A 71,555-nucleotide genomic window follows, 5' to 3' on the forward strand; every position below is an offset into this window, starting at 1 on the left:
TAAGCTTTTGTTTGTTAGAACTCTTTGTAAGTTATAATTAGTTATATGTTTTTTTGATTGGATAAAAATGGTGTTCTCAAAATTTAGTTTGATCGAAACATTACCAATGATGTTGGAATGATAATTAGGAAAAAAATTCTTTATTTATTGTTTTATCTGAACATTCCCAATATATAGAAGATGGTTTTTAGGTGGTATCCATCCTAATGTCCTCTAAAAGGGATCTAAGCATAATTTCCTATAGCACACGTCGTCCACATGTAGAAAGTACATGTCAATATATGGAAGTTTGGTTGGGCAGACTTAGGCATGCACAAAAAAAACGGTTCGGGAACCGAACCGCCTCATAAACCGGTAAACCGGTTTGACGTGAACCGATTCAGGAAGAACCGATCCGGTTTGAAACCGAACCTCCGGTTTGGACATGTTCGAGATTATAGATGTTGGAACCGGTTTAGTAGGAACCGATTTAGAACCGGTTTAGTGGGAACCAGTTTAGAACCGTCATCATCACAGCTCCTTATCGCCATCGAACACCACCATCATCGCCTACCTTCACCATCTCCACTGGAATCAGCGCCATAAACCACCACTGCTATTGCAGCTTCTCCAATCCACCACTTGTCGTGTTTGCTTTCATCGGGCAAAGGAACTCCATATATATATATATTGCATGATGGACAAAGGCATGGCTACTAAAAAACAAAGGCATGATGGACACATGCGTGTACTTTTATGCATACAGACTTTTTTCTTTTTTTATCTTTTCTTACTGTCAAACTCTATTTTTTTTTGCAGGAAAGTAACAGTATAAAGCAATTCCTTTTTTACTGTCCATTTTAAATTAAATCACCAAAACAAAAAAAGTCCAATTAACCGGTTTTCGAGGAACCGAACCGGTCTATAAAATTCATATATTTTTATTGAAGAACCGGTTTAGCCTTGAACCGGTGTTGACCATGTTGACTTGAACCGAACTGGTTCTAAGAACCGGATCGGTTTGAAAAAAAAAATGGTTTGTGCACCACTAGGCAGACTCAATTGTTACATTTACCTCAGACCAAAAGGCGTTTTCGATATCTCTAGTCTTCATAAAAAATTGTTTGTTTTTTAAAGTTTTCATAAAAAAAGATGGGTGGTGTTGGTGATGGCGGCGATGGTGGTGCTGGTGTTGGTTGGCAGCGGTGGCGATGGAAAAAGAAATGTCACATTAGGGTTAGAATTTAGGAAACTTCTTCCAAAATCATAAGTTTTTGCGTCTTCTAGAAAAAAATAACAACTTTTTTTTTTTATGTTTTTTGTCTTTTGAAAAAGAAATAGTCTTTTCCGCAAATGTCCTTCCTCCCGCAAACATAAAAGGTTAAAACGACCTTTCGCCAAAAAATAAACACAACCTTATTCTAGATCATGATAATAATTTCATTTGTTTAGATTTGGGATTGCAACAGTGTACCGAAGGTAGGAAAAACGATGCACCTTTATTAGATATGGCTTCATGCTTCATTTGATACGAAATGGGAGACATTAGTTTATCTATAGCTTAAAACCATCATGCCTAAATTAAGTGGTTTCTTATAACCTACTAAACTTCTATGTCCACGTATACTTGGTAGGGGAAAAATCATAATGGAAGTCCGAGAGGAAGTAAGAACGATTGAAAATAAAATTCTAAGAACGCTTCTACAGTTTCATGATGATTTTGTTTGCTTGATTGCAAAATGGTAAAACGTTTCATGTATTTATAGGCCTAAATAGATTAACAATATTAACAAAAGCTAGGAATTGTACTAAGTTTGGAAATGTGGTCTTTCAACAGTTTTACCATGAATTTTCTCTTACACAAGATTCCAAGAAACTTTAAATCATTATACAATCTTCTTTAGTAATTTATCAAACAGTGTTCATTTGGGAAAGAAAAAAAAAAAAAAAAAAACACAATCATACAATTATAAGCTCTTCTAACAAAAATAATTTACACTCTGTGAATCCCCATCTACATATATAATAATAAGGGATTCTAAATTTACAACACATCAGAGCAACGAATACAGTGTTGATTGATAAGCCTAGCTACAAGGCTTTCAGGATCTGGAACTAAAGAATGTGTTAAACTGTTCCACAAATGAAATGCAAATGACTCATTAACAATCTTTTTATACAAAGCCTCTTCATCAAATCTTTCAACATCCGTTGTAGGTGCTCTGAAATATCTATTTCATAAACCAAAAAATAACAAGTATCAAACTGCATGTAAAATGAAGAAATATAATAAGTAAACACACACACACATACATACCTTGTAATATTGTTACGACTTATAGGGAAGAAAGCTGAATATGGTTGAAGATTCAGTTCCTTTTGATTCTTGACACGATTTTCTTCATGTAGAAACTTTGTTCTTACTCTGCTTAAAAGATCAGCTCCATTCCACCTTAAACTGGTTTCATCATAACTTGCATAGAGCTCCTTCAAACACTCCATTATAAACGGACTGTATACAATAATTTCCAAAACATTATCAAATATAAGAACTAAAATATTCAGTCAATTTTGACATTTTGTTAATTTGTTACCTGTGCTTTCTAAATGCCATAACTGCTCCATTTAAGGAACTTGCTGATGAATCATCTTCAAAGCCCAGTGTATTGGATAGAGAATGAAGTGGTTTAAGGACTTTAATGTCAGAATCAAGATAGATCCCTCCATATCTGATAAAGAAAAAAAAAAGGAAAACCCATTAATGGTAATGAAGAAGCACTAAAAAGAAACAATTGGAGACATGAAAGTTGCTTACTTGTAAAGGGCAGCAAGGCGGATGAGTTCACTGTAATGAGTAGGATAAAACTTTGTCTTTCTCCATTCAAACCAAACAGAGGCGAATTCGTGTGTTGGTGTATCTTTCAGCAACTCATCCAGATTTGGCATTGCAACAGCAACCTTGAAACTACAAAAGAATTGAGATGTATAAGTAGAAGAGAGATCAGAAAATGTTTTTTAAATGGATATTTGAACTGAGAAGTTACCCGTCTTTTACAAAGCTATCAAAGAAATTGAGCTCTAATGTTTCAGAAAAGAAGACAACACAAGCATCTTGATGGTGAAAGAGCAGGCTTTCGAGGCTTCTTTGGTGTCGAACACTGAACATCCATGGTGGAGAATTCCATACCATGAATACTCTCATTGAGCACTTTCCTTTTCTAAAGAATGCATCCATGAAGTTTGAGAAAGATAGACGAGGATTCAAACCTGGAAAGTAACCCCATCTCTTCCCATCTGCATAGATTTGACCAGAAAATTCAAATTGTGTTTTGCTATCGCCATTGTCATCCAATGTTCTCCTCTCTGCAATCTTCGTTTCAGCCTTGCTAGCTTCATGGACACTTTCAACCTTCGAATTCCCTCCTTTCCTTTCTTCTGATAGTCCGTTGGTTCCCTTGGATTTTGTATCTGGGTTGTCTGGGTTTTTACTGCTGAAAGGTACCTTCTTGAATTCATGAATGATGCGTTTTTGAATCAACTTATCACCTTTAGTGAGACCTGTAACTCCAGCCCCATCAGGATCTTGTAAAAATGGATTGTTTAAAGGATTCAACAACTCCAGATTTGATTTGAACATCCGATCTCGCCTTAAGAAATCGCTCTTCTTTTCAAACCAATCTCCCCAGCCTTCCCTTAATGGCGAAACCCTATGTCCCACTGTCAACAGAAGTGCATCCTCGATCCCCTTCACTTCCGCTACTTTTCTCCTCACATTATCATCCAAAGCAACATCGTCCGAACTAAATGCCAGATTAATGCTGGTTGTACTACTATCCCAATTCGAATCGAAACTAGCATAATCTTCCCACTGATCGATCGACCTCTTATCAAAAGAGCGTCGAATCACACCCTGAACGTGATCGAAGTAGTATTTTGAAACCCTAGACTGATCATTTTCATCTTCGTCAGCATCTAGATTTCTGAGAATGTCCTCCTCGTCCTGAACCCTAGAATCTGGATCTTCCTGTACGCCATCGTCTAGCTCGTCGATCCGGTCGTCGGAGGAGTTCCTATCATTAGGGTCGGCTTCTTCGAGGAGGGGATCGAAAGTTAGTTCGTTGGAGTTATGGTGTCGGGAATGATGGGAATGGCGATCGGTGCTGAGGCGATTGTAGAGAATAGAAACGGAGAGAAGTAGGAGGAAGGCTGCGATGAAGGCGCAGACATGGGTGCCGTAGCGGGGCCGCCGCCGTGATCGGAGTTTTCTCAACATTTTCTTAAGACGGCGGTGGACCGTGACATTTTCTGAATTTCCGTTAAAAGCTTCGTTTATCTCGTGTTTGATAATATGCCTTACAATTCTTTATCGTACTAAAATTGTTTATGCATGCCTTTTGAATATCTCATGACAATGAGTCAATAAATTTACAAAAGTATTTTGCATAAAACAAAGATAAACAAACAAATATATGTATATAGAAGCCATGGTTTAATTAAAAAAGTATATTGAAGCCATGGTTTAATTTTGTAATTGACAAGAATGAGGATGGGCATGGAGTAGTGTCGGCATAGCAATTATCTTATGTAAAATCGTTTGATAATCAAAAACCAAGTTACTCATGATGACAATTGAAATAGCTAACAAAGATAATAAAAAGAAGATTATACTAGGACTTTTGATAAGTAAGTTGATCATTTGCTGAGGTGCAAAAGAAAACTTTTTATCTGATTTTGGTTGGATCCGATTCGAAAACGGTTTAGCTCAAGAAAAGGTCATATAGAAACTAGGGAAAATGACTTAAAAACCCAACGAAGTTTCCAAACCGTTAAAGAAACCCCAATCATGTTTTGTCTGTTCAAAAAAACCCAACAAACTTAACATTTTATCTAAAAAACCCAACTAAGTTACAATTTCTTGAAAGTCAAATAAGAGAAACAGATGACGTGGCTTATTAACGTATCGGAAAAATAACTTGTTAGACCAACGAAGTTTCCAAAACGTTTAAAAAACTCCAATCATGTTTTGACTGTTCAAAAAAAAAACTAACGAACTTAAACAAAACAAAATTGGAATTTTCTGAACGGTTTGAAATTTTGTTGGACTTTTTAGACAAAATGTTAAGTTCGTTGGGTTTTTTTGAACAGACAAAATATGATTGGGGTTTTTTGAATGGTTTGGAAACTTCGTTGGGTTTTTAAGTCATTTTCCCTAGAAACTATTAGAATAAAATATCATTTCATTGTTAGCATCCGATCCGATTTTGGTTGTATTTATGGTCATTACCGTATCTACTCAACAATCTTCATTCTTATTTATAACTTCAAAGCTTAAATATATATTTTTTTCCTTTAGTTACTCTATATTGTTTTTTTTTTTTTTTTCCCTCAACTTGTGTGGTGACGTTTTTATATACATGATTTTCATGCGGTATGAGCCTTCTTATCACCTTCTCCCCTACATCATTCTCACGGCTTGAGCTAATGTTGATGTAATTTGTTGGCTGTATAGGAGACCATTCAAACGCATTATTATCTTTATTCTTTTTATTTATTTTCTTTATTTTTATTTTACGTTGAATGCCATCGATGGAAACATCCCCTCTTGGTAGAGTCTTGCATGAGTCCTAACCTTCCTCTTACCCTATTCATACGGTAATCGGGTTTTTTTTTTTAGTTTAGGGATTTAACATGATCATGTTCTAGATGTTCTAAAGTAAATTGGGAGTGTAAAGTTGACTGTATTAAAAAGTTTGTTGGTCAACTGTATTAAAAAAATTGTCCCCATGTAAACAAAACAAATAGATAATATTACCCTCCTAAGTCATTTAGCAAAAACAACTTGATGTTACACATGTTCAAAATGAGGAAACTTTAAACGATTAGCTACCATATAGCTAAAACAACTAAGACCTAAGTGGGTTACTTTACATTTCTGGTCAACACAATAAAGTATCAAAAACACATCAACCTTTTAAAGTTCCCTCCTGTCACAATGAAGGATCACTCATCGATCCAACCACACATCTTGTGCTCGTATTTAGACGAAACTACCCACGCCATGTCATCAAAGCCCCATATCTCTTCTTGTTTTTCCGAATCTATTGCATTTCCATTTTGTTCAACTTGCAAACAACTTTCAATATTATGTTTCTGACCTTCAATCTTTTTCACACTTTCGCATGCTTTTCTTAAAGAGGAATCATCTTTCAAAGGTACATTTTCATCATTAGAAACATTCAACTCTTTTTTAACAAAAACTGGTCTAACAAGTCTCCTACGCTTACAACACATCCCCACATCCGAATCTGTCCCTGATGTGTTATTTTCTTTAAATTCATCATCAAGATTCTTCTTGTTTGTTCTCTTGCGACGTTTAAAATCCACAACCCTTGTTTCCTCAACTATATCTATTCCTTCACACTCTACCTTCACATCGGATTCCTTCTTTAAAGCCTCATAATCTACATTCTTATCATCTTGTTCAAAAGTTGATTCTTTTTCTTCTCTTACAACTTTCTCCAACATTGTCGATGCATCTAGCTCACTTTTTTCATCACTTTCATGTTCTTGTTTATGGATTAGTGGTTTTGGAGCCGAATTTAAGTGATCAAAAACACTAGCTTTACGCACATATTTTTTGCTTCTAGGTTTTCTAAAATGTGGTGGAATTGTTTCACTTGGATAAATTGAAGGATCACAAGATGTTAAATTCAGAAACTTGCGTTCATATGAGTTTTCGATATTGTTAGCTTCAAAACGATTTTGAAAATGTTTGGATGCTTCTGAAACAGGGATAAAATCTGAAAGATTTTGGTTGGCATTTTTCAAGTCAAATTCTTCATCAGAACAAAGTTTTATCCCAAAATCTTCCTTTCTTGGTTCAAATGATGGTGTTCTTGGCTCATAATTAGGGTTTTGACAAACATCAGTAGTGAGAGTGACCCCTTTAGGGTGATTGGTCAACCTTCTTTGTTGACTTTCTACTGTTGGAAAAAACCATCCATCAACAATCTTTTGAGTTCCTTTGTTAGGGCTATTACCAAGGTTATCCAGTGCTGAATGATTTTCACTGAAATCATCAATAACATGGTATTCATCTTGTACTCTACTGTAATCCCTATATTTCTTTTTGTAGGCAATACAATCTACCAAAAAGTTTTTATTCCCATTATTTATATCACACTGAAAATGCAAACTTTCATCACTCACTCTTCTTAATCCCCTTAATGTATGATCAAGGCGTTTATCTAACTTCCTATAACCACAATCACCAAAATCATCGATTTCCTTCATACGATTTGTTAAGAGCACCTCTTTGTTATCTTTATGTGCTCTTTTCTTCATAAGAGTCTTATAGCCCTGATTATCTATTTCTTTAACTTCATCAATTTCAAAACCATGACCATTTTTTTCTTCTATAAATTTCATCCTCTCTCTAACCTTTTTCCTATTATCACCATATCTTGAGTCTCTCTTTCCTGAGTTATCATCATATCTCAAGCAAGTTCTGGGAGGGTTGTTTTTAGATATTCTTTTGGAATGGAATAATCTCAAAAGTTCATCTACCTGAAAAGTTTTATATTGAGGAAAATTAACGAGATATGATAACATTTCTAGAATATATACATGTGCAGAATAACATAAATATATGTTAAAGAGTATAGAGACATACCTGATGCTTAGACAAACCAAATTTGAACTTCTTCCATGAGAAGTAATTATCTCTAATAGCATCCTTGAATTCATGTTCATATAGTGGATAGCAATTCCATACAGAAGTAAAGGGCACCTGCATAATAAATGGCATCTACAAAATCAATGACTATATACTACTTTATTCACACACTTTACATTGTGATTTTCTAAAAGAAGCTATTTGCATGACTCAAACAAGTGAGTGAGTGAACCTTGTAGTCATGAAATAGTAACCTTATCCTTAACATAAAAGTCTTAGTTATATATAAAATATTGAACACATAAACCATGAAGAGCAGCATTGTTAGCAGTGTAGAAAGTAGAAACCAATACCTGAGCAGGAAAGGATTTTTGTGATGATCTAAATGCATGGGGTTCAATGTCGATTTCACCATTAGAGGTAGCACGAAATACACCATGTAGTTGCCTCTTTTCAAACTCAAAAAGGAATAGAAACATTCCTTTTTTCACATGCAACACAAAATCAGACTGAGCTAAAGGTAGCCCAAATAACTTACGTTGGAAACACTCTTTTTTTGTTCCTGAATTGGACATGAATATTGCACCATAGCCAGGAAGCTCTCCTGGAACAATGTTACTTCTATACCCCATATCCTCAGTGAACTTCCTAAACATACAAAAATAGAAACAAAAGGCATGTAAAGTTTGTAAAACAGTAGTGCCTAATCAGATGATACTTAGAGTAAAGAATCATAATCAGAGAATGAGTTGATTAAAGCAAGATTCAGAGAATTTTACATTAATCGTAATGATTTTATACATAAAGAATCGGTTAATCAGAATTGAAACGAAGTTCTATGAAACCCCAAAAACAGTTCAAGTCAGTGCGATAATCACCTTACATGAACGTCCAAACACCAGAAGGAGTAATAAGCAACTTCGAACTCAGTGGCTGAAGAAAAAAAGAATCTAAGTTCAGTGTCGTACATTAGAATCGGACTCACAGTAAGAATTTTAGTAATCATCAACTATGGTTAACCAGACTAAGACGTTATAATAATCAAACATGATAATCATGTCATAAGTTATGATAATTAAAAAATATATATAACAAAATATATAGCAAACGAAGACGGAAAATTTTTGAGAACAAATAAATCGAAAATCAAGCCATGTTCAGACTGAAACAGGAAAACAGTTATCTCGATCTTCAATCGGAGAAAGAATGCAATGTAAACAAGAAAACTGACGATTCGATCAATAAATGAAGAAGAATTAGGGTTTTGACCGATGAAAATACGAGACGCTGCCGCGATTTGGTGCTTGAGTTTACGAAGATTGTGGAAACAGTATCGTCGGCACCCTTTAATATACGTGGCGGGAGAGGAGATGACGCGATGGAATCGAATTTCAGTCAATTTAAGTATTAAAGGGAGACTGACCCACAACAAAAAGTTAAAAGGAAAAAAAAATGATATTTGTATTTTTGAGAAATGAATAAAAAACATTTCAAAGAATTTCATAAGACTAACCGGGAAAAAAAAAATGTCAAAAAAATCATTCTTAAGTAATTTGTGTTAAAAATATTTAAAAACCATTTTGATGGCAAAAGAAAAAAAAAACGATATTATAGTTTTAACCTAAAAAGGATTTTAAAAATATCATCTCAAAATAATTGAACACCATCTTAAAACTCTTTTTTATTTTCCTTCTTAGATAGACAGCCCATTTCGTAGCCAGTTAGGCTTTTTCACAATTTTTCATTATCTCATTTGATGATATCTCACGTGACATGTGTAAGATTAAGGGTAAACATTTGGATCTTTGGATCATATCGGACTATGAACCGGACCTAGACCGACCTCAACAACTCTAGTCCATGGTTCATCGATTTATGTAAAACTGGTCCAATCTAAAATACTCACCCCTATAATCATAATAGATAAACTAACTTTTGGTAGGTTTCGATGAGTTGTACCATATACACTCTGATCTGATAACGATACTAGTATACATTAGGTGTCTTCAAGGAATTTTATGCTCAAAAAGAAAATTGCTAAATATTGGACAATCAGGAAAACACCACAGCAAAATGGGGTCGCATAGAGGTTGAATCGCACACTGAGAGAGAGATCAATGTGTATGTGATCATATGTTGGTTTGGGCGGAGAATGGTAGGCAGAGTCGGTTGCTACAACTTACTACATTATCAATCGGTCTCCTCATGTGTCTCTAGATGGATATATACCTTATAAAGTATGGTCAGGGTAACATGCAGATTATAAGAAACTCATAATCTTCGGGTGCACAACCTATTACCATGTTAGTGAAGGAAAGCTTGAGGCAAGAGCTAATAAGGCAATTTTCTTTGGATATGCATTAAGTGTGAAAGGCTATCGTCTTTGGTGTTTGAGAGATTCCAAGTTTATAATCAGTAGAGATGTTACCTTTGATGAGAACTCAAATGTAGCTTCTTCGAAAGCTACGATGTCAAATGGTGATGACATTGAGACGGTTAAGCCTCAGGTAGTTGATATAGAACCTAAAGGATAACAAGGTTCTAGTCATGTTCACGAGGAAGATCATGGTGGTTTTCATGATGATATTGAACATGAGATGATTCAGCAATACATGTACACAAACCAGAAAAACAAGAGCTCGAGGACAATTCAGTCTCTACTAGGTCGAGGCGAGCATATAAGAAATTTCATAAGTTGTGGTCTGATCAACCCTTGAAGCATTACGGGCAACCAAGTTTGGTTGAGTATGCACTCTCGATGGAGGATGATGAGTCGATATCCTTCGAGGAAGCTATTCAAAATGGCAATAATAAGAGTTAGTTGGCTACAATGGAAGAAAGGATGGGGTCTCTTTGGAAGAACCAAACTTAGGAGGTGGTCTCATTGTACACGGGGAAGAAAGCTATTAGTTGTAAGTGGGTATACAAGAACAAATAGGATCCTTCCGAACTCGGTGATATAAGGTACGAGGCAAGACTGGTAGCAAAAGGGTATGCACAAAAGTAGTGAGTAGACTATAATGATATATATTTTATCCGGTAGTGAAACACACTTTCATCTGGGTGTTGTTGAGTATTGTTGCTCGGGTGATTTGGAGTTAGAACAACTCGATGTAAAAATTGTTTTCTTGCATGGAGAAATGGACGAGGAAATTTATATGCATCAACTTGAGGGATTCAAGGTTCTTGATAAGGAAAGTCAAGTATGTCGCTTAAGGAAATCACTATATGGATTGAAGCAATCTCCTCGACAGTGGAACAAGTGATTTGACTGTTTCATGTTGAAGCATGGGTTCTCCAGAAGTTTGTATGATTGTTGTGTTTACATGCGGAAGCTTCATGGAGGTGATTAATATTTATCTTCTTTTATATGTGGATGACATGCTTATTACTTCGAAGAGCAAGGTGGAGACAGATAGACTAAAATCTCAACATGGTAAAGCGTTTGAGATGAAGAACATGGGAATTGCCAAGAGAATATTGGGTATGGAGATTAAAAGAGAAAGGTCGAACCATTAATTGTTCTTGAGCCATAAAGGCCACATTGAGCAGGTTATTGCGAGGTTCGGGATGCAAGATGCCAAGTCAGTGTTGAATCCATTGGCACCGCATTTAAGCTCTCTAATAGACAATCTCCCACTACAACGAAAGATAATACATTCATGGAGTGTGTGCCTTATGCCAATGCAGTCGACAGTTTGATCTATGGCATGGTATGTACACATCCTGATATTTCTCAAGCGGTTAGTGTGGTGAGTAGGTTCATGGAGAACCCAGGGAAGGCACATTGGGAAGCTGTGAAATGGGTCTTGAGGTATTTGATAGGAACCACTGATATTGGTTTATGCTTTGGTGGAAATACATGTCGAATTATTGAATTTTTGGACTCATATCACGCTGGTGATCTGGATAGATGTCTATCTATAGTTGGTTATGTGTTCAATGGTTCTCCAGTTAGTTGGTGATCGATACGACCAGCAACATTGACACTTTCTACTGTAGATGATGAGTACATAACTATAACAGAGGGTGTAAAAGGAAGCACCGTGGTTGTTGGTTTTTTTTAATATGATTTAAGGTTTAAGCAAGATTGTGTAGACTTGTGGTGTGATAGTCAAAGTGCAATTCACTTAGCTAATAATCAAGTTTATCATGCACGTACCAAACATACAAATGTCATATATCATTTTGTGCGGGATGTCATATAGGATGGTGATATATCTTTTATGAAGGTGCATACAGAGGAGAGCCCGATAAACATGTTAACCAAGGTGGTATCATGTGGCAAGTTTAAGCATTGCTTGAAGTTGCTTAATATTTTATCAGTGTTGATTGCCCTTAAGGCCAATGACCTTATAGGGCAGTGTCAGGGTGAGGTGGAGTTATCACCTAGTCAAGTGAACTATGGTGGCTTGATCTCAAATGAGGGTACGTAGGACACCATGGTCAAATGGTGCATCCAGGTTGAGTTTTACATTTCAAGATTGTGCAATTTCTTCTTTGGTGTATCGTCCAAAACTTAAGGTCTATCAAATGTTGTTCAAGGTGGAGAATTTTTAATGGTCAACCTAAGTGGTCTATCTAGTAAGCTCGAGACAACTCTAGTGAGTTTGAGACGACTCTAGTAAGCTTGAAATTGCTTTAGTAACTTAAGTTTATGGACCAACTATTTTGGACCAAGTTAAATGGCCAATGTATCCTTGTTATGTGATATTTAGTGAAGAAATTTAGGGTTAGTGAGTTGGAAAATGTGACATCCTCATTTTCACGGTCAGAAAAGACCGATTTTGTTTATGCTTTATAAAAATTAGAGTTCTTCTTTTAATAAAAATGTTGCGAAATTCGTTCCCAGAAAAACACGATAAATACATTATTAAAACATTTTCAAAGAAACGTATTTTATTCATTTTAAAACGTTTGGGATGTCATCGTCAATACAGGAAAATAAGCATAAACAGAACTTACATTTATTTACACTAGTGATCTAAATCTCTTTAATCTCTCAGTGTAATGTGACTTCATATCAACACTTGTGATATAAATAAACTTAGTGAGTCAGGTTGGGAAACCTGGTGAGTACATAGGGTTTTCAACCCACAATAATATAATTATTATGTTTAAACAATCAAACAATCAACCCAATTACCCATCCCCATTATCTTCTTTACTCTTAAGGATCTATCTTAAGAGTCATCTATTATGCATTCGTTTATTCCGAAGTCCCTTACTTTCAGGGTTATAGGACTAGCACTAAATCCATAGCTGCCAATGTTCGTTCATAAAGCACTAATTCCATAGCTGCTATAGTCTATTCATCGGGTACTAAATCCATAGCTACCAGTGTTTATCGAATAGGTACTAAGTCCATAGCTACCAATTCCTTAACAGGTACTAAATCCATAACTACCGGTGTTTGTCCAATAGGCATTAAGTCCATAGTTGCCGATGTTTATTAGTTATGCACTAAGTCTATAGCTGTCAATGTTTACTCACATCATCTTTTATCTCTCATCATTCATCTACCCGTATCATACCCAACATATTCGTGTATATAAAATACGTATACAATTTAAATCATCTAAAACATGTATAAAAACGTTCATCCAACATAGACAACAAGTATACAGATAACATGCACACATAGCACGTAGTTTATATAAAATACTTCATATCTATGTGTAAGATGAAAGTAACTATGCACTCACTTGAAAAGATGGTGATTCCAAACTCAAACAACGCTTCACTTCTTGAAAAAAATAATTTCCTTCGACGAAACCTAGTATTATTACCACTAGAGTTTAGTCTATTATTCACCGAGACTAATTAATAGTACAACTATTATTACTATTATATAACCGTTAAATAATACTTATATAACCCATAATAATAGCTCAATTACTTATTATATGTTCTTAATAACGTTAATATAATTAAATAAAAACTATATTAAAAATAGCGTATGTGTAGCTCACTTACAGCAGGTTTTATAGAAAATCAGACTTTGCTTGGAGCAGCATTCCCGTGCGGAAAAGCTCTTCTTCTCGGAGCCGTCGAGCACTTACGGGCTTCCGCCTCGTGCTAGGGAGGTTCCCTAGGCTTTTCGGGGCTAAAGAGAGGTTATAGAGAGAGAGTAAAGAGAAGAAAGAATGAGAAAGGTGTGAAGAAAATGAGGGTGGGAGAGGTTCTATTTATAAGGTGAAAATGACTGAACTTGGTGCCACATGTCACCATCTAGTGGCAAGACTTGGGGAGAAAGCAATGGCCAAGATTGTGCTACATCACCCATTTTCGCACAACACACTTCCGACTTCTAAAATCCGTAACTTTCACATACGACCTCCGTTTTTGACGTTCTTTATATCCACGTGTAGGTAAAAATAATATCTACAACTTTCATTTTGACTCCGTTGGCTAATTCTTGACCGATCTTAAATTTAACAGTACAAGGAGATTATATTGTTAAACGTCTGCGTAAAATTCATAACTTCTACATACGGACTCTGTTTTTGTCTGTCTTTTTACCGTTGATTTCCTATTAATGAGATCTTCAACTCTCATTTAGGTTGCGTAAGCCAAAAACTGCTCGAACTAAAATTCGAGTTTCGGGCCGTGCACTGCTAAGTCGAATCTTAGAAAAATCATAACTTCCTCATACAAAGTCATATTTGGGCGTTTTTTTATGGATGTTATCGGTTTAACATATACTACAACTTTGGTTTAGATTACTAAGGCTAAAAAGTCCTCCATCGTAAAATCACTATTTACGCTTTCCGGTGCTGTGCCAGTTCCGTCGTGAAACTTCGACGGGTCGTAACTTCTTCGTTATAACTCCGGTTTCGACGCTCTTTATATGTACGGAAACCTTGTGACATATTCTACAACTTGTTTAAGATTATTTATTCTAAATAATCTTTTGTCGAAAAGTTATTTTCGACCCCTATTACCTCTAAATTGACTAGCCCGGATCTACGGGCGTTACAGAAAAACATTACGTATGTTGCAGAGGGAAAAGCGAGGTCAATCTCTTAACCTAATACAAAAAAGAGTATCTATTCTAGTGTGGATGTAAGCAATCTTGTCGAACCACGTAAATCTATTGTTTGTTTCCTATTTAATTTCATTGCTTGGTTGTTCTCATTGTTTGATTTTGGGTCCAAAAGGCAAGAACAGGAATCTCAAATATAGAAGGTTAGTTTCATATTTACTTTCATTGCTTGGTTGTTCTCATTGTTTGATTTTGGGTCCAAAGGGCAAGAACGAGAATCTCAAATATAGAAGGTTAGTTATTGTTTTTCTTTTGATTTATGCATTGTTTTTGTTGGAACAACACTTTCTACCGATATTCACCTAAATACCATATTATGTAATCAATATCATAATATAACAATATTTTCTCAAGAAATTATGAAGGGCCATCTTTTTTAAAAAAATATGAATTTTATGAAGATCACTAATAATTTCTCAAATAAAGTTGTTTAAAAAAAAAATCTTCTAATGCTTCTAAATTTTATGCTGATTTTTTTATATGGAGCATATTTGAAAATTGCTTATTTTGATGTTTTTTTATCTGGTACATTTTTGACCAACGTAGTTTAAAATTTCGAACATGACAAGAAAAAAGTGCGAATACTTATATATTTAATGGTGTTATTTTTGTGGTTTCATGTGTACATTCCAAATTCTAAATTTCTTAGATAGCTCTAGAAAAAATTCCATAAGTTATCTTTGTAGAAAATCATCAGTTAATTTATTTAGTCACGTGGGAGTTGCATGCTAAGGATGTGCAATACATGGTATGAAAGAATGATCTGTCGACTGTATCAATAACAAAGTTCATAGAAAAAAAGAGTCTTGTTGACAACTAAGTGATCATCAAATCAAGAAAATGAAATTCAAGCACAAAAGAAAAACCAAGAAGCAATTTTTAAGAACATAATCTTGAACTATATAGACTTGATCTTAAGGGGTTGAAGGTTATATTGAACTTGGAAATTGATTTCACAACTTAATTTCACTCAATCTTTGAATTTGGATTGAGTTCCAAACCCTAACTCGATCTAAGAGTATAGACGAAGTAGTTTTATATCTTGCAATGCTTCAATGGTGAAAACATATATTTAATTCATTAGATAACACTCTGAACATCAATCTCCTTAGATATGAAGAAATAACCATCCAGAGCTTCCTCTTTCCTTTTTTATCGTTAATCGGTTAACGAGGACAATGATAAGCTTATTCAACTAGTTTAAGAGTTTTGATAACTAAAATCCCATCCTAAGTTTATTCTTTCAACTAAGTTGCTAGTTGACCTATATACTTGGTTAACACTTCATATGTTATAAACTAACCCCGTATCCATATAATTCTTGTCATTTTAGTCCGTATATTAAGTTAATACTAATTAACATAGGGTTGGCTAATTGTTAGTAAAACAAAAACTGAGTGATGTAATTTGAATATGTTTATTGTATTCAAAACATTGTTTTCTTTCAGACATGTTTTTTTTTTTTTTTTTTTTTTTTTTTTTTTTTTTTTTTGGATTTCAGACTTTTGTAATCATTCCAGACATGTTCATTGAAGTATAACTACCGAGAAACAAATGCATATTATGTATTTGAAATGAAAACCATATCCGTTTAGGACAAGTTCTTTGGATTCCATACAAAGGCTCTCGTTTAATACTATTGTTTTTTCAAATTTAATCTTGTGATAGATGCAGCGAAGATGTGCAAGCTAGAAAAAACTAAATCCTACATAAGAATCTCTTATGCATCTAAATCATGTTGGTTGTTGTGGAGAGAAGCTAAAATGATATTCCCGAATGTAATGGGTACCACATTTCAGATTTCTTTTAAACAGAAGACCCTTTAACGGGTGAGTACAAATCAAATCGCGGATCTAAAATAACATATTTCTTATTCAATGGTTAATTTTTGTAAGATGCAAAAGATGGGTTATTTTGTGTAAAGTGATAAATTCTTGAATATCCTTGTTATATCCTAATTGATGGACGATTATGTCATTAACTTTTTGTTTGTTTTGTCTGTTTCCTCATTTCTACATCAAACGGATTCACTCATTTACATTCGATCCAATCGTTTCGCCCCTTCTTCCTTCACGTATTTAAGGGTGCAGACGATACGGTTTCCAGAATTTTCGTAAACTCAAGCACAAACTTCTGGCAGCGTCTTCGCCTTTTTTAATCGGTGAAAACCCTAATTCTCTTACTAATTTGTTGATCGAATCATCAGTGTCGTATTTACATTGTATTCCATTTCCGATTGAAGATCGAGATTAGAGTTTTTTAGGTTTAAATTTGCATGATGGCTTGATTTTCGACTTATCTTTTGCTATTTTTCCCCATTTCGTCATTTGCTACATGCTTAGTTAAATCCTAGCTGACGATTACTAGATTTCTGGCTGTGCGTCGGGTTCTAATAGGTTTTTATGATACTGAGCTTAATTTTCCCCGCTTCACCCGGTATTATCTCTTCTTTTTCTATCAATGGTTGCTCATTTGCCGTGGAAGTTGCTTATTACACTACCTCGGTTCGTAGATTGAGTTGTTATTTAAGAAGTACATTTTCTCTTCTTTTATTTGCGACATGAACTGTTTTTAGTGTTTTGATAGAAATATGTCCTAATTATGATTTTCTGATTCTTTGTATTCAAAATCATTGCGATTATTGTATAGTTATCTAACTCCTGCGTTTATCAACTCATTGTCTGAATTTGATCATTTATGTCGAAGTATTACACTGATAAGGCACATAGAATTAGAAACACCACTAAGATGTCTTGAAAACTTTACAAATAATGCAAAACTGTCGATCATTTCAAATTCTAAGAGGGTGTTTGAATGTGTATTTTCTGAGGATTGCCAATTGACATGAATAATCAGAATCACTAACCTGATTGATTGTAGTTAGGGTTTATTATATAGTTTAACACATATTTCAGTAAATAGTTTCAATCAACTATGTTACAGGGTATCTAATTATAGTTATCTCAACCTTAATGATCCAAAAAAATAAATCAATATATGTTTTTTCCAAACATTTCAACATGGTTGCTCTTACTTCTTATCACTACAGTCAATCTAGATGCACATCCATGAAAGAACAAAAAAGGAGTATTTTCTTGGACAATCAACATTCAATGTGTTGCATTTTTATGAGACAGAGGGAATATTTGTTTTGTACATAGTTATGTATACAAATTATGCATTACCATGGTACTTCTTAAGGTCCCTCTGATCAAATGCTTCACATATGTGCAAGACACAAAATCACAGTATGATTTGGTTGCCTATTGATGATCATTTAGATTGACTATGATTGAGGTTATTCCTCATTTTCTCTAGCTTTTGTATCACTTGCTTTCTTGATGGCATTCATACTTTTGTTACTCCTACATACAGAACCATAATTAACCACACACATGTCTATTTGACTATTTGTGTTTTCTAGATTCAAGAACTTGGTTTTTTGGAATCTTTTCCTAGTTTTCTACACTACTACTTGACATGCCATGGTGTTTCCATTATTGAATATCTTGGCAGTTTGCAGAGGATAAATGGGGTATAAAGGTAAAACTGATCCAGGAGATGTTCCAAGCTATGGTGCAATATTTATGTCAAATGCTGGAACAAAGAAAGAGTGTTTTCAACGTAAGTTGCTTGGGCTACCTTTAGCTCAGTCTAATTTTGTGTTGAATGTGAAAAAAGGAATGATTCTGTTTCTTTTTGAGTTTGAGAGGAGGCAACTTCATGGAGTGTTTCGTGCTACTTCTAATGGTGAAATCGACATTGAACCTAATGCATTCAAATCATCAGGAAAAAGCTTTCCTGCTCAGGTATGTGTTTCTATTTCATTATTTGTATGATATGATTGTATGATCTAAACAAGGCTCACAAAGTTTAAATCTTTTGTTATGTAAGCATTCAAGAATCACAAAGGCTCTAACAATTATGATTCTTTATCTCTTATTTTTACTTCCACTAGATTTTATTTATTATGCAGGTTCGTTTTGCCCCTGTGTGGAAATGCAATCCTCTTTCTGAACATGAGTTCAAAGTTGCTATTAAAGAAAATTACTTCTCATGGAAGAAGTTCAATTTTGGGTTATCAAAAGATCAGGTATCTTTTATGCTCACATATTAATGTATTCTAGAAATATCTTCATATGCTTAATTTTCAAAACTTTCAGGTATATAAACTTGTAACTCTATTCCACTCCAAAAGAATCCCTAAAAAGCCCTCAGAGGGAGATGCTAGAAGATTTGGTGATTATAGGAATACCATTAGAGATAGGGTTAGAGAAGGTGAAGTTAAAGAAATAGATGATCAGGGCTATAAGTATAATAGGATACAAGATGAATATAATGTTATAAGTAGTTTTGATCGAGGGTATTTTGGTCATAATGAAAGAGTGGAAAGAGAAGAAAGAACATTGACTGAACAACACCCACAGTATGAACCAAGAGGGACAGATTATGATGAAGATTTTGGTTTTGGGGATGTTAATGTTACTTCTTTATCTCACATTAACCAAAATAATTCCGATTTTATCCCTGTTCCTCAAGTATCATCAGAGCAATTTCAACACCCTTTTAACATTGGAAACACATATGAATCTTGTCTTCCTTATTTGACATCTGGTGATCCTTCAGTGATTACACTGCATACCCCTTACAATCCTGAAGTTCCTGATTTTTGTCACAGACCTTATTATGATCCTGAAGTCCCTGAATTTTGTCATAAACATTCCTATTTTACCCCTGGGAATCCTGTTGATATTGATAACCATCCTCCATTTTATCCAGATTTTAAAAGCGAAACAGCTTCATATCATTATCATGAGTCAGAAAAGAAAGGTTCAGATGTTGGATTTTTGAGAAGCCAAAAAAAGATGCGTAAAGTTAGTGTTTTTGATCGATTAACTAAAGCTCCAGAAGTAGTTTTTAATGAAGAAGAACATGAAAGAGATGAAAAAGATGATGAGCTGGATGCATCAGTTAACAAAGTGATGAAAATGTTGGAGAAGATTGTGAGTAGCCCAATAAAGAGAAGTGGAAAAAGACAATCGAGTTTCAAACATGATGATGATGATGATGATGATAATATAAGACCCAAAAAGATTGTAGATTATGATCTTCTTCCAAATACAAAAAAATCTATACAATTTGAAGAAGGTGATGATGAATCAGTTGTTGAAGAAACAAGAGTTGTGGATTTTAAACGTCGCAAGAAAATAAACAAAAATCTTGATGATGAATCCAAAAAATCTTGTAGCAAACGTAAGAAATTGGTTAGGCCAGTTTTTGTTGAAAAAGAGTTATCAAACACAAATACACCTTTGAAAAATGATTGCTGTTTAAGAAAAATAGTAGGTGAAAAAAGAAAAAAAACGGTTGAAAGCTCGGCGAAAGAAAATGGGAATGATGAAAAATGTGAAGTGTTGGAAGGGAAAGTTGGTGTTGATGACATGGCAGGAGGTGATTCGTTGAAAGATGAGAAGAAGTGTGGTTGGGTTGAGGGTTGATACGCATGTAAACATTTGTCATTTGAGCAGAAGAAAAAAAAAAGTTTAACACAATTTTTGGGTGTCTGATGCTGATTCCATTTTTGTATAGTTGTAAGTATTTGGTGATGATGTCTTGTTGTGGATGAGTTGGTGGTAGGTTGTGTTGTGTCTCATGTTTACATGATTATTGGTATTTGGTTTTAGTTGTGGATGAGTTAGAACTTGTTTTTAGGGACAAAGTAAAGTATGTTGAAATTTTGTTATTTTGGGTTTGGATTCACCTCAGGAAAATTCATGTTATATTTTTCTATATCATATTTTGCAAAGTGTGCTGAAAATAAAAATGCGTTTACCTCAACATAAAGTAGAAAGAATGCCGTGAAAGAAGCCTAATGTACAAGTATTGATGATAAACTAGACAAAGTATGTTTTACTTGTTTCGGGACATGAGTTTACCAAAAATGAAGTTTGTGGGGGATGCATTTATCGTCTACAACAAAATCTTGTAAATTGAGCATTGGTTTTGAGAAAACAGTAGTTCGTTAAGGACTGTCTTTACTATGCACATATCTTTGAAAATTAAAAGGACAGACCAAAGTTATTGTTAATGAAACGTTATAATCGAATTGTTAACTTCCAATTTTTTTTTTTTCATACATAGACAAAAATAAACATAAACACTATGGTTTGTTTAGTTTTATGGTTGAAATTTTTTTTTTATGAGAAATTAAATATTCCTTTACTTTTGTTCTTATATATCCTCTTATCTATGTGCAATAATGATAAATGTCTTTAAATGTTATTAATTAATAGGAATAAAAGATAAGATGAGACCATCCATTATACCCATCACTAACTAATGAAGTGGTGGGCATCGTGATGGGTGTTATATTATCACCACTATCATTAAACCTATGAGATACTCTCCACTAGCACTCTACTTCTCATCATTGTTTTTATTTTATTTTTTTAATTCAAAAATACAATAGAAATTGGGGTAAGTTTTGTTAACATGTGAAAATCTAAGGACCGAACCAGCAAATTTTGAAAATTTTGATTATCTTTTTCCTTCTAAAGCATGCACTATTACTCCTCTTTCCCTATTGGTCGTTGCCCTTCGTTGTGTGCACCACAATTGACCATGAACACGGAAAACCACAAAATGTCGGGTGGTGTGCACAAAGGTTTTCCGTGACTACCTAGACCACGATCAAGTTTGTGTCGGTATATCAGTTGACTTGATGTTTAAATCCTCTTTACGGTTTAATCATTCCTAATTTTTCCAATAAAACCATGCCATATATACTTTTTTTTTACAAATCAATATTTTAAAGTATATCACAAGTTCCATCAATACTTGAGGCTTGTGGTTTATTTTTTTTAATATATGGAATTCTTTTGATTCAGCTGGTGAAACCTTTGCGGTACAGATAAAGGGGAGGCTGACCAAGGCAACCCACATTGGTATTTTGATGGTGTTGTTGAGGAGCTTTAGCTATCGTGGAATAAGAGTCATCAAGAAACACCACCATCACCTATCCCTTTACCTTGTCACAACCATTACCAAGTGACACGTGCACTTGCATTAACAGTGGCACCAACACCGACACTAACATTGTTAGAGTTGTGGGTAGGATCAGTAGGGTTGGTCTGCAACTCGAGAACATAGCCTATTTACTAGAGATCATTGATGCCGATTCTAAGTTGCTCGACAAGCATCTTGTCATTTACATGATGAATGGCTTATCTTCTCGATTCTATTATGTTACTAACATCATACAACATCGATTCCCGCTCCCTTCTTTTCAAGAGACTTCGTCTATGCTCTTGTTGGAATAACCTCTCTCTCGTCGACTTAATCTCCATCTCAATTGACTTATGATGACAAAACCTGATGAAACCTCACACGACACAACAACCCGATATGAAATTAGTGGGTTTGGATAAGAGATTTTAACACGTTTAATTAAACGGGTTGATACGACGTGGCATTGAAATTAAATGCGTTGGGTTATGATCAAAACTTTTAACTCGAAGATGACTCAAATATGTCCTGTTTAATTATATATAACATTTTTATAATTTTTATATTTCTATAAATATATTATATATTATAGACTTGTACTCAAGAAATTAAATTAAAATGAAATTTGGAATGGGAGAAGGTAAATCCGATTAGGAGAAACGAAAAGTCTAAAAGTGCTTCAAACTTTCAAAGTGACTTATTTCACAACTCATTACCACCTATCATTTTTGCTTCCGAACTCTAACTCTTTACATTTTATATTCTAAACTTACAATGAATTTTGTCATTCCACCTCTCAACTTCAGCGTTTCACTTTTTTCTTTTCGCCTCCCCTTCTCCTACTTTCCAACTTTTTAAAAATGTTTCAAGTAGATATGACACAACATGTTTATAAGGTCTAAACCTTAATCTGAAAAAAGTAAACAGGTGACACGACATGACACACTAATTAAACGGGTTGAGTTAGGGTTAAGCCCTCTCAACTCATTTAATGTCTTTGATCCGACACGACACAACATGTTATTCAAAATATATTTTTCACAATGGCGAAACCAATAACTGTCTAATAGTAATGGTACAGAAAAATTCTGATATTTATCTATGTTGGACTTGGACCTAATAGTAGTTACGCAGTAATTTTCGTACAATACTAAAAAAACATATTTACTCTTTGTATACGAAATCAAATAGTGGCGTGGGATCCCTTGAGACACCTACTAGTTCCACCATGTTTTTTATAATTACTTTTAAAATCATCATCTTTTATTTAAAGGATAAAATCACCCTTTAATAATTGATTGCTTATTTTTGATAACCAGAAGAATCCAAATTCAATAGAGCCTTATGCTGATTTGATTTGATCTTCAAAAATATCCAAATTGCTTAGCGATTTAACTAACGTTCAAATCGTCCAAACCCCAAACAGATTCAGCCAATAAATAACAAATCATTTCGCCGCCATCAGATGAAAATTCAAATGGGTCAATCTCAATCCAACCCATTATCAGTGGGTTGAAAATCCGCTTCATGAAACGGATCAACTGAACCCGATTCAACAGAACAACTCCTTCCCCGCTCATTTCTCTGTTTATCACTTTATTCTCATTTAATTCGCCCATATTCCTTTTCTCCGGCGTACTTTCCGATTCTCCGGCAAAATCCTTCGCTTCATGGCACAGGGACGAAGCTAATTTCCGGCAGAGGTCCTCTATTAGGTTCATTCAAGGTAACTTTATTTTCAATCCGTAGAATTCCAGCGCCCAATTTCGTATGAAGCATTAATATGGTCATTTTGGTACGTTTATGCAATTGTTAGATCCTTAATTCATGTCTCCCCAATGATTAATATCTTCCTGTTTTTTTTCATGATACGAACACCAGGAATTGCTTCACAGGTTATAGCTGTTGTGTAATCTTTGTTATTCTGAGCATTTTGATCAAATGTTAGCTGATTTGCGCTTAAATTCTCTCATTCTTAATCAGTAAATAAGATATAACTCGCAAAATCATCATTGCACAAAAGAATGCTACACAAATTATTGCAAAAGAAGGAAAATTAGGTTAATGTCATAGAATTATATAATGCACTCCTCCTTGGTGCATCTCTTTTCGAAGTAACAATTTAAGCAAAATAATCAAATTCTGTAACGTCAAAATTAAAGCTTGGATGTTCTTCTTGTGATTTTGACACATGATGAACTCTTTAAGGAAAAAAAAGTGCCATTCATCCCCCCTTCATTTCTCTGTTTACCTCACTTTTTATTTTATTTTCCTATAATTTCATATGTAGTATGGTAATATTGTTATGTTCATCCATATCCTTCAACTAATTTCAGACAAATGACAAAAATACCCCCACGAATCGCCCAAATCCGTCTCGTGAGCTCACACCCGCAAGTCTACGCGCCATGCGATGACTCATACGCGTTGGTAGACGCGCTACTAGCCGACCGCAAAAAATTAATAAACCACCGCCCAACAATTTGCATGGAAATCGGTTGCGGTAGTGGCTACATCATCACAAGCCTTGCCCTTATCCTTAAATCCGAATCAAACTCCCACTCCCCTCATTTTTTCGCAACCGACGTCAACCCCCACGCCACAAACGTGACACGCGAAACCCTCGAAGCACACGGGGTCCACGCAGAGATCCTGACAACCAACATCACCTCCGGGCTCGAGAAACGCCTGGCGGGGATGGTGGATGTCATGGTGGTTAACCCGCCGTACGTGCCGACGCCCGAGGAGGAGGTGGGCGGCGGAGGGTTGTCGGCGGCGTGGGCAGGGGGTGAAAATGGAAGAAGTGTGATTGATAGGATTTTGCTGGTGGCGGATAATTTGTTGTCGGATAGAGGGTGGTTGTATATGTTGTTTCTTGCGGCGAATGATCCGTTGCAGATTTGTCTTGAAATGAGGGATAAAGGTTATGGTGCGAAGATTGTGGTTCAAAGGTCAACGGAGGAAGAGACTCTTCATGTGATTAAGTTTTGGCGAGAGTTTGATGGTCAGTTGGAGGGAAATGAAGCGGGGTCCACGCCGAAATCGGCTCCGCAAAGGGGGTGGGATTTTATATTTTCGCAGATTTCGCGATTTCGGGAGACAAAGTAGTGGAAAGTGATATAGTGAAATTTGTTTTCGGGAGACAAAGTAGTGGAAAGTGATATAGTGAAATTTGCTTGTTTCAATGGAACAATTTGATGTTTGAATTGAATAGTTGGATGAATTTTTTGATTAAATGAAGCATTTTTGAGTTGCTATCGAGTTATAAAAGACACTATATGCTTAATATTTGAAGAGTTTTTGTGTTTGCTTCTAGCATCTCAGTTTAATTATGGTTTGTTTGTTATTATATAATAAGATTGTAGTGTGTGGAGTAAATTAATAATAATCTTGTCATTCTTTATACGAAAAATAGAGTTCTTTTTGCTCTCGTGGTCCAATGGAGACAAGAAACATAATCGAATCGCATATCTAAAAAGAATGAATGTTATTATATGTTTGTAAACAAAACTTCAAAATTTGTCTTTGTGTTTGCTCTCGTTGAAGAGTTTTTGTGTTTGCTTCTAGCATTTCAGTTTAATTATGGTTTGTTTGTTATTATATAATAAGATTGTAGTGTGTGGAGTAAATTAATAATAATCTTGTCATTCTTTATACGAAAAATAGAGTTCTTTTTGCTCTTGTGGTCCAATGGAGACAAGAAACATAATCGAATCGCATATCTAAAAAGAATGAATGTTATTATATGTTTGTAAACAAAACTTCAAAATTTGTCTTTGTGTTTGCTCTCGTTGAAGAGTTTTTGTGTTTGCTTCTAGCATTTCAGTTTAATTATGGTTTGTTTGTTATTATATAATAACATTGTAGAGTGTGGAGTAAATTAATAATAATCTTGTCATTCTTTATACGAAAAATAGAGTTCTTTTTGCTCTGGTGGTCCAATGGAGACAAGAAACATAATCGAATCACATATCTAAAAAGAATGAATGTTATTATATGTTTGTAAACAAAACTTCAAAATTTGTCTTTGTGGTTTGCAAAGAGTTTTTAATAGCGATGGAAGATCTAAAATCAATAATTTTTGTTGGTTTTGGTCCTTGAAAATTTGAAAGGATTATTTTGCCCTTATTATTTATTTTTCACATTTTATTTATTTGTTTTAATTGTTTTATTATTAAAAAGAAAGCAAAAGAAAAGAAAAAAAGAAAGCAAGTCCACCCCACCCGATTTCTCTCTCTCTCTCTCTCTCTCTCTCATCAAGTCGTCTTCCTCAACCCTGATTCACTTCCTTCCAATTTGTCCGATCAATTTCATAGTCTCATTTTGAAGGTTAGTTTCATCTTTAACTCGAAACAAGAACTGAAATTCGCTACCATTATATCAAATATTTTCTTCTGAAGTTTCAAATTTCTTCATCTGGGTCAATTGAAAAGCAACTGCAACTCAAAAAAACAAAACCCACCCTCCCCTGTTTCAATCTTAAATTTACAATATCCATGGCAGTCAAGCCCAAACTATGTTGGAATTCTTCTTTGGATTCGACGTCTGCTGGATTCGACGAGATGTGGTGGTGGAGACGATATGATTGGGGGTGCGTGAACTGCCCGGGTCGATGGCGATAAGAACATGACTCTCTAAAAAAAACTTTACAATTTTACAGTTTTAACACTAACCTTCAATGAGAACCAGGACCCATCTTAGACGATCCCGATACCCTACGATCAGAAGCTGATTCGGACACCGATAACCATCTATTAACGACCGATTTCTTCTGTATTGACCCTATCAGACTTTGGCAAGGGCTAGGGTTACGACTTGGGCTCTAAATCAGAACTAGAATCACCAATTTGGTCTTAATCGATCTCAGAGAAGAAACTCAAGGGGAAGAAGCATAAGGTGAACAAATTGAAAATTCTTCACTGAGTGAAGTATTTGTGATGTTGTGTCTCTGATTTGTGGAAGATGCAGCAAGATGGGTTGAAGATGAAGGGTGGGGAAGACGATATGAATAGAAAAGGTCATGTGTGTATATATATATATATATATATATATATATATGTGTGTGTGTGTGTGTGTGAGAGAGAGAGATCAGGTGGGGTGGACCCGTCCTATTTTTCTTTTCTTTTGCTTTCTTTTTAATAATAAAACAATTAAAACAAATAAAGAAAATGTTAAAAATAAATAATAAGGGCAAAATAACCCTTTTAACTTTTCAAGGATTAAAATCAAAGAAATTTTTTGATTTTGGACCTTCAATGCAAGTTGAAAACTTTTTGGATCCCATTCAAAGTTTTTTGCAAACCACAAGGATCAATTTTACAGTTTTGTCTATGTTTGCACAATAACTTATTTGAGAAAAATGTATTTTTATTTGTTCTAATTCTAAATGACCTGTGCTTTTGGTTAAATTTAAATAATCAGGTCGATTTTATAAAAGAAAGTCTCTAGAATTTTCATGTTTTTTCGGTTTAAGCCTAAAAAAATATTTTCCCAGTTAAAAATACAATTTTTTTTCTCATTTGTTTTTTATATCATCCGATTTGCAGGTTAACTTATGATAAACAAGTAAAATAGAAAATTTGGGAAAGGTTGTATGTCTATTTGCAAAAAAAATTGGTTTAAACAAGAAAATCCTCAAATTTAACAGTCTTTTATATGTATCTACAATTTTCCCGCATGATCGATGTTCAAAAAAAAACTTGGCGTGGGCATCAAAAAATGATATATTTTTATTACTTATTTATTTGATTTTAGAAGTAAAAAAGAAATAATATGTTTTTTTTTCTCATGTCAATAAAAAAATACATAAATAATAGGTAATAGTAGAGGGGCACAATTTTGAAGTTTTTAACCATAATAGTGTCAATGGAAAAAAATATTTACCATATTAGTGTTGTTTCAAAAATATTTATCAAAATAGTATGATCTTAATTTTAATACTAATGTTATTGTTTTTTTTTTTTTTTAAAAAAAACACTTTTTTGTCCCTCGAACATTGGAACTCGATTACGGGAATGATCAGGAAAAAAAATCGTAAACCCAACTAGGGCTCCACCTTCAGTTCTGTCATAGCATCGTCCACCATCGCCGACCACCTGCACCTCCTCCATCGTCGCCGGCTGTCTGCGTCTCCTCCCTCTTCGCCGGCAACCTGCAAGGTATGCAAAATTATCGATTTTGTTTCTGATTCTTAAGTTTTCTATTTGTTTATGGATTCTAATTGTTAAGTTTATGATTGCTTTTTGCTTCTCTAATCTTATTTGTCTCGATTTTTCTTCTAGTTAGGATGAATTATTGCTTTGATCAATTTATGTTTTGATTATTTTGCTTTTTTGAATGGAATTGATTGTAATAATGTTATTTTGCTTTTGTGAATGGAATTGATTGTAATAATGTTACAACTTATTTTTCTGGAACCCTCCTCTATCGTCACAACTTGTTTTTTTTTCTTTGATGGAATTGATTGCAATAATGTTATTATATTTCTTTTTTCTTGTTATCACAAATTCATATGATCATTTTTTGATCAAATTTTACTTGTTTTTATTTGTTTGTAGATGAATTCTATTATAGACATGATTGACAGTGAGAATTTTTCTATAATTTCTCAAGCTGTTGTTGTGACTAATGTGATGAATATAGACAATATTGTTAAGTTAAATGAAATATTGGAAGATGGAATTGGAGATGAAGATGATGATGAAGCATCTTTTTACAATAATGTTGAATTACCTTCGGCTTTTACTAATATGGAAGGAACAAATTTGACTATTGATGAAAATTGGATTATGACACAATCAACGAGTAAGAATGATTTTACCCGAGAGTTGGGAAAAGATTCTTTCAAGGATAAAGAGGAACTTGTTATAGCAATCAAGATCCATAACATTAGGACACATAGACAATTTGAGGTCATTAAGTCACGCCCAACTATTTGGAGTCTAAGATGCAAGTTGTACTTAAAATCTGGTTGCAGATGGAAGCTTCATGCAAGTAAACGTAAACATATTGGTTATTTTGAAATCACAACGTATACCGGTCCGCACACTTGTTTACACTCTAAGCTTTCTCTAGACCATCCGAACCTAGATGCAAGCTTAATTGCTATGGAAACTAGACACCTTATAAAAGAGCAACCTTCTATTAGTATTTCGACTTTGATAGCTGAAATAGTTGAAAAGTTGGGCTATACTCCTTCATATAAGAAGGTTTGGGTTGGAAAGAAAAAAGCAATTGAACATGTGTTTGGAAACTGGGAAGAATCTTATGTTGCTTTACCAAAATATATAGGCGCACTCCAAAAGTTCAATCCAGAAACTATAGTTGAATGGTGTGTTTCAAGATCGAACGATATGGATGAAGTTGAATTTAGGCGTGTTTTTTGGGCCATTGCTCCCTCTATCAAAGGGTTTCACTATTGTCGACCAGTGATTAGCATTGATGGTACACACTTGTATGGTAAATACAAGGGTAATATGCTAATTGCAATGGGAGTTGATGGCAATAATCAAATTTTGCCACTTGCATTTGCTATTGTAGAAAATGAATCTTATGATACTTGGGATTGGTTCCTTTATCATGTCAAGAATCATGTGGTGAAAGACCGTGAAGGCATATGTCTAATATCTGATCGTCATGGTGGAATTATTAAGGCTGTCAATGAGCATGGATCTCCATGGTTAGAGTCACATGGTTTTCATAGGTATTGTTATATTTCTTTAACTATTCTTTTAGGACATTTCAATAACTTGCTTCATTAACTTACATTTTTTTTTAATTTCAAAGGTATTGTTTACGACATTTCATCAACAACTTTTATGACAAGTTTCGTAATTCATAATTGAAAGCTTTACCTTATCGTGCCGGGAGTCAGAATCAAATTCGAAAGTTCAACTCCATTATGGAAGGAATTGGGAAGTTTAATCCACGTGCTCAAGAAAGGTTGGAGAGTCATCCACTTAATAGATGGACACTTGCACATGATGGTAGAAGGAGATATGGGTTGCTCACAATAAATCCTCCCAAAGCAAGAAGGAGGTATTGTGATTGAGAACGTGAGCAAGGTGAGGCACGTTTAATGGAAGACTACTTTGTTGACAACCCAACATATGATCAAGCAACCTTTCGGCGTAGATTTCGTATGCAAAGACCACTATTTCTCAGTATAGTGATAGATGTTACAACCAATGACCTATATTTTCAACAAAGGCGTGATGCCACAGGTAGACAAGGTCTTTCACCATTGCAGAAATGTACGGAAACTATGCGGGTCTTGGCATATGGGACATCAGCAGATGCACAAGATAAATATATAAGAATGAGTGAAACTGTAACAAGGGATGCTGTAATAAAGTTCGTAGAAGGTGTCCTTGCATGTTTCGGTGAAAAGTATCTTAGAAGGCTAAATGAAGTTGATTTGGCAAGACTACTTCATGTGGGGGAGGAACGTGGGTTTCCATTGATTGTATGCATTGGACATGGAAAAATTGTTCCACTACTTGGGCTAGAAGCCGTTGCATCGTATGACTTATGGATATGGCATGCATTCTTTGGAACACCAGGTACGTGCAATGACATTAACGTCCTCCATCGGTCTCCTATTTTTAATGATGTCTTAGCAGGCCGGGCACCAAATGTGAGTTATGTCGTGAATGGTCGGGAAAATAATATGGCATATTATCTCACTGATGGAATATATCCCTCATGGGCTGCTTTTGTCAAGTCAATAACTTCGAAAACACAAGTTGTTTGCTGAACATCAAGAGGCTGCTAGAAAAGATGTTAAACGAGCATTTGGAGTTCTACAAGCTCGTTTTGCATTTCTTCGACACCTATGTCTTTTGTGGGACAAGGATATGATGGGAAAAATTATGATTGCATGTATTATCATTCATAATATGATTGTAGAGGATGAACGTTGCACATACCTTCACTATTATGATCCATCAGAATTTCTAAATGACAGGCCTACAAACCGGAAATGAAGAACCTATATTGAAGATGACGATCAAAATTTAGAATATTCCACTCAACGAATTGCAGACCTATCCAATTATATGACCAATAGGGCACAACTTCGCAATAGACAAATTCATAACATTCTGAAAAACAATTTGATTGAGCATATATGGCAAAAATTTGGAATTTATGGATAATTATGTAGTTTGCATCTTTTGTATCTGTAATATTGTATTTCATGTTTTGATTGTAACTTTGTTTATCAATTTTATTAAGTTTGTTTTATAAATATAAAATATATATTTTTTAGTTTTATATTTAAAATAAATAATCTATTAATAGAACTAAATTAAATATTTTTTTTTAATTTTTCTAATAAATATTAATAGAATAAAAAATAATGTTAAAATTTATTATTTATATAATAAAAAAGTTGTTTGAGTTGGTTTGCTAATGGGTCAAAGAAGTTGGATTTAGTTGGGTTGGGTATGTGGAAGAGAGAGAAACTATTTAAATAATGGATAGTTTGGTTGATTTTAGTTGTGAATGAGAGTAGTCTTACCTAGGGATAAACATCGGAACCGGGTACCCGCTTTTGAAACCGGAACCGCCTTTGAACTGCCGGTTTTGGAACTGGAACCACCTTAAGCGGTTCCGGTTCCGGTTCCTAAAGTTATGGAATCGCCTTAAGCGGTTCTGGTTCCGGTTCTCGTTTTTTCGGAACCGCTACCTGTTGGGTACCCGCCGGAACCGGTTATATATATATATATATATATATATATATATATATATATATATATATATATATATATATATATATATATATATATATATATATAATGTCATATAAACATGTGTGTTACTTAGACCTGTTTAGAATATATTGGTCCGAAGTTGTCCGCATTTGGTCCGAATTGACTTGATCTGGATCGAACTAAATTGCGGTTTTATCAACAAAAGTTAACAAAATTAATGTAACCGAGTTAACCGCTCCCGGAACCGGAACCGCCGGTTCCGGTTCTAAACATTTAAGAACTGCCTAAAGCGGTTCCGGTTTCGGTTCTAACTTCTTTGGAACCGCCGGTTCCGGTTCTCGCCAAATGAGGCGGGTACCCGCCTATGCTCATCGCTAGTCTTACCCTCCTAAATCATTTCCCCCCCCAAAAAAAGGATCCTTATTTTACCCACAAACGGTGTCGTTTTTCTAGGTTCTACACCCAAGTAGATACCTATTACCCTTATATTCCCTAAACCTATATATATATATATATATATATATATATATATATATATATAGGGTTAGGTTATTTTGTTTTTACTAACTATTGTATGCCAGAATGCACAGATCTGGACCATCGGATGGAATATAATCAAAGGTTATGATTTAAGGGTCTATGATAGTAGAATATGATAGCATGTACCATATAATCACATAAATTTCAGAATAAGGACATTTTAGTCAATTAACCTATATTAAAAAAGGAAAATTTTGGATTTTTAAGGATGATTAATTCCTTTATTTTTTAAAAATTTGAATATTTTAAATTAATTCAAATTTAAAAATCCGATTTTATTCTGTCAGAATGCTAGATAGCCAACTATAAACTAGTAAATATATTTTTCGATGTTATTCTGTCAGAATGATAGAATGTCAAACATAAACTAGTAAATACATTCTGAAAGAATACACAAATCAATTCTTAAACTAAATAATATAACAAATAATTACATTGTATGATTGTGATTCATTGAATAATAACAACATTCTGAAAAAAAAAAAAAAACATCAAAATCTAACAAAAACATTAATCTATTCTAAAAGAATATTGTTTTTAAGCAACACTTTATACATTGTAGCATAACACATTATGGTATAATACACTCTTATTCTATATGTTTTCTTCCTTCTCCACATCAATGTTAGCCTCTTTAAAACCGGAATCCACAAAGAAAAGATAATTAAGTTTCAAAAATTAAACAATTTAATGCATTCTAATAGAATCCAACAATAAAAATTCTTATAGAATAAACTATTCTTGCATAATGGTTTTGAATATTTTTTACCTTCTTCATTCTGAAAGAATAGTAGCCTATTGAAACTAAAACCCTCTTTATTCTAAAAGAATATTACTCTCATTCTGAAAGAATTAGTTTTAAATAACTCAATTCATACAGAAAATGTAACCATTAACAATATAAATTTGCAACAACAATTTCATTATGAAACCAAAAAAACCAAACATCATAATTTTAGAGGAACGTCATGTCAAGTAAACAATTTAACCAATTATAAGTATGAATTATTTTATTATTTAACAAATTTAATAATACACTTACAAGTAAGAAAATTGTTATAGTATAAATTGTATATATGACAATCAATTTTTTGTTATAGATTCCAGGAGCTTAGCAAACCACCATATAATACATAGCATATATTCTTTGATAAATAACCTTCAAAACTACAAAAGCAATCATAATTCATTAAAATATACTACCTTTTAATGGGTTAGAGCAAATCATTATATGCAATGAATCGACGATCGCAATATACACACTAACAAAAATTCAATCAGATGCCGATTAAATTCAATTACAAAGACCCGATTAAATTTTAAAATCAATTACAAAAAGCCATATACAAAAAGGAATTGATGATACCATGATATATAGGATTTCGGCCGACACAGCCTCCTAGTTTACAAGGCGACGTCTTCCATTGGATTTGCTGATTTCTAGCGTGTTGTTGATTGAGTCGCCGGTGGCCTAGGGTTTTAGATGGCATACATGATTCAATAAGGATATGGCGGAAGAAGCAGGCCACAGATGTTAGTCTCTTGATGATGGAGGTGTCTGTATCTTTGGAATGGTTAGGGTTAAACGAAGAAGTTAACATAAATATAGGTTCAATCTAGAAATTCGAATTAGAATTAGGCGATGAGGAAATAATAAGTCAGTGGCGGTGGCTATAAGGACGGAGGATGGTGTCGTCAGTGGCTACGTCTGATGGTATTGATGGAGACGAAATCACAGATTTGGTAGATGAGGGTGTACGTGCGTATGTGGAGAAAACGGTGGTTATGAGGACTTTCGTGATTTAGGGTTTGATTCTTGATTGATCGATTGTAGAAGAAGAAGCAAAATCGGTGGATTAGAAAGGATGGTGAGTTCTATTTAGGGCTAATGTTCTAAATTTATATTCGCAAGAATCAGGAATATTAATTATCTACCATAATTAATTATGAAAAGATTACAATAATACCCTTAAATGATTTATTTAATGATTTATTTTTTTTCTAAATTTCTATTGGTGCATTCATGCACACAATAGTTGCTAGAAACATTTGAACCTAGCTCTCTCTCTCTCTCTCTATATATATATATATATATATATATATACACACACACACACACACATACATACTAGCCGTTTGTCCGCGCAAAGTGGCAGCGGCGAATAGTTTATTTCAAGTAATTAGTTTCATTCGGAAACATGTTATATTTCTAAGAACACTTTCACTATTATCGATTAGTTTCACAAAAATAAAAGTGCAATGCAAAAACCAAAAAATATTGTGGTGGTGGATTCCACGGAGGAAAAGGAGATGGAAATTTGAATTAGTCTCCAGTCAACTATATTTTATGTAAAAAATTAGAGAACTCCAATTTGAATGAGCTTTTAAATTTCAAACGATTTGTCGAAAAGAAGTGTTTTAGATTTCGAATGCACCAGATACCAGAGAAAATATATTTTATGAGTACAAGTTGGGTCAAAATTGATGAAAAATACTAATTCAATCCCTAAAAATAAGAAAATACTAATTTAAATGTGTTTTTAATACTTGTATCCCTAACATTATCATTTGTAAGATATATCTTATAATATTATTATATTAATAGTTGGTTGTACTTTAAACTTAAAGACTTGAACGTCTTAAAAAACTATTATTATTATATTGATTCTATTTATAGAAATAGTAAGATTTCTTTTATAAGATAATATATATATATATATATATATATATATATATATATATATATATATATATATATATATATATATATATAGGGGAGGGTTCAATTGAGAAAAAAAAAGGTTGAGAATGCGGGAATCATTCTCAGCCAATCATTTATTTTTGCCGCAAAAACCTCCAACGTACTAGCGGAAATGGGAAAAGAATGCACATGTGTTTTCCAACAAAACATATTTTCTTAAACTATGCGAATCATTATCTTAATATATACAAAAACATAGTTTTTTTCATTTTTTTTATTTTTTAGAAGCTATTTTTATCAAAAAATGATTTTAAATATACCAAAATTCATGATTTTTTATTCTCTACAAATAGACATCCATATTGATATAATTTTAAGATAAAATAAAAAATTTATTTTTTTTATATTTTCAGCTATCGTTATTTATAAGTGAATAAAAATGCATCAGGTTTTATTACAGCACATTCGTTATTCACTTATGAATAAAAAGTATGATCTTTTTTTTATTTTTTTTTATTTTTATTTTTTTATTTTACAATTTAAGTATCATTCATATATGAATATAACGTATAATAAACATAGTATATTCAAATTTTAATATGGACGATGCATTCACTTGTGAATATTAACATAATATATTCACTTGTAAATATTAGATGATATATTCACTTTATGGGTATTAAGTGATATTTTTATATGTGAATATTATATAGTATTAAATGGTATATCACATGTGAATATTATATAGTATATTCACTTGTGAATATTAGATGATATATTCACTTATAAATATTATACAATATATTCATATATGAATATTACAAGGTATAATCACTTGTGAATATATTCACTTATAAATATTTGAAGGTATATTGACAAATATATATAATTTTTATATGTTATTCACATATGAATAACATACAGACTTGCATATTTGTTTTGTGTTTTTAATAATCATATACTGATTCAACATTCAAGTGACAAAACGTATTCATATGTGAATATAACGTGATAATTTAGTATACGCATTTCATCAAATAGTTGGAGTGCATAGAAGTTAACTATTTTAAAAATGTTAAAAACATCAAGTTATCAATTCCAAATCATCATATACTTCCGATTTCGACTTCAGATGCGACATCCTATGTATGATCGATTTCTCATTTTGATTTTGGTTTTCGAAAATCCGATTGGAAACCTGTGAGTGCCGATTCTGAGTCCTTCAATGTCGACTGTGACTGCGAGTCAAGAACTTCAATTCCAATTTCATGAACAACAAAAAAATTCTGGTTTAGTTGAAGAAATCTGGATGATTATTGAAAGTTGGAGGAAAATTTTTGATTATGAACGAACTGTTATCGAAATCTCTGTAGTTATGTATTTGAGATTGAAGGTTATTAACATATTTACAAGTTTGTCACCGTGTTTTTTTATGCTTATATTAAATGAGTGGCTGAGAATGATTCCCTATTCTCAACTTTTTTTATTTTCTCAATTGAACCTACCTCTCTCTCTCTCTCTCTATATATATATATATATATATATATATATATATATATATATATATATATATATATATATATATATATATATAAAATAGTTTTCAAGAATCAAAAGAAATATTACACCCCAACACCTATTTATAAAAATCAAAAACAATTTGGTATATTCCACCAACCCACCAACCCTCATTCGGTGATCCGGAAACAATAAAAAAACAAGACTAATGAGAGAAGTTGCACACCCACCCAAAACACTTTCTTTCTTTTGTGTTTTATATTGGCATTAGCAGAGAGGAGAGAAAAGGGGAATTGGTTGGTGAATCACTGAATCTGAATCATTCACGATTCAAAAACGGCGATGGCATCGAGATTATGGGCATCAAAAGCTGCTTCATACCTCAAGATCTCCACATTCAACAGAGGTTTCGCTTCTGGTAATCAATCACCCCACCTTCGTCACCTTTACCTTTTTATATTCCCCTGTTTCCAATTCCTTCGTTTGATCTGATGTTATATCGATTTCGATTCCTCTATTCGATTATCATTCTCTAGAAACGATGTTTAAATTGGATCATACAAGGTGATATAGATAATAGATTATAGATCCTCTCTAGCTATTCAATTTGTCGGTTTTACATTTGGGCATTTGAAAATCATAAATTAAATCCGGAAATTCGATGATGTTCATTTCGATTTTGAACTTTGTTTTCAGTTGTGAAGGATTTGAAGTACGCCGAGTCTCATGAATGGGTGAAGGTGGAGGGTAAATCTTGCACCATCGGTATCACGGACCATGCCCAGGATCACTTAGGAGACGTGGTGTATGTTGAGTTGCCGGAGGTTGGCGCCGCCGTGACTCAGGGCGGCAGTTTTGGTGCTGTTGAGAGTGTCAAAGCCACTAGTGATATCAACTCCCCTGTTTCCGGCAAGGTTGTTGAAGTAAATGAACAACTCACTGGTGAACCCGGTTTGGTAAGTCATCTAATGTTGCAACAATCAACTTAAGATCGAATGGGATTATGATAAAAGATTGTTTTCATTTTCAGGTGAATGGAAGTCCGTATGAGAATGGATGGATTATAAAAGTGGAGATAAGCGACACGAATGAAGTGAACTCTTTAATGGACTCTGAACAGTATTCAAAGTTCTGTGAAGAAGAAGATAAGCACTAAAGTTGTTTTACATCGACTTGTATTTGCATGTTTTTCGTGGTTTGCATTTGGGTTTTTTGGCAATTGTTTGAAATTTTTGAATTTTGAAAGGGGTTTTGCTTACAAGTATGTCAAATGCATCCATCAAACGTTTTTGAGATTCGACAATGTTATGAAATGATACATTTATTCTTGTAATGCAAAAAATGGCACAAATGTTGCTAAACTCTAAGTAATAATTCAATAGCATAGTTTAGTGTATGAACTATGAACTAAACCAACATTATTGGATATACAATTATTTAACACGTCATAGTTATCTTTGGATTAACTTTACTACATACTTGAAAAATGAAAAGACATCCATTTTTGCAAATAAATGTTAGACTAAATTTATCATGTGAATAAACTTTACCTCAATTTTGCAAATAATAGTTGCCCATGATTTATATACTTTATATACAGGTTTATCATTTTATTTTTTCAATAGAAACCATAAATGTATAATAATTATTCTAATTTTTTAACTAGACAGCAAACGTTTGTTTTTTCAAAATGTTTTGGTTTTTTATTTCCATTTTTTTTTAAAGTTTTCGTTATAATTTTTATTTTTTGCACATCCCTAAAAACCACTTACTTCGTATTTACTTCAATCACAAGAAATGATATGGTGATATGAAATACCTTTTGGATTTTTTTTTCAAAAAGGTTTTGATTTCAATTTATGAGGTATGTCAAATGCTTTGTGATTGAAGAAAATATGAAGATGATGGTTAACAAGGGTGTGCAAAAAAACCAAAACTATATCAAAAACCGAAAAAAAAAACAAAAAAAAACAATTTGTTTTGAAAATGAAACAGTTTGATTTTTGGTTTTAGAAAATTGATTTTTTGGTTCTGTTTGATTTTTTATATATAAAAACTAAAATAGTAAAATACCAAAAACTATGTCATTTTATGTATATCTTTGATGGATTAACTGTCTTAGAAGTTAAAAAAAATGATTATGAATTTACGATTTATTAAAGATCAAAATAATAAACATGTGTTAGTTACGCATTTTTATTATATCTAAGAAAATTAGGCGTTTTTGTTAACATTTAGCAACATTATTGAGGGATAAAGCAACTGAAATAGGAAAAACAAAACGAGAAACTAAAACCAAAAAAACTCATGGCTTGATATTTCCATGATGAAAAACCAAATATTTTTATTCGGTTTTGATTTTAGTAAAAAATAAAACCATTCTCGCTATAACTATTAACAAACTATGTAATATTTTTCAAAAATTACTTTGTATTCAGAAAAAAAAAATCTACACATAATATTAAAAAATAATAATAATATGAATGACTAAAATTTCCCTTTTAATAACTCTCTAAAATTAAGTTATTAACTTAAGTAGTCAATAGTCATCTTCCTATTTTCTTACTCTTCATGTGAAGACACAAGTTCTTTAAACCCTTGATAAACCTCACCAGGACCGAATTGCGACCCATTTTCTTTCAACACGGAAATTCGTTTGGTGATCAAATCCGAGCAAAGAATCGACGCATGTCTTCATCTCTCTTATCTCCTCCTTCGCTGTTCATCCATCCGGTATCTTGTTCGCTCCATGTATGTTATTTCTTCTTTCTGTCTTATTCTTACTGTACTCATACGTGCCCGCAGTTATAATCCACCTCCTGATGCAGCAATTTACTCAATAATATCGTTTAATTTTACATCAATTCGGATTCTTTTTCTGTAAATGGATTATCGCATTCTAATTGTGGAATCGGGATTTGGCGTATAATTTTAGGTTTCCTGAGGTTTTTGACTTGTGTTTTTATTTTTATTTTTTCAAATAAATATTGAAGCAAGGGTCTGGAAAACAAAGCTTTTGTGGAGTATTATGGAGAAGGAAGCAGGTTTTAACAAAGAGAATGGTAGTGGTTAAAGCAGGAGCAAAACGAGTTTCTTTCGATAAAAAATGCAGAGAAGGTTTAGTTGCTGGTATAGATAAACTCGCTGATGCTGTTTCTGTCACTTTAGGACCAAAAGGTATATCACACCTCCATCTTACATCAATAGTTATCATAAATCCATAATCTTACTTATGGTGATTGATCTATACAGGCCGAAATGTTGTTCTTTCTGAATCTGGAACACTCAAAGTTATCAACGATGGTGTCACCATTGCTAAAGCCATAGAGCTTCCTGATTCAATTGAAAACGCAGGAGCAGTGCTTATCCAAGAGGTATTTCTGCTAATCAGACATTAACTAGTAATTATTCAGTAATAATATTCAATTTTTTTTGGTAGGTTGCAACTAAAACAAATGATTTAGCTGGAGATGGAACCACCACTGCAATTGTTCTTGCAAGAGAAATGATCAAATCTGGATTATTGGCTGTAGCTTTTGGAGCAAATCCCATTTCTTTAAAGAAAGGAATGGAGAAGACTGTAAAAGAATTGATCAAAGTTTTGAAAAAGAAATCGATTCCAGTCAGCAAAAGAGATGATATCAAAGGTAAATTTCTTTTCTTTTTAGTGTTTTCTTCCATGAGATTCTCTAAACTCTAAAGATTCTTTTCTTCCTGTTCACAGCCATAGCTTCCATTTCTGCTGGAAATGATGAATTTATTGGAAACTTAATCGCTGAAGCCATTGATAAAATCGGTCATGATGGAATAATCTCCATTGAATCTTCTTCATCAAGTGAAACTTCAGTGATTGTTGAAGAAGGAATGAAGGTATCAAGTGAAACACATCTTGTGATAATTGATTCATACATTCTTTTTATCTTTTTCATTTTCATATTTTAATGTCTATTCAGGAATACTTTCCCTACAGATCGACAAAGGATACATGTCTCCTCATTTTGTCACAAATCAGAACAATTTATCTGTGGAATTTGAAAATGCTAAAGTCCTGATAACAGATCAAAAGATATCATCTGTGAAAGAAATTGTCCCATTGCTAGAAAAGTGTACACAATTAAGTGTCCCTTTGCTCATTTTTGCTGAAGATATCTCAATCTCAGTTCTTGAAACCCTAATTGTTAACAAAAATCAAGGTTTACTTAGGGTTGCTGTTGTTAAATGTCCTGGTGTTGGGGAAAGAAAGAAAGCTTTACTTCAAGATATTGCCCTCATGACAGGTAATTCTTTTAACAATTTAAATATTTCGTATATTACATTTTAAAGACTTGTTTTTATTATTTATATGCCACCTTTCTGCTGACATTTATCATGTTAAAATAGGAGCTGATTTTTTATCTGGAGATTTGGGTTTATCTCTAGAATATGCAACCTCTGATCAGCTTGGAATTGCACAAAAAGTAACTATAACAAGTAATTACACAACTATTGTAGCTGATTCATCCATGAAAGCTGAAATCAAAGCAAGAATTTCACAAATAAAGAAAGATCTTTCAGAAACAGATAGTTCTTATCTCTCTAAAAAGCTCAGTGAACGAATTGCAAAACTCTCTGGTGGTGTTGCCATTATCAAGGTCAGTTTATTTATTTATTACATTTGTGAGAAAGTGATTATATAATTAAATAATTTATATAGAATGAAGTGAAAGAATTTTGGTTATAGGTAGGGGCCCACACTGAGATGGAATTAGAAGATCGAAAGCTAAGAATTGAGGATGCAAAAAACGCCACGTATGCAGCCATGGATGAGGGTATTGTGCCTGGTGGTGGGGCCACTTATATTCATCTTCTTGAGGAAATTCCCTCCATTAAAAAGTTAATGGAAGATCTAGATGAAGAAAGTGGTGTCAACATCATAGCATCTGTATGTTTCTGTTTCCTGTGTTCTTTCTGCATTAAGTCAAATAGTCAAAAAGATAACCGATATAGCTTACTAGACTAAGTTACTTACTAATCATTTATTACAGGGACCAAAACTGTTAACTAATGCAAATTAATAAACTACAGGGACTGAAACTGTAGTTATTGAAATTAAATACTGCAGGGGCCAGAACTGAAATTAATACAAATTCAAATTTCAGGGACTAAAACTAAAACTATCTTAAATTAATAACTACAGGGTTCAAAACTGTAACTCATGCAAATTATAAAATACAGGGGCTGAAACTGTAGTTATTAAAATTAAATACTACAGGGGCCAAAACCGTAAGTAGTACAAATTCAAAACTACAGGGACTAAAACTATAACCATCTTAAATTAATAACTACAGGGATCAAAACTGTGAATTAATGCAAATTATACACTACAGGTACTGAAAGTGTAACTATTGATATTAAAAACTAAAGGGGCCAAAACTGTAATTAATACAAATTCAAAACTACAGGGACTAAAACTATAACTATCTTAAATTAATAAATACATGGATCAAAATTGTAAGTCTGTAACTATTGCAAATTATAAAGTTCAGGTACCGAAACTGTAATTATTGAAATTAAAAACTAGAGGGGGCAAATCTATAGTTATTGAAACTAAAAGCTACATGGAGTCAGAAACCAAAACTGTAATTAATACATGTTAAAAATTATATATAAAAACTACAGGGACTAAACATGTAATTATTCCATTAATCCAGGGGCTGTTTTTGTAAATTTCATTATTAGCATATATCCACACCGGCAATTGTATTGGTATATTAGTATAATATAGTAATAGTAATATATGAGGAAGGGTAAAATGGTGATTTACACATGCATGATGGATTTACAGGCGTTGCAAGCTCCTGCAAAACTGATAGCAGCAAATGCAGGGGTAGATGGTGATGTGGTGGTTGAGAAGATGAAGAGACTCGAATGGGAATTTGGGTATAATGCAATGACAGATACATATGAAGATCTTGTTGTAGCAGGAGTCATTGACCCTTGTAGAGTTTCAAGGTGTGCCCTTCAAAATGCAGTTTCAATTGCTGCTATCATTCTCACTACGCAAGCCGTTTTAGTCGAGAAAATAAAAGAGAAAAAACCACCCGTACCTCTTCTTCCTGGAATCCATCCTTGAATCATAAATATGAGAGGATTGAGTTTGTGGAACTCTGTTTGACTTTTTTGGTCAAAATCTTAAAAAGGTCAATGGTAGAGTTTCTTATATGTAGACCCGCCCGGAAGGTCAAAACCGGTTCGGGCAGGGGGTGTGTAAGTTGAGGGCAGGAGATGGAATGGGCATTGATGGCGATTTTGTTGGTTGAATTGGAGTTGTAATGATATTTAGAATACAAGGGAATTAGTGGAAAGAATCTTTTATTTTGTTTTTGTTAAACATGAATTAACTCATGGTGCTTGATTCAAAATAGATGAAAACACATCAATGTTTGTTTTAATATCACAATTAATTTTTAATTATTTATATACAAATTATTTGTTTGGTTATATGTAGTATTTAATAATATACATTTTAAAGTTATTGTAAGAATTCTTTTAGATAAATTTGTAAAAAGCTAGTAAATTGAAAGGGAATTTATGAAATTCTAAAAAGGTTTTTTAAAGAAAAGAACTAATAATATATAATATACATGAATTCCTTAGATAATATTGCAAATTGTAAAATGTCAACTAATAATATATAATTTGCTCTGTCATTTATATTTTAATTGTAGGCAAAATGACTTAAGAAACCATCGAAATTTCAAATTCGTTCGGAAAAAACCATTCAAGTATTACATGTTAAAAAAACACTATCAAATTAAGATATATGTTCAAAAAACACCAACGAAGTACATGTTCTATTAAAAAAAACACCAATCTTGAGTGGATTCGGACACAATTCAAAGTAGCAAAAGAATTATTTTAAACAAAATTCTAAAGTATTTTCTCAAAATCGACACAACTTTAGAAATGATCTATTATAAAGAATTATAAAAACAATTTCCATCTAATACAAAATTACAAAATGGTTTCGATTTTGAGAAAATACTTTAGAAATTGGTCCAAATAGCCTAAATGTCACATAAATTGACATAGAGATGCCATTTCTCATATTTTAAATTTTTACTATTCATTGACATGGTTTTATAAGTAGTAATCAAGTTGTAAAATGTTATACACAGAATGGTAATTGTAATTTATCAAATCATAGCAAATATGTGTAATAAAATTTATCTTAAATTAACATATACATACATATAGAAAGATAGAGATCTTTCAAAAAAAAAAAAAAAAAAAACTATTTCCCTATCCTTTGTGCCAAAAAATAGTCCAAAAACTCATTTTTCCAAAAATAACAAATGAGTCTTCATATAGGGTTATGAGAATCGTCCTTACTTCGTATGACTTCTGTGTATTCAACATTTTCAAAAATATATAAACTCTAAAAGTTTTACCATTTCCTCTTTATGAATATTTCAGAAACGCGCTCAGGAAATCTATAAAAATGGCTGATGATCAAAACTCGATTAAATAATTTTTATGTTTTATATGCTCGTATAATGGTTTTTTGTTAAACACCCATGAAGAATGAGTATGGCAAAAACTATGGTAGTGTTTTCTAAAGCCTCATTCCTTGAGTTTTACTCTTCATCAATAATCAAAGTAACTAATGATATCAGATTACCAAAGGGAAATTGTCATAAAAACCATTAACTTTTCCAAAAAGTGTCGGTTTACCATTGGATGAGTTTTGGTGGTAATAAAGTCGAATACTTTCACTAAATGTTTCAGATATCTCATTTAAGAGGTTGCACCCTTACTAGCTGGTTACCCATGTGCTGATTTAACACTTAATTGAGGAGTTGGCACGGACGTTACGTCCGTTTACTTGGATCAGTGTACCCATCATCTTACCTCACCCTTTTGCATGTAAACGTACACTTTCTCATAATCCTTTAGAAAATCGACATCATTCATCGCAAATTTAGGGCTTTTTGAAGAATATTAGGTTATTGGGAGAAGAAGATTAGGTTATTGGAGAGTCGATTTCACAGGGTATGCGTAATTTTTTTGAAGATTATGTTATTATAGTTGTTTGTTCTTCAGAGGTTAACGAATAACGATAATGTGTGTTTTTTTCAGGTTGTTTTGATGGATTGGGATTCAGAAGACGAAGGCAACATAGACCCATTTTTTGGTTAAAAACCGGTAAAATGATTATTTCTAAACGGTAATAACAACCATATTAGTCTAATACGCACAAAACAAATCTTAATGACCCAGTAAGGATAAACTGGAAACCTTATTAACCTCCTAACTCATTATCCCCAAAAAAAATCATGTGAGTGGTCAATGGGCCATGACTCCATGATTATTTTTGGAAAAAATGTTTGTGTTTAGTTTTACACAAAAATGAATTTTTTTGGCAAAATATGTATGGATATAGGTTTATCGTAAAAATAAAATTTGTTTGTTGACTTCCTCTGAAAGCAGTGGAGGGTGGTTATGGCACTCGGTTGGTCGGCGTCAGACAAACTGAAAATCCAAGTGAGTGCTGCGCACAGCGAAAATTCATCATACCATATCATTATCAACAACCTCAACTTCTCATTATTCTAAGCTCCATAAACCTCACTTCCAATCTTTCTCAAAAACCCAGATCTGAATTAGTGGATTCCACAAGTTTTGTCGATCCATTTCACTTTTCAACCTCCATTCTCGCTCTAAGCCTTAAGCTCCGGCTTTGTTCGTGAACATTTGTCGTCGTTCAAGGTACTATCTCTCTTTCTTCCTTATATAATCTCATTTCTCGATTATCACCATTGTAGTTGATGGATCTGCACAAAAACCTTAAGCCAGTTCCATGCCCCTGGAATTGGAGTTCCCTAACACACTCACAAATATTCGAACTTGGTTGTAACTCATGACAAACTGCAATAAAACTGGATTATGAACGCAATTGTGAGCATCCTAAGATCTAGGGCATCCTTCGTTGTGAACATATTGCTTAGCTAGTACCTAATTTGATGTCTGATAAACGTACATGGCATGGGTCTGAACCCTAATTTTGAAATTGCATACATGTTGACTTTCTGGAAGGGTTTCTGAAAACGAGTTATCAAATTTCAGATAGATTGGGATTGGATTATACAGGAACAATGCAAATGCCAAAATCCAGATTAAACTTATCAACACAAGAAGCATTGTCGACATCCCCAAGAGCAAGGGAGGTTGAAGGTCCTTCAAGATGGAGTGAATACTTGAATCAAGAAATGGGCACTCCAATGCCTTCTAGAACCTCCCGGAATAATGGATCAGAAGTATCATTCCAGCTTCCTGGAGTATCTCATAAGGGATTAAATGTTCAATGGGTATATCAACTTACCCAAGTTGCACAAGGATTAATGGCCAAAATCTATAGATTGAATCAAATCCTGGATTATCCAGATTCAGTAAATCATGTATTTTCTGAAGCATTTTGGAAAGCAGGTGTCTTCCCAAATTGCCCAAAGATTTGTATCCTCCTTTCAAAGAAGTTTCCAGAACATCATAGTAAATTGCAACTTGAACGTGTAAGTATTTCTGTATTTGATTATTTCTTGGGTTTCATTCTAATTCTTCCATTAATTTCTAAGAAACATAAACTCGATAATTAACTTTTTTAGGTTGATAAAGTTGCTTTGGATGCTTTAAATGATCAAGCTGAAGTTCACTTACAAAGCTTGGAGCCATGGATTCAGGTGTGGAGTTTACTCTTAATCTCTTATATCTCCATTGTTAATCACATTCAAGAAATGTGAAAAATGGTTTTATATTCTTTGATAAATGGATAAAATTTTGTAGCTACTACTTGATATTGTGGCATTCAGAGAACAGGCTTTGCGACTCATATTGGATCTTAGCAGCACTGTTATTACCCTGTTGGTGAGTGCTTCTATATATTTTATGCTTTTTATGCAAATTAACTTTTTATATTTCTAAATTCTAATTTTATTTTTTGCAGCCACATCAGAACTCTCTTATCTTACATGCATTTATGGACCTCTTTTGTTCATTTGTTCGTGTCAATCTCTTTGCTGAGAAGGCAAGTCTATAGGCCATGTATGATAATCTATGTTTTTTATTATTGTTTATAACTTTTTATATATTGTTTTTCCAATTCCATATCTTATAGGTATCAAAAATTACATGATGATGCATACTAATTTTCATTTTTCATTTACTATTTGATTACAGTTACCAAGGAAAATGATGATCCAGATGTACAACCTTTTCCATGCTATTTTGAGAAATGACAGAGACTGTGATTTTTATTATAGGTATTCATTATGTGTTTAAATTCATACACTTTAGGATATATATATAAATATTTATCCACCTATTATATCTTTTCATGGAATTACAGATTGGTTCAATTCATAGATGCATATGATCCACCATTAAAAGGGTTACATGAAGATCTGAATTTTGTTAGTCCTCGGATTGGAGAGGTCATTTTCGTTTCTTGATTATGAATATCTTCTAGAACTTTCTAGAAACTAAATTACAATTTGTCCACTAAACCCATTTTTTTTTCAGGTTCTAGAAGCTGTGGGTCCCATTATATTTTTGTCTACAGATACACGAAAGCTTAGAAACGAGGGTTTTCTTAGCCCCTTTCATCCCAGATATCCTGACATTCTCACAAACTCTGCACATCCAATGGTGCACAATATATATTTTTTTACTTTTACTTTAAAAAAAACTATATACTTCCTTTATAAAAATCATAATGATTTATTCTTTTTTCTTTGTTTACAGAGAGCTCAAGATTTGGCAAATGTAACTTCTTATAGAGAATGGGCACTGTTTGGCTATCTTGTTTGTCCTGATGAGCTTCTTAGAGTAACCAGCATTGATATTGCTATGGTAAAAAATATAAATACAATTCCTAAATTTTTATAAACTTAATAATTTTCTTGTTTACATTAATCATGTTTACAGGTTGTATTGAAGGAAAATCTAGTTCTTACTTTATATAGAGACGAGGTAATTAATCTCTAAATGATAGTTGATAATTTTTTGTTTGAGGAAATTAATATATATATTTTTTATATTCTTGAAATGTAGTATATATTGTTGCATGAGGATTATCAGTTATATGTAATGCCACGAATATTGGAATCAAAGAAAATGGCAAAATCAGGGCGTACAAAGCAAAAAGAAGCTGATTTGGAATATAGTGTTGCAAAGCAAGTTGAGAAAATGATAAGGTATTATTATTAACATGGGAATTATATTAATCAATCTGATCAATTTAATTAATAATTGTTGTTTGTATGTTTTATTTAGTGAAGTGCATGATCAAGCAATTTTATCATGTGATGCAATTCATCATGAGAGGAGAATATTATTAAAACAAGAGATTGGAAGAATGGTTTTGTTTTTCACTGATCAACCGAGTTTATTAGCTCCTAATATTCAGGTTTATTATAATTAAACACACACTACAATCTATATTTTTCAATGATATAATATAACTATTAACCTTTTTTTTTAATAAATATTTGTAATATAGATGGTATTTTCTGCATTGGCATTGGCTCAAAGTGAAGTGATATGGTATTTTCAACATGTTGGAATTAATTCATCAAAATCCAAAACCAATCGTATAGTTGCTGTAGACATAGTAAGTGATAAATTATTCTTTTTTCTACATATATATATTTTTATAATATTAATTAACAAGTTTGACTTGTCAACATGTGTAGAATGCAAATGATCCCACAATAGGATTCTTGTTGGATGGAATGGATCACCTTTGCTGTCTAGTACGCAAATACATTGCAGGTGAGGGTTTTTATAAAATGTTTAATTACCTTTTTACCCTTGAGGTGAAGGTTTAAATATTTACACAATATTTTTACAGCTGTGAGAGGGTATGGTTTATCCTACCTGTCATCTTCAGCGGGCCGCATCCGCTTCCTCCTGAATACACCTGGCATGGTGGCTCTTGACCTGGACACCACTCTTAAAGGACTTTTCCAAAAAATCGTTGACCATCTTGAAAATATTCCAAAACCACAGGGTGAAAATATCTCTGCAATTACATGTGATCTATCAGTAAGTAGTAGTAATCTTTAATTTTAATCCATTCAAGTTTTGTTATTATTTATTCATTTATAGTCATGTTTATGATGTATAAAAAAAAAATTGAATAAACAGGAATTACGTAAAGACTGGTTATCGATTTTAATGATTGTTACATCTGCACGATCTTCAATTAACATAAGACATTTGGAGAAAGCAACAGTGTCTACTGGAAAAGAAGGCTTGTTATCTGAAGGGAATGCTCTATACAATTGGTCAAGGTGCTCAAAGTTTATATTTAAATTTATTTATTTATTTTTTTTTTAACTCACTTGTATACATACCTAATATATAATTTTAATTCTTATATGAATGGCAGATGTGTTGATGAACTTGAATCTCAGCTTTCAAAACATGGGAGTTTGAAAAGGCTTTATTTCTACCATCAACATCTTACAACTGTATGTTTTAGGTTTTATTTTAGTTTATTTATGCTAGTTTTGAGAATTTGTAAATAAAAATATATTTTTGATAAATATGGAAAAACAGGTTTTCAGGAATACCATGTTTGGACCTGAAGGACGCCCCCAACATTGCTGTGCATGGCTTGGTGTTGCTAGCAGCTTTCCTGAATGTGCTTCTACAATTGTTCCAGAAGAGGTAATTCATAAATTTTAAATTAAATTACATTTTCGGTCCCCGGGTTTACCTGGTTTTGTCGATTTTGATCCCAAAATCTTTTCTCTTTCAGTTTTGGTCCCAAAAAAGTTTTCATTTGCGATTTTGGTCATTTTTTGAGGTTCTTGTAACGTTTTTTGTTCTTGTTCCAAGTAAAATGACAACTTTTGGTCCCAAAAGTATTTAACAGCGACCAAAAACCTCAAATAAGGACCAAAAGTGTAACTTACTCTAAATTTTATGCGTGCTTTTTAGTTTTTATCAATATCTTTTGAAGGGCAATTTACTGAATATTGATTGGTTGATACAGTTAACTAGAATTGGTCGAGATGCTGTTTTATATGTTGAGTCACTCATTGAGTCAATCATGGGAGGATTGGAAGGCCTAATCAACATTCTTGATTCTGAAGGAGGTTTTGGCTCTTTGGAGACACAGGTTCTTACTCTTTTTTCAATTTCCTTAAAAACTTAACAAATTCATGTATTAAATTTGATAAACCTAACTTATTATTTCTTTTTTTTAAAAAAATCTCAGCTTCTTCCAGAACAAGCAGCAATTCTAATGAACTTGACATCCAGACTTTCTATTCCTTCAGCAAAATCCCCAAGGGTATCTGGTATACATTTGCCAGGCTATGAAAGCTACCCTGAAAATAATAATTCCATTAAAATGTAACATTCCTGATCCCTCAACATTATAACTTGTTACATTTTGTTATCTCTTCCCCCAAAATTAAAATTCACACACAACATTATTTATGTGTTTATAGGTTAGAAGCTGCCATGCAGAGGTTAACAAATCTTTGCTCAGTTTTGAATGACATGGAGCCTATCTGTGTTCTAAATCATGTATTCGTCTTGAGAGAGGTAATGATAATCCAAATAAATGTATTTATTTTTAATGAGACATAAAACAAAACTAATATTTTACTATTTCATCTTATGACATTTTGAAACACAGTACATGAGAGAATGCATCCTAGGAAACTTCAGAAGGCGTCTACACACCGTATTAAAATCAGACACAGATCTTCAACGCCCCACAGTTCTCGAATCCCTAATCCGTAGACACGTCAGCATAGTCCTAATGGCGGAACAGCATATGAGCATGGACCTCACACAGGGGATTCGAGAAGTTTTGTTAACCGAATCCTTCACGGGTCCCGTTTCATCTCTCCACACATTCGATAAACCCAATAACGATCAACAAACGGGATCCGCAATCGAAGCTGTCTGCAATTGGTACATTGAAAACATAGTAAAAGATATCTCAGGAGCAGGAATCCTGTACGCGCCACTCCACAGATGCTTCAAAAGCGCACGCCCAGTTGGCGGGTATTTCGCGGAAGCTGTTACAGATCTCAAGGAATTACACGCGTTCGTTAGGATATTCGGTGGATACGGAGTCGACAGGCTGGACAGAATGCTAAAAGAACACACAGCCGCCCTTTTGAACTGTGTTGACTCGTCTCTTAGGGCAAATCGGGAATCTCTAGAAGCGGTTTCGGGCAGCATTCTCTCGGGTGACCGGATCGAGCGGGAAGCGAATGTGAGACAGATAATCGATGTGGAGACGGTGATTGGGTTCTGTATTCAGGCCGGGCAGGCGATTGCGTTTGACGCGTTGCTGGCGGAAGCTTCCGGGGCGGTGCTTCTAGAAGGTGCACCCTTGATTCATTCGTTGTTGGCGGGAGTTGCAGGGAATTTACCGGTGGAGGTGCCGGAGAAACGGGTGGTTAGGCGGATGAGGAGGGTGGCGAATGGTGTTGGGGTGGTGGTGGATCATGATTCCGAGTGGGTGAGGGAGATTTTGGAGGAGGTCGGTGGTGGGAGTGATGCTTCGTGGAGTTTGTTGGCTTATTTGTTTTCCACTTTTATGACTTCGAGTATTTGGAATACTACTGCTTTTAATGTTGAGACAGGTGGCTTCAATACAAATGTTCACTGTTTAGCAAGGTAATATTAAAATTTTAATATATTAACCTATTTGTTTATTATATACTATTATTTATAATGACACTTTGATTTACAGGTGTATTTCTGCTGTGATTGCGGGAAGTGAGCTAGTTAGGGTTCAAAGAGAACATCAACAGAGACAGTTATATTCAAATGGCCATGCTGGCGACACGGTGGAATCGGAAACGCCAGATCAGCAGTCTGTCGAATCAAACATAAAATCCACAATGCATCTCTTTGTCAAAATCTCTGCGGGAATTGCACTCGATTCCTGGAACGAAATCGACAGGTTATTAATACTAATAGTATGAACCATGACTTTTTTGGACTGAATGAAAGTAAATGACCATTTTACCCTTGTATCTACAGGTCTCATTTGGTAGCAAAGCTAATCTTCTTAGACCAATTATGTTCAATCTCTCCATACCTACCACGGACTTCACTCGAGCAACACGTCCCATACGCAATCCTTCGTTCCATTTACAGTCAATACTACGGAAACACTCATTCCAATCCGATGTCACTACTAAGCATGTCCCCACGGAGCTCCCCGGCTCTATCAATGGGACATTCCTCTCCGGCTGTCCGGAATCCGTATGGTGATTCCACCCCTCAATCGGGACAAGATTCTGGTTACTTCAATGATAATGACAAGGGGCATGGAAAAGGAAACGATCATAAACATCGGAATGGAAGACGTTCGGGTCCATTGGATTATAGTTCGAGTCAGAAACTGAAGAATGAAGGGTCGACATCGGGAAGCAGAGGCCCGAGTCCACTCCCGAGATTTGCGGTTTCGAGATCGGGTCCCATATCGTACAAATAGACGGGTTGGAGTGTATTGTAGTGGAAATTCATGAATGTGTTGTCTTGGTGTTGAGCTTTTACTATGAATTGACAATTGATGAGTTTGTTTTTATTGTTGATCAATGCTTTTTCCCTACTATTTGAAAGCCATCGTTATCTTTAGATTTGGGAGTAGATTGTATCGGCTTTGGAGAAGTGGTAGTAACTAGTAACTAGTAACCATATGATTGGGACAAGAGGAATGGTCATGTCCAAAGATTTTGCATTGATCACACCTCTTTGGATGACCACACGTATTTAGAGGTGATGCTGATGGCTTTGATTTTGATTTCTCCTTTTCCAAGCATCCTTAGCCAACAAATCATTAAGGATACGTGCATAAACCGTCATACCCACACCTCTTTCACAAATAGAAGTAGTGAAAGAATCAAAGTGAAGGGGGGTTATCGAGATTATTTGCTATAAGGCTTACATGTTCATTGTTGAACAATTGTAGTGGTGCACGATTGTTTCAAGCATCCTTGTCCGACGTTCCATAAAGTTGAAAGTAGAGGTGGACAAAGTGATTTTTTTTTCCTGATTCGTACCGATCGTTAGAATTTAAATGTTTAGAATAATAATAACTTGGATAATCTCTTCATATTTGGAAATCACTTTCCGAAATCTGTAATTCGACCATTATTCTTAGGGTTACATGAATGCAGATTCATGAGACAATCCAAGAGATCGAATCATATTACATGACTAATTTGATTTACAAATACAAAATACATTGATTGTGTTATGTGTTCTTCGCAACAATTTGCAAGCATAGAGAAGAATACGATTTTCGGTTGCTAAACTTGGTAAAACTTTGCATGCTTTAACCATCTTCCATTTTGTACATGGAAAATGACGGTTTAAAATGGTGGTTATAGGACAAAATAATGCTTAATAATAGTTATAAGCTATGCAGTCAATAGCGGCGTTATAGCAGCGGAGGTAAAGAAATGCTATTTTGAAATAGCGATTTAGGATAGCTGTGCTGCTGCGATTTACCTCTATTTACCGCGATTATGGTCATTTTTATAGCGGCGCTATAACCGCTATTTGAATAAATTCCATTTTTGGGCTATTTTACTTAAAAAAACATTCTTTGTGCCGTTCCATTCAATAAAATTGTTATTTCTTAGCCTAAACCAAAACTTTTGTGTTATTTCTTTGCCCAAAGCAAAACTTTTGTGTCATTCCATTGGATAAAATTGTAATTTTGTGATTGTCATAACTTCCAATGAAACCATGTATGTGTTGTCTTGTTAATTGTATTAAAAACTTAAAGTACTACATTATGATTATCTATCAAATTACTTAATCATTATATGCTAATTGTAATTGTGTTAAAATATAATAAAATTGTAAGTCTTGCATTTTCTTGTTGATTGTGTTAAAGTATAATTAACCATGACATTGGTAACCTGTAAAGTACGATTAAATAATTATGATATGTGAAGTATGATTAACTAAATATGATATGTGAATTATGATTTATTGATTAACTAACTAATTGGGTCGGGTTGAACTTTGACGTATGATTTACTGATTAATACTCTAATTTATATAAATTCTAAATAATATAAAAAACGCTATATCACCTCGAGAACCGCAATTTCAATTAGCATCCGGTGACCGCTATTATATTTTTGACCGCGAAGTTATAAGGGAATAACCACCACCACAACATTATGACATAACTATCGGGTTCTTAGAGGGAAAATATCTACCCGATTTATTTCTCAAATATAATTTCGTTTAGGTTTTGTGGCATTGCTCATGAACCAATAATTTATAAAATATGAACGATATATAAAATCTAGAATTTAGAATGAGGTGTGTAAAATCACAACCTTAGTTCATTTTATTTAATAAAAATATTATACATATATATATATATATATATATATATATATATATATATATATATATATATATATATATATATATATATATATATATATATATATATATATATATACTAGCCGTTGCCCACGCAAAGCGGCGGCGGCGAATAGTTTCTTTCAAGCAATTAGTTTTATTCGGAGACATGTTATATTTCTAAAAACACTTACACCATTATCGATCAGTTTCACAAAAATAAAAAGTGCAATACCAAAACCAAAAAATATTGTGGTGGTGGATTCAATGGAGGCAAAGGAGATGAAGATTTAAATTAGTCTCCAGTTAACTATATTTTATGCAAAAAATTAGGGAACTTCAATTTGAATGAGCTTTTTAATTTCAAACGATTTGTCGAAAAGAAGTGTTTTAGATTTCGAATACACCAGATACCAGAGAAGAGCTATTTTAGGAGTACAAGTTGAGTCAAAATTAATGAAAATACTAATTCAATCCCTAAAAATAAGGAATTTAAATGTGTTATTAATACTTGTATCCCTAGTATTATCATTTGTAAAATATATATTATAATATTATTATATTAATAGTTGGTTGTACTTTAAGCTTAAAAACTTGAACGTCTTAAAAAATATTATTATCATATTGATTCTATTTATAGAAATATTAAGATTTCTTTTATAAGATAGTATAGATATATACTTAAAAATTTTATGGGTGGGCTAAGACCCACCCTTGCTTCTATGTGGCTACGCCGCTGCATGGACCATCGTATTTCTAAGTTCATAGTTATCAATTCAAGTGTGCATCCTGCACATACAGTCTCGGAAAGTAAAATATACTCAACATGTCTCTATGTTGATACTAACTACACAAAAATATGTTGATAACATTAAAATCATCCAACACTAGTTTCAAATAAGATCAAACTTTAGTCAACAAAAGTCAAATCAGATCGGATTCAAACCTTTTTGAAAAAATCGCACATTTTAACACAAAATCGTTGAAATTAATTTTTTTTTTTTGATTTTTTTCAGCGAAATTTAAAAAAAAAGATGCGATTTTTTGATGTGTAAAGTCCAGAAAAAGTTTTGTGATGTCTAGGTTTTTTTTTATGTATTTTTAGGGTTTTTTTAGTTTTCCATATATATATATATATATATATATATATATATATATATATATATATATATATATATATATATATATATATATATATATATATATATAATCAAACATGAATGGATTACCAAGATTTTTTTTTTCTAAGCATTCTTAACATCTCAATAAGGATACGTCCATAAACCTTTGTTGAACAATTGTAGATCTGCACAGTTTTTCCGAGCATCCTTGCCTAACATCTCAATAAAGTTAAAAGTAGAGGTGCACACAAATATTTTTGTTTTCCGGATTCATACCAGTTTCAAATGGGATTGAATGGTCAATAGAAATCAAATCTGATCGGATCCAAACATGTTTCCGAATATCCAATAAAAATAGGGGTTGTCTTTTTCTTTTTTATGACACCACGTCCTATTTCATCGGGAATTAACATATAGATAGTGACATTATTTGTAATAATGTCGTGACCAATGAAAGCAAAGACTATATATATATATATATATATATATATATATATATATATATATATATATATATATATATATATATATATATATATATATATATATATATATATATATATATATATATATATATATATATATATATAAATATAAAGAATTTTTGGATTTTTTCATTTATTTTGCATTTTAAAATTATTTTTTAAAATATATACAGTGTAATATTCTATTAGAATATTTTACGTATTTTTAAAAAAAAATGAAATTTTTTTTATTTTTTTTAGACAAAACTTCAAAAATGGTCCCTATGGTTTTAGAAAATATCAACTTTAATCCTTAAGTTCAAAAAACCTCACAGATGGTTCCAGTGGTTTCAAAACTTTTAACAAACGGTCCTTAGCCATATAAAAAGACTAATATGCCCTTTCTATTTCTTTTTAGAATTAATTTTACCTATTCCTATTTTAAAAAATAGAAAAACAAAATAAATAATTCATTAGGCCCACCTTTTCTCTCTCTCTCTCTCTCTCTCTCTCTCTCTCTCTCTCTTTCTCTCTCTCGTGAAAGTCTTTGTCATCTTCTTCTACTCAATCCCCAACACCCTTTAACTGATAAAAAAACGGGTACTTCATCTACATTAGTTCATAGCCCAAGCCTCTTGATTTTGAAACATCACCACTGCTCCACCACTACTCCACCATAGAACCACCTGTATCAAATGTGAATCACCAATGTTGGCCACCGTTTGTCAACTAACAACCCCCTTTTCCCTCTCCTGCTCCGACAATCAATCACAAAAGCAATAACATCAACAGAAATCGATGGAGGTTCTTTGATCCTCGTCTGATCGAGAAGGGAGAAGCAAGAATGGAAAACAACAACAGGTGGGGGTGTTCGTGAGGAAAGAATCCGACAAACCAAGGCTGCCGCCCCTGTTTCAGTTTCTCTCCTTCCTCCCTCACTCTTCCGTATCGATCAACAACTCAAAATGTGACATCCCCATTTTCACGGCCAGAAAAGACCGATTTTTGTTTATGCTTTATAAAAATCAGAGTTCTTCTTTTAATAAAAATGTTGCGGAATTTGTTCCCAGAAAAACATGATAAATACGTTATTAAAACATTTTCGAAGAAACGTACTTTATTCATTTTAAAACGTTTGGGATGTCATCATAAATACAGAAACATAAGCATAAACAGAACTTACATTTAATTACACTAGTGATCTACATCTCTTTAAATCTCTCAGTGTAAAGTGACTTCGTATCAACACCTGTGATATAAATAAATTGAGTGGGTCAGGTTGGGAAACCTGGTGAGTACATAGGGTTTTCAACCCACAATAATATAATTATTATGTTTAAACAATCAAACAATCAACCCAATTACCCATCCCCATTATCTTCTTTAGTCTTAAGGATCTACCCTAAGAATAAGTTATTCCTCGTTTATTTAGTCCTAAGGATCATCCTAAGGAATCGACACGAAGTCCATCATTACCAAGGCTTATAGAATATATCTGGTGAACACGTAGTCCGAAACATCTGGTAAACACTTAGTTCAAAAGTAACTAGTGAACACACTTAGTTCAAAATACTTAGTGAACACACTCAGTTCAAATATACGTAGTGAACACACTCAGTTCAAAAATACCTAATGAGCACCTAGTTCAAAAATACCTACATGTTACGAACCTGCTATCGTTCCACTGGACCGTCTAGTATCGTCCATAGTCGTCATCTATACTCCACTAGATGACTGGATCACTAACAACACTGATGTCTCTCATCGTGTTATCATAAAACAACTATTTCATCTACCCATGTTTTACCCAACACATTTTGTAGATATAAAATACATATACAATTTAAATCATTTAAAACATGTATAAAAATCTTTCACCCATCATAGACAACAAGTATTCAGACAATATGCACACACAACACGTAATTTATATTAAAATACTTCATATCTATGTGTAAGATGAAAGGGAACTATGCACTCACAACACGTAAATTATATAATAAATACTTCATATCTATGTGTAAGATGAAAGGGACCATGCACTCACAACACGTAAATTATATAATAAATACTTCATATCTATGTGTAAGATGAAAGGGACCATGCATTCACAACACGTAAATTATATAATAAATACTTCATATCTATGTGTAAGACGAAAGGGACCATGCACTCACCTGAGAAGGTGGTGACTCGGTACTCGGACAACGCTTCGTTTACTTTAAAATAATATCCTTCGACGAAACCTAGTATTATCACCAATAGATTTTAGTCTATTATTCGCCGAGACTAATTAATAGTCTAGCTATTATTACTATTATATAAGCGTTAAAAAAATACTTATATAACCCATAATAATAGCCCAAGTATTTATTATATGTTCTTAATAACGTTAATATAATTAAATAAAAACTATATTAAAAATAGCGTAGGCGTAGCTCACTTACAATGGGTTTTATAGAAAACCAAGATTTGCTTGGAGCAGTGTTTCCGAGCCGAAAAGCTCTTCTTCTCGGAGCCGTCGAGCACTCCGAGGCTTCCGCCTCGTGCAAGGGAGGTTCCCTAGGCTTTTCGGGGGATTTCGGGGCTAGAGAGAGGTTCTAGAGAGAGAGTAAAGAGAAGAAAGAATGGGAAAGGTGTGAAGTAAATGAGGGTGGGATTGTGCCACATCACTCATTTTCGCACAGCACACTTCCGACTTCTAAAATCCGTAACTTTCATATACGACCTCCGTTTTTGACGTTCTTTATATCCACGCGTAGGTAAAAATAATATCTACAACTTTCATTTTGACTCCGTCAGCTAATTCTCGACCGATCTTAAATTTAACAGTACGAGGCGTTTAGACTGTTAAATGACCGCGAATAATTCGTAACTCCTTCATACGGACTCCGTTTTCGTCTGTCTTTTTACTGTTGAGTTCCTATTAATGAGATCTTTAACTCTCATTTAGGTCGCATAAGCCAAAAACCGCTCGAACTAAAATTCGAGTTTCGGGCTGTACACTGCTAAGCCGAATCTTAGAAAAATCATAACTTCTTCATACGAAGTCAGATTTGGGCGTTCTTTTTATGGATTTTCTCGGTTTAAGATATTCTACAACTTTCGTTTAGATCACTAAGGCTAAATCTCGCTCTATCGTAAATTCACTTTTTACGCTTCCCGGTGCCGTGCCGGTTCCGTCGCGAAACTTCGACGAGTCATAACTTCTTCGTTATAACTCGGATTTCGGCGTTCTTTATATGTACGGACACCTTGTGACATATACTACAACTTGGTTCAAATTATTTATTCTAAATAATATTTTGTCGAAAAGTCATTTTCGACCCCTATTATCTCTAAATTGACTAGCCCGGATCTACGGGCGTTACACAAAACATCCCCTCATTTGCAGTGGTCCTCAATTTTGGCTTCGATAAAGTGAGAGGAAGAAGAACCGATAAACTAGCGAGCTGTTACAACTCTCCACCCATCCTCACTTGGTTCTCCGTCACCTCCAGCACCTCCTCTCTCCGCCTACTGTTGGTGATTTGAAGCCATAACTCCAATGAGTGAGCTACCAGCTAAGTAGGAGCTCATCAGAAAAAATGACTGCTCTTTCCTCTTCCACCATTATAGCCGCCTCCGCCTTTTCCCCCGTTGTGACTACTTAACTACTGCACAACCACACTCCACCATCAGAGCTTCTTGATCGCAACCTTCCATTCGTGATTTCAGCTTCTCCGAACAGACGAAGACGGAGACCTGTTCCCTTAGCTCTCAACCGGAGATGATGCAAGTTAAAGCCTCAGAGGGTCGCCGGAGATCGACCACTTTGTCTCTCCTCATAATTTGAATGACCACCATCGGAACTTCTCATTGCTTCCGATTTGTTCGCTCCTCCAAATCCCCAAACAGATGAAGAAAATGATGTGCGTTTTTTATGTTTAGAGAGAGAGAGAGAGAGCAGGTGGGCCCAATGGATTATTTATTTTGTCTTTCTATTTTTTTAAATAAGATTTGGTAAAATTAATTCTAAAAAGAAATAGAAAGGGCATATTAGTCTTTTTATGTGGCTAAGGGATTGTGTAACGCCCGTAGATCCGGGCTTGTCAAATTAGAAACGATAAGCATCAAAAATAACTTTTTTATGGAATATTATTTAGAAGGATTAATCTTAACCAAGTTTTAGTATATGTCACAAGGTTTCCGTGCATATAAAGAACGCCAAAATCCGAGTTATAACGAAGAAGTTATGACCTGTCGAAGTTTCGTGACAGAACCGGCATGACCCAGCGCGACGTAAATAGTGAATTTAAGGTATATATATATATATATCCTTAGTGATCTAAATGAGAGTCGAATATTTCTTCGATAGTAGTCCAACGATAAAAAGACAGACGAAAACGGAGTTCAGATGAAAGAGTTATGAATTTCGAACGAAGTTTTTCCTGTCCCGGCCTATTAAAGATAATATATAAGTAATATACTTATAATATATTAAAAATAAAGTCAAAATTAGCCAATGGAGTCTAAACGAGAGTTGTAGAGCATAATCCCACCTTCGCGTCGATATAAAGAACATCGAAAACGGAGTTCATATGTGAAAGTTATGAATTTCTGAAGTTCGGGGCGCGAACCCCAAAGCTGTGTTAGAGACCACGACGTGGCAAGTAGTGCCACGACGTGGCAGGTCTTCTGACACCTCCGGGAGTCCCCCAGATGCAACTTGAGATGACGCATGCAGTGACAACCAAGCCCACGACGTGGCAAGGGCCAGTTTTTCCCTATAAATAGATTTAAAGGGCCAGCCGAGTTTGGTTGCTCATTCTCTAATCTCTCACCCACATTACCTCGATTTACGTGCAAAGAAGTACCCCCGAAGCCCCGGTATCATCTCGAGACCCGAAGCGAGTCCCGAAGATCCCGAGAAGAAAAGAGTTTCCGAGCCGAAGCTCTGCCCGCGAGGAGTCCGGTTTTTTGTGAAGATCTTCCAGATCTACCGAAGAATACTACTTCTACAACTCGTAGTGTTGTCTGATCATCTTCTAATCAAGTGAGTGTGTAGTTACTTTCTTCTCACGCATAATTATGAAGTATTTTATATGAAATACGTGTTATGTGTATACTTTGTTGTTATATATGTGTGAATGTATATTCACTTTCTTCTATCTCATAGATATGATTTATTCTCTATGAAATACGTGTTATGTGTATGTGTCTCATCTGTTATGCGTATGTGTCTCATAGATATGTATTGAATGAGAATGCTAAACAGGTTTTCAATTATGTATAAAAATATATATTTTTATGTACTAATATGTTGGGTAGAACATGGGTAGATAGTTGTGTGATAAACAGATGAGAGGCCTCGATGTCATTGTGATCCAGTCATCTAGCGGAATTTAGATGACGACCACGGACTCTTTCTAGACAGTCTCGTGGAACACTATCAGACTCATAAGCTGTAGGTGTTAATGAACTTGGGTGTTCATTCGCTGTATTCCATCCCCCTCATGGTTGCCTTATTTGACTCATATTGCTGAGGAACCCCCGAAGCATGTGTTGTCGCCCCGATGAAATATTCTTAGATTAGGTCCCTTGTGTTAGTTGTCTTAGGGGTGTAAAGTGAGAATAACGGGAATGGGTAATTGAGTTATTATTGGTTGATGAAATAAATTAATTATTTATTGTGGGTTGAAAACCCTATATGCTCACCAGACTCCCAAACCTAACCCACTCAGTTTTCTTTGCATTACAGGTAATGGCACAAGAGTATAAGTTGGTGGACTTGACGAGAGGTTTTGGAACATGACATCCCGAGGTTTTTATTATTTAATGAAAATACATTCTTTTTGAGATATGTTTTGATAAATGGTTATCATATTTTGTTTTGGGAACAAATTCCGCAACCGTTTTCTTTAAAATATTTACTCTGATTTTATAAAATAAAGCATAAACAAATCGGTCTTTTCTGGCCGTAAAATTTGGGGATGTCACAGATTGTTTGTTAAAAGTTTTGAAACCACAAGGACCATCTGTGAGGTTTTTTGAACTTAGGGACTAAACTTGATATTTTCGGAAACCACAGGGGCCATTTTTGAAGTTTTGTCTTTTTTAGTAAATTCAAGTTCCGAAAATAATATTTAAAAAAAGAATTTTTAGATTTTTCCATTTTATTTTGCATTTTAAAATTATTTTTTAGAATATGGTAGTGTAAAAACCATTACATTAAACTTATAATAATATTGAAATTCAACTACAAAACAAATAACATCATAATAAAACTAATAAACCTAAAAATATATCAAATACAAAATAAAATTGAAATTTTTTTGATGGATTACATGGCAAATTATCGAGTAAGTTGAATCAATAAAGGCTGACAAATGCTCTTCAACTTGAGTTTTGAATCAAAGGCCGCCAATTGTTCCTGTTATAGTACAACATAATCAATGATCACAAAAAAAAAAATACAAATATAGCAATGCACTTTCATTTATTTGTTTATTATAGCCATAATTGGAATTTTTTTGAAAGTACAACACTATAAGTAAGACAAAATGAAAGTAGGATGTTATAATAAGTTTGTATATCTTTCATTTAACTAGCTCAAAAATAAAAACACATTTCCTTCCAAGACTACCAAACATACATAATACCTTTTTAACTTGTATTTTCTTGAAAATCCGAAGCATTTGTAAAGAGGAAGTTCGATCCATTTTACGCCCCTACACACAGGAAAAAAAAAAGAAAAAAAAAACTCTTAAACTTTTTGTTTCTTTCCAAGCACTTTTAAATCCTAAAGATATAGACAAAAGATTCTTTGAAACAAACATTTACATTATTTATTGCATCAAACAACTTGCAAATGGTGAAAGCCATTATGTATAATAAAATTTAAACTCATAAGCCTTTGGATATTACCTAATGTTGTTTATATCTCCTAAACAAAGTGACCAAATGTTGTTTATATCCTCCTAATAACTTTTAAATCCTAAACAAAAGTTGTTTCTATACATTCTTTAAATCCTAAAACATATTGTTCATATTAAATTGTCATTATTACAACAAACAGATTCATTTTTTTCATGGCCAAACCTGTTTTTAAGTTAAAGTTAAAGTTAATATTTACACCAAAAGTTAAAGTTAATGCAGCAAATTAACAAATTTCTTCCATCAAAAGTTAAAGTTAATATTTAAACCAAAAATTTGCTATGAGCAGGAAAAATAGGTATTTAAGATTTTACTTGAATTGTTATTTTCTTATTTATTTAATATATTTTGCTTATTTTCTTTGTTTGCTTTTATTGATGGCGGTGAATCTGGTGATGGCATACATGTTGATGAAGAGAAAAAGGAAAATGAGGTAATAGAATATGATTTATGTTGAGAGACTCTATGGACTAAAACTAATATAATACCATTGATTCTGTCTCTTTTATTTAGAGATGATATTCAAATATCAAACAATGAAGACAAAGAATGCATATTGGTGATGTCTTTTTAGACTAATTGTACTTTTTTTTTAAACTTTGCATTTATCGTGTTTTATCATATTGTTGAGCTTCTAAAATTCAACCAAAAAATTATATCTCAAACAAATGGTACTATTTTTTGAACCGCCTAAAATATAATTTTAGAGCTGTCAAAATTTTGCCAAAGCAAACCACCCAAAATTAAATCTTAGTTTTTGAACTACCAAATGCAAAAATAATCATTTTTTAGATGTCAAAAGTCTAGATTTTGAGATTTTGGTGTAAATATTAACTTTAACCCCTTTGAAATCAATCATCTTATAACCATTTTGACAATCTAGTTTCAACAATGTTTCTAAAGAGCATGATATAAAATTGATTTTTAGGGGAATATAGCAAACAGTTAGTGATTCGGAGTTTTGGAATTCAATAGAATCAAAATGACGGTAACAAGGTTTTATCTCATATAAACCTAAACATAAAATAAATATTTAAACACTTCAATTTCAAAGATTCAAAGAAATTAAGGTTTTACCTTTACAAATCAACTTAGGAAGAAGAGGATGAATAATTAGAGTGGGTGGTCCAACGACGACGGCTGCGGATGATCACTCCACCGGAGGCAGTGTCGGCAACTGTTCTTCGGAGATGGAGGCAGCAAATCGACCGGAAACGGAGGCAACAGTGGAGGTCTTTAGCTTTGTTGGAGAATAAACCGAGCAGCAAATCGACCGCCGGAGCAATCGTTTGACGAGCAGTGGCCGGAGCATCCGTTTAACGAGCGGTGGTCGCGTTTGAGGAGTGGATGATCGGAAAAATGGAGGAGACGGCTGAAAAGGGAGAAGAAATAAGGAGAAGTCGTTGAGGAGGACTGGAAAATCATGTTCTTGCCCTAGAGGAGGAGCCGTTTTATTATACGGGCCAAAAAAAGGCCCTTAAAAAAAAAACGGGACTTAAAATGGAGCTGCTAGGATTCGAACTTAGATCTGTTGCGTATACTATCAAACACTTTACCATCTGGCCGGGGATGCCACATCCAAATATAATTGCCTCTTAACCATTCTTATACAATAACTAATTTTCCTTTAGTTTATTATTATTATTATTATTATTATTATTATTATTATTATTATTATTATTATTATTACTATTATTATTATTATTATTATTATTATTATTATTATTACTACTGATATTTTTGGGAAGATGTAAACCAACCTCTTCACTTGCATGAGAGAACAATATATTATATATTTTTTTTAAGTAATCTATTTTAATTAAACTTTTAAGTAGAACGAGAACAATATGTTAAACATTAGTGTTGAATATTAGTTAAACTTTTTACAATCAAAAACAAATATTCGTGAAAATGTCCTATAGGGTTATATTAAGCAACCACATTGCATTTAATTTTAGAGTTAGTAATGTGTCACATTTTAATCACACAACTTTATCATCTTGATTATTTCTTTACTATTGTTAAATTTAACTCATTGAATATTACCTAGCATTTCACTTCATTCAACGACATTATATATATATATATATATATATATATATATATATATATATATATATATATATATATATATATATATATATATATATATATCCTGGTTAAAACACATCCAACTCGCCGAGTTGTTCTTTAACTCGTCGAATCTTATGGCAATCTTCATCAGACTCGTCGAGCTCACGACCATCTTCATGCGACTCGCCGAGTCAACCTTGCGACTCGCCAAGTCCATTCAGTTCTTTTTCCATACATTCCCATTTTGAGCCATGCAGCGACTCCAAATCACAGTTGACCCAACTCGCCGAGGGCACTCACGCGAATCGTCGAGTCCTAGATGGTGATGGTGATGGGGATGATGATGGTGATGATGATGGTGATGGTGATGACGATGGTGATGATGATGATGATGTTGGTGATGGTGATGTTGGTGATGATGGTGATGGTGATGCTGATGCTGATGCTGATGTTGGTGATGGTGATAGTGATGGTGATGGTGATGATGTTGGTGATGGTGATGGTGATGGTTTTGGTGATGGTGATGGTGATGGTGATGGTGATGGTGATGGTGATGGTGATGGTGATGGTGATGGTGAAGGTGATGTTGGTGATGGTGATGGTGATGGTGATTATGATGGTGATGATCGTGGTGGTGGTGGTGATGATGATGATGGTGGTGGTAGTGGTGATGATGGTGACGATGATGATGTTGATGGTGATGATGGTGATGATGATAATGATGGTGGTGGTGGTGATGATGATGATAGTGGTGTAGTTGTGATGATGATGATGATGGTTGTGGTGATGATGATGATGATGGTGGTGGTGGTGATGATGATGATGATGGTGATGGTGATGGTGATGGTGATTGTGGTGATGGTGATGTTGGTGATGATGGTGATGATGATGATGTTGGTGGTGATGGTGGTGATGATGATGTAGGTATACGTGTTTATGAGATGTATGTGTACGTATTCATAAGCACTATAATGTTAAACCATTAAACGAGCAAATGGATCCTGTATGTGCACACGACTTTATAAATGATATTAATAGCTATAAATTGGTGAAAATATAGATAATTATGTATAATAGAGGTGTGAAAAAAACAGAGCGAAAAAAACGAAGTTTGGTGCCCGAAAAATCGAAAAGAAGAAAAATCCGTAGCTAATCCGTAGCTATTTTGCTACGGATTAGCTATGAAATTCTAACGGAAAGCATATTCCGTAGCTAATCCGTAGCAAAAATGCTATGGATTAGCTACGGAATATGCTTTCCGTTAGAATTCCGTAGCTAATCCGTAGCAAAATAGCTACGGATTTTTCTTATTTTCGATTTTTCGGACACCAAACTTCGTTTTTTTCGCTTCGTTTTTTTCACACCTCTATTATACATGATTATCTATATTTTCACCAATTTATAGCTATTAATATCATTTATAAAGTCGTGTGCACATACGATATCCATTTGCTCGTTTAATGATTTAACACTATAATGCTTATGAATACGTACACATACATCTCATAAACACGTATACATGTACACATATACCACAACTCATTCATGTATATAAATACACATATACAAACATAATCCATCACAAGTTGGTGAAAAGTATAGGCATTACAATGTTAAACTGTGAAACGAGTACTTGATCTCGAAGGGGCACACAACTTTATGAACGATATTAATAGATACAAGTAGGTGAAAGTATAGCTAATCATGTGTAGTAAAGGTGTGAAAAAAACGAAGCGAAAAAAAAGACGTTTGGTGCCCAAAAAATCGAAAATAAGAAACATCCGTAGCTAATCCGTAGCTAATTAGCTACGGATTAGCTACGGAATTTTCTTATTTTTGATTTTTCGGGCATCAAACTTCGTTTTTTTCGCTCCGTTTTTCACACCTCTATTATACATGATTATCTATATTTTCACAAACTTATAGCTATTAATATCATTCATAAAATTGTGTGCACATACGAAATCCATTACTCGTTTAGTGGTTTAACACTAGAATGCTTATGAATATGTTCACATAATCTCACAAACACGTATACATACACATATACACGTACACATATACCACAACTCATTATTGTGTATAAATATACATCTACAAACACAATCCATCACAAGTTGGTGAAAAGTACAATGTTAAACTGTGGAACGAGTACTTGATCCCGAAGAGGCACACAACCTTATGAACGATATTAATAGCTACAAGTTGGTGAAATATATATATATATATATATATATATATATATATATATATATATATATATATAATTATATATAGTAGAGGTGTGAAAATAATGAAGCGAAAAAAAACGACGTTTGGTGCTCGTAAAATCGAAAATAAGATAAATCCGTAGCTACTTAGCTACGGATTAGCTACGGAAATCTAACGGAAAACATACTCCGTAGCTAATCCGTAGGTAATTAGTATCCGTAGGTATTCCGTAACCATTCCGTAGCTAATTAGCTACGGAATAGCTACGGATTTTGCATTTGTAGCTATTGCGTAGCTATTCCGTAGCTAATTAGCTACAGAATAGTTACGGATGCGAGTCCGTAGCTATTCCGTAGCTATTCCGTTACTAAACTAGGGCATCCCATTCTGTACCTGATCCGTAGCGATTCCGTAGGAAAATGCCATGTTTTCTAGTAGTGAAAAAAGAATTTTTGGATTTTTCCATTTATTTTACATTTTAAAATTATTTTTAGATTTGGTTTCACGGTCTCATAAAAAGAATGATCTCAAATGAACCTGAACGTATATATATATATATATATATATATATATATATATATATATATATATATATATATATATATATATATATATATATATATATATATATATATATATATATGGTTAGGTTCATGTGAGACGGCCTAATTTTGTGAGACCGTGAGACGCATTTTTTTATTTTTTTTTTTAATTTTTAAAATTTTTTTTAGTTAATTCAAGTTCCGAAAATAATATTTAAAAAAAGAATTTTTTGATTTTTCCATTTATTTTGCATTTTAAAATTATTTTTAGAATATGTACAGTGTAATATTCTATTTAGAATATTTCACGTATTTTTAAAAAAAAATAGGATTTTTTATTATTATTTTAGTTAATTCAAGTTCCGAAAATAATATTTAAAAAAAGAATTTTTAGAATTTTCCATTTATTTTGCATTTTAAAGTTATTTTTTAAAATATGTCAGTGTAATATTCTATTTAGAATATTTCACGTATTTTTCAAAAAAAAAAAAAACGAGATTTTTTTTTTATTTTTTTTATTTTTAATTTTTTTTAATTTTTTTAATTAATTCATGTTCCGAAAATAATATTTAAAAAAAGAATTTTTGGATTTTTCCATTTATTTTGCATTTTAAAATTATTTTTAGATTTGGTCTCACGGTCTCACAAAATTAGAATGGTCTCAAATGAACCTGAACATATATATATATATATATATATATATATATATATATATATATATATATATATATATATATATATATATATATATATATATATATATATATATATATATATATGGAAATCTCCGGAAATGTCCTTATATTTTACCCTAATTTACGAAAAAGTGTCAAACTAAAATTGGGTTATAAAAAAGTCCCAAAAACCGGTAAAAATGACGATTTGACCATATTTTCCCAGTTTCATTACTTACCCGGAAATTTTAAAGTCCCATTATTTTACCATAATTTTCATTAAAGTTCTATTATGTTATCATAATTTGGGATTTATTCGTAAATTATGGTAAAATAATGAGACTTTATTAAAACCAGTTAAGTAATGAAACTGGTGAACAGGGAAAGTATGGCCAAATTGTCATTTTTACCGGTAATTAGGACTTTTTCATAAACAAATCTTAGTTTGAGATTTTTTCGTAAATCAGAATAAAGTATTGGGACTTTTCCGGATATTTTCCTATATATATATATATATATATATATATATATATATATATATATATATATATATATATATATATATATATATATTGTTGTAAATTATTGAATGACACTAATAATTGGTGAATTGGTAAAAGATATCATGTCATACTATTTATATTACGTATGATAGGTAGTTTTGTTGTATATATATAACATGCTCTTGTAAGAATAAGGTGCAACAATTTCACAAAAGATAAAATATCTGATATCTTTCTAAATCTTCTTCTCCATCAAGTTTCTTTACGTATGTTATTTTAGTTTATTTTTTAACATATCTTAATCACGTTGAATTCATAACACGTTATCAGCACGAAAGCTCTTATCAAGGTTATTAAACAAGTGGAAATCACATATATCTTAATCAATGTATGTATTACTTAGTAAAACAATATTAATTATAAAAACCTCCATCGTATTAAAATAACAATAATACTAATGAATTAATAAAATTATACATTATGAACATTATGGACTACTAACAATTTTTTTTATTTTTTATACTAACATTTCTTTATGTATTCTAATTTTTATGCATAGTAACATTTACATTATGCAACTAATTTTTATTTATGCAAACTAACATTTACATTATGCAACTAACTTTTATTTATGCATACTAACATTTAAATTATATTTATTTATACATGTCAATGTTTATTTATATTTTAGATACTCTTCTTAATTTTATTTAAACATTTACTAATATTTATTTATGTTTCTAATTATTAAAATTATGCCAAGTAAGGTTATGTATTGGTTATAAGTGTTATTAGATGATTTATAGAATACATATACACACAATGAATATATATATATATATATATATATATATATATATATATATATATATATATATATATATATATATATATATATGTAACGGTTATAAACAGCAAAAACAACGACTATATTTTTTTACTATAAATAAACATCTTTACCCTGTTTATTTTACCCACAACAAATATTTTCTCTTTTCTATCAAACAAATCAATTTCAAAAAATCAAGCTTCAAGATGATTCACCCTTTTGTGATAATCATGACTATAATAGCCATGTTACTTCTCATCCCAATTCTTAATATCGAAGATAATATGGAATTTCATCTACTTTTAGGCTTGTATACAATGTTAGCTTTACCGCTTCTTTTTTGTGTAATATTTATTGAAATAAATTGATTTTAATTTTAATTTTTTTTATTTTGTTTAAAATTTATAGTTACACTATGTCCAACATTGCAAAGCTCGAGTTTGCAGCACTTGAAGTTAGTGAGAAAAACTATGTGCCATGGATGATAGATGTAAAAATGCATCTTGAGTCCATGGGAATCTCAAATGCTATATACGAATTTAATAATTGCTTGGCACAAGACAAAGCAAAAGCACAAGTTTTCCTTCGTAAGCATATTGATGAAATGTTGAGATTTGAATATCTTGATGTTACTGATCCAAGTATTCTCTGGAATCTTTTGAAAGAAAGATTTGATCATCAAAAGGAAGTTATACTTCCAAATGCTAGAGATGAATGGAGAACACTAAGGTTTCAAGACTTCAAGAAAGTGAATGAATACAACTCAGCTTTGTTCAGAATATGTTCACAACTCAAGTATTGTGGACAAGAAGTTACTGATGAAGATATGTTAGAGAAAACTTACTCCACATTTCATGCGACAAACATTACCTTGATGCAACAATATCGAATGCAAAAGTTCACAAGATATTCTGAACTAAATGCATGCCTGCTTGTTGCAGAGCAAAACAACGAGCTCTTGATGAAAAACCATGAATCTCGTCCGACAGGATCAGTAGCACTTCCTGAAGCAAATGCTACAAATACTGATGGTAATCGAAACAATACACGTGGACGAGGGCGTGGTCGTGGTCGAGGACGAGGCCGTGACTATTTTAATCGAATCCAAAGCCATAATCAGAACCATAATTTTGGTCGTGGATAAGGTAATAATCGTGGTCGTGGCCAGAAAGGACATAATTACCAATCTTCACAAAGAAGCAATGTCCATACACCAGATAAGACCAAAGTGTCAAAGCATGATGCTGGGACGTCACAAAAATTAGATGGTTCATGTTATAGATGTGGTAGCACAGGCCATTAGTCAAGGACCTGTCGCACACCTGCACATCTTTGTCAACTTTATCAAGAGTCCATTAAAGGAAAAGGAAAAGAAGCAAACCTCATTGATAATGTTGAATTCACTCCGCTAAATGTTGCTGATTTCTGCAATGACATGGAAGACATAAACTAAAAAGAAAAAAAAATCTATTATTGTTCTAGTAAAACTGTTTTTCCTTCGTTTGTTTTTTTTATGTAATGCCTTTCCTTCAATAAATGAACTTTCTTTTTTAATAATAATAATTATTATGTTTATTCACTTATTATTCCTTTCATATGTGAAGTTTAATATGAGTCCAACTGGAGTGCAACACCAAGAAAAGATTGGAGATCTTTGTATAGCAGATAGTGGTAGTACACATACTATTTTGAAATCAAAGAAATATTTTTCAAAATTAGTACCAACAAAAACAATCAGACATACAATATCAGGTCCTACAGACATGATAGAGGGAACCAGGAAAGCCCATTTTATATTACCAAATGGTACAAGTTTTTGTATAGAAAATGCCTTATTCTCTCCAAAGTCTAATAGAAACTTACTAAGTTTCAATGACATATATTTCAAAGGATATGATACAAAAACTGTGACCATTGAAAATAAGAAATACATGTATATTATAGACAAAAATCATGTGCTTGAAAAACTACCAACACTTGATTCTGGTCTTCATTATACATATATACATATGAATGAATCAAATATGATAATTAAAGAAAAAAACTGTGATCCCGGGACATTCAGTTTATGGCATGATAGGTTGGGCCACCCAGGATTAACAATGATGCGAAGGATAATTGAAAATACGAATGGGCATCCATTGAAGGACCAAAAGTTCCCTCAATCCAACAGCATAAAACCATGTGCATCTTGTTCCCTTGGAAAGTTAATTATAAAGCATTCTCCAATGAAAGTTGAAAGGGAGTCACCTAGATTTTTAGAAAGAATTCAAGGTGATATATGTGGACCGATTCACCCACCATCTGGACCATTTAGATACTTTATGGTCTTAATAGATGCATCCAGCAAATGGTCTCATGTTTGCCTATTATCAACTCGTAATATGGCATTTGCAAAATTTCTTGCCCAAATTATTAAATTAAGGGCACATTTCCCTGATTATACTATCAAAAGAGTGAGACTTGATAATGCTGGTGAATTTACTTCACAAGCATTTAATGACTATTGTATGTCTGTAGGGATTGTTGTTGAGCATCCAGTTGCTCATGTACATACACAAAATGGTTTAGCTAAATCACTGATTAAATGTCTCCAACTGGTAGCTAGACCATTGATAATGAGGACCAAACTTCCTGTATCTGTTTGGGG

General features: G+C 33.1%; 7 protein-coding genes and 2 pseudogenes across 15 annotated transcripts; 8 read left to right on the top strand and 1 right to left on the bottom strand.

The window, feature by feature from the left end:
• Positions 1-1,941: 1,941 nt before the first annotated feature.
• Positions 1,942-4,345, bottom strand: LOC145031521 (alpha 1,4-glycosyltransferase family protein). Its single transcript, XM_078980090.1, has 5 exons — positions 3,024-4,345; positions 2,795-2,944; positions 2,574-2,708; positions 2,297-2,491; positions 1,942-2,210 (listed from the first exon to the last, which is right to left on the bottom strand). The coding sequence occupies exons 1-5, from the start codon at positions 4,250-4,252 to the stop codon at positions 2,024-2,026; spliced, it is 1,896 nt and encodes a 631-aa protein (XP_078836216.1). The 5' UTR covers positions 4,253-4,345; the 3' UTR covers positions 1,942-2,023.
• Positions 4,346-16,698: 12,353 nt separating this feature from the next.
• On the top strand, positions 16,699-20,489 carry LOC145031522 (DCD (Development and Cell Death) domain protein). Of its 3 annotated transcripts, none has more exons than XM_078980092.1 (4): positions 16,699-16,860; positions 18,124-18,508; positions 18,676-18,792; positions 18,863-20,489. In XM_078980092.1, the coding sequence occupies exons 2-4, from the start codon at positions 18,230-18,232 to the stop codon at positions 20,195-20,197; spliced, it is 1,731 nt and encodes a 576-aa protein (XP_078836218.1). In that variant the 5' UTR covers positions 16,699-16,860; positions 18,124-18,229; the 3' UTR covers positions 20,198-20,489. The 3 variants fall into 3 exon arrangements, with proteins under 3 accessions (XP_078836218.1, XP_078836217.1, XP_078836219.1); XM_078980091.1 differs by having other exon boundaries at positions 18,216-18,508; XM_078980093.1 differs by having other exon boundaries at positions 18,223-18,508.
• Positions 20,490-23,028: 2,539 nt separating this feature from the next.
• On the top strand, positions 23,029-24,957 carry LOC145029056 (uncharacterized; annotated as a pseudogene). Its single transcript, XR_013676343.1, has 2 exons — positions 23,029-23,430; positions 24,041-24,957. The product of XR_013676343.1 is annotated as an uncharacterized LOC145029056 (transcript).
• Positions 24,958-26,666: 1,709 nt separating this feature from the next.
• Positions 26,667-29,754, top strand: LOC145030059 (uncharacterized). The gene is made up of 3 exons (XM_078978491.1): positions 26,667-26,726; positions 28,262-29,396; positions 29,552-29,754. Exons 1-3 carry the CDS (start codon positions 26,667-26,669, stop codon positions 29,752-29,754), a joined length of 1,398 nt encoding a protein of 465 aa, XP_078834617.1.
• Positions 29,755-29,781: 27 nt separating this feature from the next.
• On the top strand, positions 29,782-30,688 carry LOC145030060 (uncharacterized; annotated as a pseudogene).
• Positions 30,689-36,381: 5,693 nt separating this feature from the next.
• On the top strand, positions 36,382-37,440 carry LOC145031523 (Single hybrid motif superfamily protein). The gene is made up of 3 exons (XM_078980094.1): positions 36,382-36,594; positions 36,873-37,132; positions 37,207-37,440. The coding sequence occupies exons 1-3, from the start codon at positions 36,519-36,521 to the stop codon at positions 37,330-37,332; spliced, it is 462 nt and encodes a 153-aa protein (XP_078836220.1). The 5' UTR covers positions 36,382-36,518; the 3' UTR covers positions 37,333-37,440.
• A 1,287-nt stretch (positions 37,441-38,727) lies between these two features.
• On the top strand, positions 38,728-42,607 carry LOC145031524 (chaperonin 60 subunit alpha 2, chloroplastic-like). Of its 2 annotated transcripts, none has more exons than XM_078980096.1 (9): positions 38,728-38,909; positions 39,170-39,353; positions 39,429-39,550; positions 39,616-39,823; positions 39,901-40,046; positions 40,147-40,453; positions 40,557-40,807; positions 40,897-41,097; positions 42,001-42,607. In XM_078980096.1, the coding sequence occupies exons 1-9, from the start codon at positions 38,865-38,867 to the stop codon at positions 42,286-42,288; spliced, it is 1,752 nt and encodes a 583-aa protein (XP_078836222.1). In that variant the 5' UTR covers positions 38,728-38,864; the 3' UTR covers positions 42,289-42,607. The 2 variants fall into 2 exon arrangements, with proteins under 2 accessions (XP_078836222.1, XP_078836221.1); XM_078980095.1 differs by having other exon boundaries at positions 38,729-38,927.
• A 2,015-nt stretch (positions 42,608-44,622) lies between these two features.
• Positions 44,623-51,801, top strand: GRL (transcription activator). Of its 5 annotated transcripts, XM_078980101.1 has the most exons (24): positions 44,624-44,924; positions 45,282-45,724; positions 45,818-45,892; positions 45,996-46,076; positions 46,156-46,236; positions 46,389-46,471; positions 46,558-46,642; positions 46,731-46,856; positions 46,953-47,060; positions 47,136-47,180; positions 47,262-47,404; positions 47,484-47,616; positions 47,710-47,820; positions 47,903-47,981; positions 48,061-48,254; positions 48,357-48,502; positions 48,601-48,682; positions 48,771-48,881; positions 49,210-49,335; positions 49,435-49,571; positions 49,670-49,766; positions 49,861-50,855; positions 50,932-51,144; positions 51,225-51,801. In XM_078980101.1, the coding sequence occupies exons 2-24, from the start codon at positions 45,311-45,313 to the stop codon at positions 51,679-51,681; spliced, it is 4,122 nt and encodes a 1,373-aa protein (XP_078836227.1). In that variant the 5' UTR covers positions 44,624-44,924; positions 45,282-45,310; the 3' UTR covers positions 51,682-51,801. The 5 variants fall into 5 exon arrangements, with proteins under 5 accessions (XP_078836223.1, XP_078836224.1, XP_078836225.1 ...); XM_078980097.1 differs by having other exon boundaries at positions 44,623-44,924; positions 46,731-47,060; XM_078980098.1 differs by having other exon boundaries at positions 44,623-44,924; positions 45,286-45,724; positions 46,731-47,060.
• A 17,334-nt stretch (positions 51,802-69,135) lies between these two features.
• On the top strand, positions 69,136-70,049 carry LOC145030061 (uncharacterized). The gene is made up of 2 exons (XM_078978492.1): positions 69,136-69,215; positions 69,314-70,049. The coding sequence occupies exons 1-2, from the start codon at positions 69,136-69,138 to the stop codon at positions 70,047-70,049; spliced, it is 816 nt and encodes a 271-aa protein (XP_078834618.1).
• Positions 70,050-71,555: the final 1,506 nt, after the last annotated feature.

This window comes from Lactuca saligna, chromosome 2 (assembly GCF_052625555.1).
Source record: "Lactuca saligna cultivar CGN05327 chromosome 2, ASM5262555v1, whole genome shotgun sequence".
Taxonomy (NCBI): Eukaryota; Viridiplantae; Streptophyta; class Magnoliopsida; order Asterales; family Asteraceae; genus Lactuca; species Lactuca saligna.

Coding starts and splice junctions, on each gene's coding strand:
- LOC145031521 (XM_078980090.1), bottom strand. CDS start 4,252: ATGTTGAGAAAACTCCGATCACGGCGGCGGCCCCGCTACGGCACCCAT. Junction 2,945..3,023: donor GATAGCTTTGTAAAAGACGG/GTAACTTCTCAG, acceptor ATTCTTTTGTAG/TTTCAAGGTTGCTGTTGCAA. Junction 2,211..2,296: donor AGTCGTAACAATATTACAAG/GTATGTATGTGT, acceptor TTTATGAAATAG/ATATTTCAGAGCACCTACAA.
- LOC145030059 (XM_078978491.1), top strand. CDS start 26,667: ATGCAGCAAGATGGGTTGAAGATGAAGGGTGGGGAAGACGATATGAAT. Junction 26,727..28,261: donor ATATGAATAGAAAAGGTCAT/GTGTGTATATAT, acceptor ATTTGTTTGTAG/ATGAATTCTATTATAGACAT. Junction 29,397..29,551: donor TCCATGGTTAGAGTCACATG/GTTTTCATAGGT, acceptor CATAATTGAAAG/CTTTACCTTATCGTGCCGGG.
- GRL (XM_078980097.1), top strand. CDS start 45,311: ATGCAAATGCCAAAATCCAGATTAAACTTATCAACACAAGAAGCATTG. Junction 46,077..46,155: donor GCACTGTTATTACCCTGTTG/GTGAGTGCTTCT, acceptor TATTTTTTGCAG/CCACATCAGAACTCTCTTAT. Junction 46,472..46,557: donor GACTGTGATTTTTATTATAG/GTATTCATTATG, acceptor ATGGAATTACAG/ATTGGTTCAATTCATAGATG.
- LOC145031523 (XM_078980094.1), top strand. CDS start 36,519: ATGGCATCGAGATTATGGGCATCAAAAGCTGCTTCATACCTCAAGATC. Junction 36,595..36,872: donor CAACAGAGGTTTCGCTTCTG/GTAATCAATCAC, acceptor CTTTGTTTTCAG/TTGTGAAGGATTTGAAGTAC. Junction 37,133..37,206: donor TCACTGGTGAACCCGGTTTG/GTAAGTCATCTA, acceptor TTTCATTTTCAG/GTGAATGGAAGTCCGTATGA.
- LOC145030061 (XM_078978492.1), top strand. CDS start 69,136: ATGACTATAATAGCCATGTTACTTCTCATCCCAATTCTTAATATCGAA. Junction 69,216..69,313: donor TTTCATCTACTTTTAGGCTT/GTATACAATGTT, acceptor TAAAATTTATAG/TTACACTATGTCCAACATTG.
- LOC145031524 (XM_078980095.1), top strand. CDS start 38,865: ATGTCTTCATCTCTCTTATCTCCTCCTTCGCTGTTCATCCATCCGGTA. Junction 38,928..39,169: donor CGGTATCTTGTTCGCTCCAT/GTATGTTATTTC, acceptor TAAATATTGAAG/CAAGGGTCTGGAAAACAAAG. Junction 41,098..42,000: donor GTGTCAACATCATAGCATCT/GTATGTTTCTGT, acceptor ATGGATTTACAG/GCGTTGCAAGCTCCTGCAAA.
- LOC145031522 (XM_078980092.1), top strand. CDS start 18,230: ATGGGGTATAAAGGTAAAACTGATCCAGGAGATGTTCCAAGCTATGGT. Junction 18,509..18,675: donor GAAAAAGCTTTCCTGCTCAG/GTATGTGTTTCT, acceptor TTTATTATGCAG/GTTCGTTTTGCCCCTGTGTG. Junction 18,793..18,862: donor TTGGGTTATCAAAAGATCAG/GTATCTTTTATG, acceptor CAAAACTTTCAG/GTATATAAACTTGTAACTCT.